Genomic DNA, 72,089 nt, shown 5'->3' with positions numbered 1-72,089 from the left:
GACGAAACTATGGCTGCAAAGCAGCTTTGATGTCCTTCTGAAACTAGGTCCTCATAAGATGTTGAACTTGAGTTTAGTCTTCTCTGCTTTTTACAATTGACTGACTCATTTTTATCCCTATCTTCTGAACCACTAGTGGTATCATCTTCCATATCTTCACAATTTTCAGCAAAATGCGGCGTCAAAAGATTATACAGACTGTTCTTATTCACTGATTTCCTACCCAACAAACTCTTCAGCTTCGCATCACAAAGTATCTTTCTCTTTTTCTCAGGGTGAAAAAGCTTGTTTTCTTTGCAGTACTGGATAATGATGGAGCAAATATCATGTTGGGATAATGCTTTGCTTGTGTCTCTACCAATATAGAGGAGAAATTCAGTAAGACCTCGGGAACTCCACCCAATAAACTCCTTTTTCTTATCCTTTGCCTTTTCTTTAATTGTTTTCAACTCCCTTACATGACTCTTCCGCTTTTTCCGAGGCTTACCTACTGGTTTGTCATTGAAACCATCATCATCAGAAACAACAAAGTTATCTTCAGATTCTTCAGAATCATCATGCCCTTCACCTATTTCACACGACTCGTCACATTTGTAGATTTTGCCACTCTTGAATAACTTATAGGCAGAATGTATTTGCTGAGAATTCCACCCTTCTTGTTCCTTGATAATCTTATAATAATCTGAAAATAAGAATTCATACGTATCTTGGTCTTTAAAGTCTATCTTTTCCTGTAGATCAAAACCAGAAAGGCACAATCAGATATAAAAGATAATAGAACTTTCATAGTAAAGCATTGCAGTTCCAGTGACACACACACACACACACAGAGACAAAACTAAAACCTCAATAGGAAATAAATTAATGTAAATTATAGTTGTGTGAGGTGCTAATCTGAAACATGGCTGAGGCTGGAATTTAAATCAGTAACATGAAGCGGCCATCCTTCATACTTCAGAGTCAGGTTGGCATTCAACAATGAATATTCTACTGTCAGTATTATGATAACTTGGTAACAGACAATTGGGTGATTCAGTTTTGAAAAAAGCCAGCTTTCATATTTTGAACCTCACAACTCACATCGAAAATATGAATGTAGAATATTTATTCCTTCTTACCAAGGCAGAACAATCCTTCTTTTTTTCTATATCCAATTTTATCTATTAGCTTAAAAGGTTCACCTCATTAATTTTCCAACTGTGCATAAATGGAAAACAATTAGCAATTTCTCTTTTCCATCTAAAATTCCTAAGGCTCAGGATTTCAATTGAGTAGTCTCTTACATATAAAAAATGATGAAAACAATCTTACCCCATCAGAATCAACATCAGCATTTTCCTCTACAAGTCGTGCAAGTCTCAGGCAGAGGCTACAAAATCCTTTATTCCGTTTGAAAACTGAAAACCCAGCATCACAGAAGCAACGCCCACAGACGGCATTTGGACAGCAAAAGCACTGAAACTTTGGGGCTTTATGGCAAAGGAAGCAATTATGCCAACCTGAAGTTTTACAAGCAACAGATAATTATTTTGCGAAGCACTTAAGAAGGAGGGAAAAAATTGTGAAAACCTTTTGGAATTATTTGTTACAAGTGAACATACAAAGAGACCAACCCAAAAAAAAAAAAAACACGCCACCCACAATACTTTAAATTTTCCACAAGGCTGCCAAGTGCTAAGGTGAAACTTGTTTGTGGAATTTTATCACATGGACAAGAAAATAAAAAGATATGGTAAATCCTGGTCTCTTGCTGTTGAGGACATACAGGTGATATTCAAAACAAGCTATTGCGGAAAGTAAAAAGTGCTTGGGAGTTAAGGTGGGTGTATCCACTGTACATAACAGGTGAATTACAACTGCGGAACATCAAAACGAATATGTACTGCACTGGAAAGGAAAACAAAAAGAAACAAAAACAATAGCAGATAAAATGTTTTACAATAATAGTTGAGAGACACAGATGCAGCTTACTACAGCGCGAATAACTTGAAGAGGAATCATCCTTTCCAACACACTCAGCGTGGTATGCTTTAAGGCAGTCCCTGAAAGCAACATGAGTAACTTTTATCAGAAAGAAAGGCTCATCCATGACCTTGGTGTGGTTGCCCTTCGTCAAATCATATCCATATCCACCAAGAATGTAACATGTGCCATTGTTTGATAACTGAGCCTAAGTACCACGTTTCATCCCTTAATCCATTTAAGAACAAAATTGACCATTGCTAAAGCTGGTGCGTCTTTTTCAATGAAAATGACGATTTGCAAAGAAATAACGAGGGTTGTTTGCATACAAAGAATATATAGTCAAGGTTCTGCGCTTACTTGTATTCACACAAGATTAATAGTCCTCCATCCTTACAAATAAAGCACCAATCCTCAGCAACCTCTTCCTTATTTAGTTTCTTCTTCCTCCCCATAACTTAAAACCGTTAGCAAAAAAATAGGCTCCACTGTTAAAGTGAACACAACTCTCCGTTGACTGCAAGAAGTCTTCAATAAGAGCCCAGGGAGAACACAAAATCAGAGATAATATTGAAAAGCTCAGAAAAACAAATATTGGTGATCGAAAGAATGCATTGCACTAAACATTATAAATGACACTTTTCCCAAAAACATAAACTTTTTAAAATGCCCACAGTAGGATCATTGAACAGGAGCACCTCAACTAACTCATCATCCTACCAGGTTCAGTTTTGGCACAGAAACAAGCAGGTAAGGGTAGCTAGCTTAGCGGCGCCACGGCTGCTTCACCGGTGAACCGGTGACTAGTGGCTTACCAGGCAGGGCGACTCCAGCAGTGTCCTATTAGGAGACCGAAAGAAACAACTCATTGCAAATGGGATCATCAAGAGATACGGACTTTCTCTTCAAAGGGGGAAAAAAGAAGTCACAGAGAGAGAGAGAGAGGACTTACATTCTCCAACGAGGACCTTGTTCCAGAAAGTTTTGATATTTGAAGAAACTCACTGTTTCTCTGGCAATGACATTGAGGGATTGATCAAAATCACGAGTTGAAACAGCGCAGATGATCAGAAAACGCCCTTCTTCCGCTCACGCGAAACGAAGGAGTAGTGGCGTTGTTGGCGTGGCAATGGAGAGCCAGAAAAGCTTCAGCGGTGTTCCCGACTCCCGAGGCAGACGTCTGGTGTTGGCGATGGACTCTCCGAATGAGAAAAGTTTCTCACGTTGAGAGAGTGGAGACCCCACACAAAATGTGAGACACAAAAATTCGAAACGGTATCTAGTGATGAGATTAGCAATTTTAAATTTGCTTATGATCATGCATTTAGAAACACTAATGATATTTGTTCGGCCAAAAAAAAAATACTAATGATATTTGCGTTTAATTGATTTCTCCAATATAATAACACAATATAAGAACGAGATAACGCTAATTCTATGATTTTCTTTAAACCACCTTTTAACCCTTGAATATAAGGAGTGTTTGATAACTTAAAATAATACATTTAAAACGCACTTTTCTGTAAAACGAGGTAAACTCCTTCACATATTACTTTATATAGCATAAAAGTATTTTTAAAATTATAGTTTGGTTTCATCCAAACCATAGTATAATATAGGAATTATTAATTATTAGTCGACAAAATGAGTAATGGAACCCTTACTCAATGTGGCCTAATGAGTAATGAACAGTTTTTTAAATATAAAAATTCAAAAGTTATGTACTTTTGTTTTAAAATAAAATACTTTAACATCCCTAGTGTTTCCCCCCCCCCAAACACACCTGTATCCTAAGTTAGATTTTTGAAGACATAATAACAGGCTTAGATTAATCTGAATCAAGGCAATACATGAACTATTAAGATTGGTGTCCTTAGCCCCTAAGATACTGCATTTCCTTACCTCAAACTTAAAACCCATGTTTAAAATAAAATAATCTCAGCTAACTAATCTAATTATTAGGGTTCCCTTACGTTATTTTTTGTTGCAGAAATTAGGCATCCAAGACATCATGCTTAAGGAAACAGCTGCACTTTGTTGGTAGGAAAGAGAAAGTTAAGTCATTAGTATTTTAATTAAACGAACTTTCTCTACTTTTTGTTAAAACTATATGCCCGAATCTAAATTGTTGACTTTTTGAGAATATTCTAAGAACATTTAAATAAATTTGACTTACTAATGTACACTTCATTATTATATCAAATTCCTAATTCCTAATTCTGGCTAAAATTATTCTGAAAAATTTAAGAGTTTTTTCCTAAATTTTCCTTTGCAAATAATTATTATTTTTGAACTTTTTATCATATTGAGACCAAAGTTCAAGTAATTTAGTTAATATAGATATAAAAAACTTGATTTAAAATTTGATTAATTATGTTTATAAATATACACTTGAGTAAATGTGTTTATAAATGTATGTAGAAAAAATGTGTCTAAAAATTTTAAACTGCAAATTTAAATGATTTATGTAATCTCTAAAACTTATATTATTTATGCTGTATGATAAAAAAAATATGAATTTAAAATATATTTTCTATCTAATTAAAAGAAACCTACAGAAATAAACTTCAATAAATGTGATGAAAAATTAAAATTAATTAATATGCTCAAAATTAAGAAATTGTATAATATATTAGAAAGTCTAGAAATATATGCATTAGAATTAGGTTTGATAGTTTCATAAAAAAAAAAGAAAAGAATTAGGGTTGATAGAAAATGATTATCAATTGTATAAGAAATATTTTAATTTTAAGAAAGAGTGCGAGATGCGTATATACTTTTAAAATAGAGAGATTTTTGTAAATTAGGTAAAACAAAATGATAGTTAATGTATTTTACTTTTTTTAATTTAAATAATAAAGTACTATCTTCGATCCTAATTATAAAAACTAGTTAACTAATTTGAGGATATTAAGGAAAGAAGGTAAGTTAATTATTTATAATAAATATGTGTTGTCTTCCCTAAAATATCTTTACTAATCAACTAGATTGGCTAGAACTACCATTGTTAGAAGGACTAATTTGGAAAAAAATACATAAATACAAGAGACAAAGTGGATTGGGGTCTTATATTTAGGATCAAAATAAAATTCAAACAAAGTCTTATATTAAAAACAGAAGATAGTAATTCTAATCAATTTTAAAAATATTTTTGAAGAGTTAGTTCCCAGAATCTTTCAAGATTCAAGGGATTCAGAACATAGATCTAGATAGTGTGAAATTGTAGCTAAATATTAATACTCTTTTAGTCCTTAATATAAGATCTAATTAAAAAGTTGATATTGATCCTTTATATAAGGCCTATTTCACATGTTTATTAAATTTTTTTAAATTAACACTAATGATATCTTTCCAACAATAATTAAATAGGAGAGGAAGATCCTTTGAAGATGGCAGGAAATTGAGAAAATTAAATCCTTTATTTGGTTATTCTCAGATGGCAGAGCTCAGGTGGAGCTTGTTAATTATTTGGTTATTCTCAAGGGGAAGATTCGCTGCACAATTGTTTGGAAATTGTTAATTATTTGAATGAAATGGATCGTTGGAAGTTTGTGGTCTCCCCATAATGTTGGCACAAGGGGATTCAATGCACTAGTCAGGAGATTATTTGAATGCAATTGATTGTTGGAAGTCTGTGATCTCACAAGAATGTTGGCTTAATAACTTCCTTTCCCTCCAAGAAATGAAAGGGGTTAAATGGAACATTAAACATGAAGCCGAACCAAAAAAAAAAATCTTGTTATATTCTCGATGCATACCTCTATTAGGAAGTTTTGGTGTCTTGATGTAACAAGTTCTTTGAGACAGAAGAATCAATAGATTGATTAAATACTCAATTTAGCTTATTCAAGCCTGTTCAGATCATGACTTGTTGAGAAGATATGATTTGTACGAGTTCACTGAAATTCTCAGGATAGTTGCGCTTGCGGTTCTATGAGGTTTTGCCGAGGTTGAAGTGGATGGATTGGCGCTAGACGATGGAAGAAGTAGCTATTAAGTGCCTGTTTGGCAGAGCTTATTTTGGGCAATAAGCAGCTTATTTTGAGGAAAAGCTCGATTGAAAAATTTCATCCTGTTTGGCACAGCTTGTAAGGCATCGAGCTTGAGGGTTAAAGCTATGGAAACGTACGATTGAAAATAAGCTCAGGAAGGGAGCTTATTTGAAGAAGCTTATACACCGTTATTCTCTTTTTATTTTTCTCTCTGATAACCAAAAAATATCTCTGATGCTAAGACCCTAAGATGTCGTCAGAAATCTTCATTGTGCCACCATTGGAAATCTGAGGATGAGAATCTTGATTTTGTTGATGATACTCCCAAAGACAGCGATGAGAGCAAGAATCACAACACTCCATTTGCAAAAGTTGTTGACTATAGAAACGGATTGAACCCCTGCAAGAGATGGAGAAGCAATCTGAAAATCGTTGATTCTGCGAATTACAAGAACTCCCAAAGCAATCGTTGATTGGAGTCTTCTTCGTACTCAGATGAACTTCCATGGTTACTTCGGACGCAAAAGAAAATTAGAGAGAGAAGAGAGGGGAACTGGAACCGAAGCAGGAGGATATGATCGAACAAAATTTTTTTTTTTATGTTTTATTTTAGTTTTGGATTTTCTTATGTTTGTTATGATTACAATAATTTTTTATAATTTTTTAAATGTTTTAAAATTTAATTTACTTATTAAATTTCACTTCTTCATATTAAATTAATTTAAATTCATTATATTATCTTAATTTATTTTTATCATATATTGGTTATATTTAAAATATTTTTTATGATTTCTCTGAAATTTCAAAATTTAATTCACTCATTAAATTTCACTTCTTTATATTAAATTAATTTAAATTTATTGTATTATGTAAAATTATTTTCTTAATAATATTTCATTATTGATCAAAACTCATATCCATTTTGATAATTTTACAAACAAACTTACTTTTACTCGATTATAATCCAAACAACCTTTTACCAATCTCACTTTTACAAACTAATTTTTTTAAATTTCAATCCAAACACAATTCAACTTATCTAATTTAGTTTTTATCCAACTTCACTTCTCCATAAGCTACTTTTTTAATAAGCTATTTTTTTAATCGCTGATCCAAACGGATCCTTAGTCGTTTTATAACCAAACTCACTTTTACTCAACTATAATCCAAACACCTTTTCACCAATCTCACTTCTGCAAATTAGCTTTTCTGAACTCCAATCCAAACACAATTTAGCTTATCCAATTTAGCTTTTACCAACTTCACTTCTCCATAAGCTACTTTTCCTATAAGCTGCTTTTCCAATCGCTCATCCAAACGGACCCTAAAGCGCCACTCGTGATGGTCATCAAAACTGATGGATATGCAGTCATATTTGCAAACTTGCAACATTTCCTCCATCCATTGCAAAGCTTATAAAAATCGTCTTTAATGTATGACCTAATTTTTAAGTTAATTTTGATCTTAAATATAAAATCTATTTCTTATATTTATTAATTTTTTCTAAATTACCCCTTTAGATACTCTATCAACTATAATCAAGTAAGTGAGAGAGGGAGAATATTAAGAAAGATAATTATGGTATTTTAGAAAAAACATGTCATATTTCTTATAATTAACTAACTTACCTAACTTTTTTAATCTGATCAAATTAGTTAAATAGGTCTTATATTAAGGGTCAGAAGAGCATTTTGAACTATATAAAAGCTACTATTTTCGCTCTTTAACATAAGAGCTGGTAAACTATTTTGAAAAAAAAATAAATATAAAAAATAAAGCGACTTAAAATCTTGTATATAAAACCAAATTGAATGTCACATCAATTTTTATATTAAAGATTGAAAGTAGTATCAGACAATTAACTTGAGGGTGTTGCACCCTTGACCTTTTAAAGATTGTATATGAAGCTAGAGCATTAGCTGATAAAGATTGGCAGTTCATGTGCTGGAAGAGGATTCTCTAACTAACCAATTAGCTAAATTGTCTCATGGATGAATGGGAAATTTTGTACTTTTGGGTCAATCTCCCTCTCGCTAACTTGAGAGGCCGAAAAGTCGATAAAAGAGATTGAGGTTAGGGCTGTTAATGTTGTTGGCCTCACTTTGATTCAATGGATTTCAATGTCTACTAGGAAAAAAAAAAACAATATGCCCAAAGCTCTTTCAAGTTTGAACTGCTTTTTTTTTTTTTTTAACATACATTCCACATGCTCAATGTTTAGCATAGCTTTAAAAATCATTTATAATCATATTTTATTTAAGTTAAGACAAAATTTCTCTTACATATTTATCTCTTATTCTGTAAATTACGACTGAAATGTTACTTATAAACTGTTTTATACAGTTTTAATGAAAATTAGACTAGTATAGCCTAATTCTAATTTTGGAGAAGCCAAAAAATAATTTTTAATGATTATGTTCTGCTCATAAATGATGGAGTGTAAAGCACACACTACTCAGGGGTTGGCTTATTATTATTCCTTTTCTTTCCCAAAATTTATTACTTCTTCTTACTTATAGTATATTTTAGTCATAATTATAAAATCTGAATCCATTCTGTTTCTTAAATTTATAAAAAAAAATTTAAATTATTCCAACTGGTTGCAGTTATTAAGAAGCTTTCCATCAAGCCTAAGTTCTAAGTATTTGCCTTTAAGAAAATCAATGCCCATATTTTATAAATAATTAGTTTAATTATTTTTTAATTATCATAAATAGCTCTTATAATTGTGAATCAAAGAAATATAATTGAATAAATCAATAGAATGAAATGCCATATTCAGTATTCACCCAGACAGGAAGGAGTCAAAGATCATCCAGCTAAAGTTCGGCTTTAATTTAGGTATAGGAGCCGAGAAAAATTAATCTTTTTTTTTTTGCCAAAAAAAAATTACTCTAAAGTAACATGAATACGCAAAATAAAAAAATATTTATACTAAATTTTAACGTTGTTTTAAATGATTGAATATAGGGATGAAAATTTTTTAAAAAAAAAGGAAGCTTTATCCTCAAAACAATTGTTTAGCTCTACTCAAATTAATCAAATTTTATATTTTACTTATGAAAATTGAAAAAATTAATCAAAAATTAACTCAAATTATACCGACACTTTATAACTTAATACTCCTCTGGTCTTTAATATAGGACCCAATTGTTGAGTTAGTTTTGATCCTAAATATAAGACCCATTTTTCATATTTATCAATTTTTTCTAAATTACTCCTATAAATATTCTCTCAATTATAATTAAGTAGAAGAGGAAAAGAGGTATTAAGAAAGTAATCATGGTATTTTAAAAAAAACATGTCACATTTCTTATAATTAACTAATTTACTTAACTTCTCTAATATAATCAAATTAGTTAAATGGGTTTTATATTAAAAATCAGAGGAGTATAAAAATAAATTCTTATTACGGGGATTTGTACCTCAAATAAGTAACACAAGGCCTCTCCTAACACTTTGTGTGTGTGTGTGTGTGTGGGGAGCCGTAAATTTTAAGCCATACATAATGTGCGTGTGCGATGCCCACCGCCATTCATAATATAAGAGGGACGTGAGTTACGGAAAAAATATATATATAAATTTCAGAAAAAAAATTAAAATTAACGACTTTTAATATAAAAAAACGTTTACCGTATTTTTTTTGGATCAATAATGTTGTAGTTAATGCTCGTACATCATTTTCTCCAATATCAAATACCGATAAAGACGAATCTTTTATCACTTCTTTGCCCGCGAGGAATATTTAAACGAAATAAAATAAAAGATGAAGAAAGAAGAAAACATCGAATCATCGATCTTATCCCATATCCATCGCGCTGAAAAGCTTTCCTTATAAACCATCCGTGTCCTGCAAATCCTCAAACGCACATTTATCTATCTGTCTATTCCATTGAAAGCTCTGCTTCATAACACAGAAAAGGCCCAGACCATTCGGTTATCCTTTTTGTGTGATAAGTTCAAAGCAAAACAATGGGAATCCTTCAGACTATATATATACACACACAAAGACACTGAATCAAACCATAGAAATCCATAAAGGGTATTCGAAGAAGAACTCAGAAATGGGGCTGCTGAAGAATAGCATGGTGGAAGCTCATAGAAAAGGACCAGTTCATGATGATGATGATGATGATCTTGTTCATTCTTTCTCTTCTTCATCTTCATCTTCTGGGATTTCAAGTGGGTCATCAATGGAGTCCGCCGATTCCCTGGAAGAAGAAACATCCAGTAAGTTCCTTCCCTCGTCATCAAATCATCTGGTGGTAGCACATGACTCCCTCAGCGACATGTCCTCTCTGTTCCAGCAACTTCCCATTAAGTAAGCGAGCTTGATTCTGGGTTCTTATTCTCTATACTCGTAAATTCTCAGTATTGAGTTTCTGGGTTTGTGATTTGGGTTATAAAGATTGTAGCTTTCTGTTGCAGGATGGGGCTGTCAAGGCATTACCAGGGGAAGTCGCGTTCATTCACTTCATTGGCGAGTGTGAGGGGGTTGGAGGATCTGGGGAAGGAAGAAAATGCAGAGAAGAATAAGAAGAAGAAGAAGAAGTGTTGCAGAAGAAGCTATGGAGAAGGAGGATTGTGGAGAACCAATGCATTATCAAGACATATTGGTAAGAGGGAATGGAGCAGTTCAACAAGTAGGCCTCCAATTCCTCCTCCTCCTAGATCTACCAATACACCCATCATTTCTAATCAAACTCCTTTGTTTGCTTGAATCACTGTTCTTTTAAGGCAGCTTCGAATTTTCTTGCTTGGATTTTGCAGAGAAAATTTATGTCATTATCGGATTTCAAAACCTCCATTTCTTAATTAGAAAAATTAGGACTGGGTTTCTCTCTTCTACTTGGATGGTGTATCTTGAGCAGCAATTAGCGGCTGAAATTTGTGTATATATATGTAAGCATCTTATGTTTCGTATCCATTACTGCTGGATAGAATCTGAGCGTTATCTTGGACATGCAAATTTTTCTTTTCTTTTTTTAATTAAAAAGACAGATGCTGACAAATTACAAGCAAGATCCGATTCACATGAGGCTTTCAGTTTCATATTACGAGGCTATAAAAGTCATTTGGGAGCATGCAAATTTTCTAGCATCATCATCCGTTGTCATTTAAGGAATTTGTTTTACCAGAATATTACTCTTGCGGTAAATGTAAAAATCAGTTAGTTAATTTATATGAATTAAAAAATGAATTAAGTGAATTATTTATTAAAAAAATTTCTGAATTCCTTATAATACCTCTCATCCATTTATATTGCAATATTATCAATATATGTCATAAAAGATTATTCTCAAACTGGTTAACTAAAACAGAATTAATTGGTTCAAAACCTAAGTGGTAGAAATACCGAGAATTAAATCCAACAGAGAAAGCTAGTCGTTCACAAAATAATGAATTAAGATTTGAATTTTTATTAAGATAAGTGTCAATATTTAATGTCTAACAGTATCCTGAATAGAGTTATTGAGAGACTAGGAGTTTTATTGACTCGTCTATATTCTCACTATTCCAATTAGGGGTTTTACAAATTTGTCTCTGGAAAAAAAGGTTTTTGACTCCTCAACAACTTTTTTTCCTAACACACTGTTCCATAGAAGCGTTCTCTCGAATGCAAGGCTTAATTATCGCCAACGCTTTCTAGCTTTGAAGGCAAAAACCTTTTATATGTTATTGATCCCCCCCCCCCGGGAGATTGGAGACTACCTTCAAAAAGAATACGTACCTTCAATCAATTTTATACTAGAAAGAACGTGAAAATTCGAAATATACAGAACACTGAAACAATTTTTTTTTTTGCCTCGCATATACTACCTCCTGTTTTTAATATAAGAACTAGTTAATTAATTTCAGTAAATTAAAAAAGCTAGTTAAATTAGTTATTTGTAATAAATAAGTGTTGTCTTTCCTAAAATATTCTTGCTAATTAAGTATTGACTAGAACTATCATTATTACAAGAACTATCTTAGAAAAAATAGGTAAATATGAGAGATAAAATTGATTGGGGTTTTATATTTAGGACAAAAAAAATCAAATGAGTTTTATATTAAATACCGGAGGTAATGCATTTTACAATTGGACAAAATCCTGATCATGGCACTGTCAATATGGGCACCGATCCTAATAAGAATTTGAACCTTAGTTCGCTATATCATAAGATGCTAGTCACTTCTACTAGACTCAACCTCTATTGGTAAAACATTGAAATAATAAATTTTTTTTGCTGGGCATAACTTTTTTCGAGATACTGTTAGATACTAAATATTAGCACTTCTCTTAATGAAGATTTGGACTTTGGTTTATCATATTATAAGAAATTAGCTCATTTCATTAGACTCAATGTCTGTTGCTAACGCTAAAACAATATAATGAACTATTACCTCTGGTCCTAATTGGAAGAGGTAGTTGACTAATTTAAGGAGATTAATGAAATAAGTTAAGTTAGTTATTTGTAATAAATAGATGTTGTCTTTTCTAAAATATCCTTATTAATCAAGTTTATTAGCTAGAACTACTATTATTAAAAGGACTATCTTAGAAAAGATGCACAAATATAGAAGACAAAATAGGTTAGGGTTTTATAATTAGAATCAAAATAAAAATTAAATAAGATCTTATATTAAGAGCTGGAAGTAGTAGTAGTTAACAAGCTAATCTATTGGGCTTTTTGGCCCGTCCTTGAAGGGTTGGGTTGTAGAAGTTCTTTTTTTTTTTTTTTTTTTCCGGTTTGCTACAAATAAGCTACTTGCCCTAGCTGTCATTGATTTGATCATATGATGGCTTAACTTATTCGCACAGGGTTGGCCCATATTTCCAATTCTTTGCGGTGATGTTGGAACTTCATGGTGGTGCAATATAATGAAGAGTCATAGCTTTTTGGAAGGGAAGATTAAAGTGGCTGACAAATTGCTGGTCAAAATAAAAGTGGCTGACAGATTGTCATGTTTGTGTATTAAGTTGCGGGGTGATTGGAAGCTTCTCGATCTCATGGACCATGGCCGGTGCGTCTTGGTGGGGTTTGCTGACAATAGTCAATCCAGTTGGTTTGTTACAAATATTAGAATTCATGAGTTATTGGCTTGTTATTTGATGCACTAGGTGACATAGAATAAAATAAAATATTAATGTAATAAAAAATTATGATTTTTTTGGTGAAAAATAATAATACTGATAACCTTCAAAATAAAATAGAAAACCAGCACTCTATTTGATTCATTTATAAGACAAAATCAAATAAATTGATTGAAACTCCCAAAGCTAGGGACCATTGTTGCTCTCTAACTTGTATGGCCTCATCTATTTTCCAAAGGGAAAAATAAAAAAATATTTGTTGAAATTTAAAATGATAAATAAGTGATTTTGAGAGATTTTGATTTATCACAACCATTACAAATGTAGTTACCATGACTTATTTGTTTTTTTAAAAAAATTCAATAAGTATTTTTATGTTATTTTCCTTTTCCACAAACTAAAGATTTTTTAAAAAAATATTGAAATTGTAAATAATAAATTTTTATTTGTTTTTAATTGCATCAAGAGAATTTGAAGATGATTTCCACCTCCACCTCCCCTTTATCATAATATCATCCATCCAAATGATGCTGCAACCGTGCATTTGATCGAAGAGTTTTTGAAAGACTTTAAAAAATTTTAATCAAAATTGATTACTATAAAAGTTCCTCTCAATGTAGTATAAGTTTCTTAAATTCATACAATTATATATTTCATTAAAAGATATTACAAAAAAATATGATTTAAATAATTAATATCAATATCAATAATCAATATATACAAAAATAATAATAAAAATCAAATTGTTTATATATTTTTTTCATAGTGCGAATAATATATAATTAATATAAAATATAACAAATTTAATAAACTATAATATTCATGATTTACAAATAATATTATTTCTTTTATAATTTTTTGTGTTAAGTACATGCATCTTTCTATTAGAATTAACCATTTTTGAGGTATTATCAGATACTAAATATAAATATTTTTTAATAAAAAATTAAATATTAGTTTATTATATTGTAACGGGCTAATTTCTTCGCTATATCTAACTTCTATATAGTTTTTTCTTATGCTAATGTAATGCAGCTGGGCCCCTTATTTGGTTGATAAAGAGGAATCATCAATGATGATGAGGGATCAATTTTGGGTGGCATGACTTCGCCCCAACCCAATTTTGACAGCAAACTCGCATCTGCCTTTCAAAGTCAAGCCACCAACAAACCCTTTTTTTCTTTTTTGGCTTTTTGAAAAAAAAACCCCCACAAGTAAACCAAAAAATTGGTCAAGCCAATAACCACTGCATGAAGTTATTCCTATTCCTAATGCTCTAACAACTTTGAAATCTTCCACATAAGTAAATGAAAATATTTTAATATCAACAACTTTAAAATCTACTAACAATAACAATAAATTCTTTTATACCCTTAAAAAATTCAAGTTATAAAATTCTTATAATAATAGTAAAGTTTTGTACTCCTCCAGTCCTAAATATAAGACTTTTAGTACAATTTATACTACAAAATGGGTCTTATATTTAGGACCAGAAGAGTATATTAGGAAAGAATAATCTATAGCTGATTTTTAATTAGGTCTCTATAGTTGTTTATTAGAATCTTATAGAGTCATTTAATTTTTAATCGAATTCTAATAATTTTAAGTAACCGATTAAAAAACTAAACACATGATTAAAAATCAAATGACACTACAGGATAAAAAATTATAAAAATCTAATTAAAAATTAGATAAAATTATAAAAACATAAAAAAAATACATGGAATGATAAAAATTACATAATACTATATCAACCTGCAGATTAATTTTGTTTTATAATCTCAATTCGTCTACCATTATATTCCATTTTAAGCCTTGAAAATAATTTGATTTTAATTACCTATTATTATATGCATATTTCACATCTGTGCATCTCTATCTTCATAGCGTGTGCGCGGGTGCGTGTATATATACACAGAGAGACCGTATACGCGCAAGCAGCAAGCAAACAGCCAAACACCGTCACCGTGAGAGAGAAGGTCTTTTGGCTGACTTTGGTTTCTTCGTTCGTTGTCTACATCTTCCATCACAAATTTACAACCTGTACAGACTTCCTCGCTATTTGTACAGGATTCATCATCTAGCCCAGTCCTCTTCTGGAATTTTCTCTTCTCTTTGTTGTTTGGCCTCTTCGTTTTCTTCTAATTCCTCCGATCCATCTGATTCCGTTCCATGGCGACGATCGGCCACAACAACATCAACGCCAAATTGGTGAGCGAGTTTTGTTTCGGTTCCTTTTTTCTCTATTTTTTTTGGTTGAATTCCTGCTTCGATGGGGATTTTTGGGTTATGATACTAAATTTGTGGAGTTGTCTAAAACCAGGTTCTCCTAGGGGACATGGGTGCCGGAAAATCTAGCATCGTTTTGCGTTTTGTCAAGGGTCAATTTCTTGAATTCCAGGTTACTTTACCTGCTTTTTGATTTATTAGCTAATTTGGTTACTGCTTGCATTTAACTTTGAAGGATTTCCTTGTTCGTTTGCTGAAAAATTTCCCAGGATTTGTCACACGACAGTTTCGTGAATTAGTTTACCACGGCGAAATATTGTCACATCTTGTACTTAGCTGATTTATGCCGGGTTGACCTAGAAAACATTTTGGAAAACTAGTTTTTCTAATTAGATTTACCGAATGGAATCAGGATTCTGCTAGTTTTTGAATGAAATGAATGTAAAAGCTATAATAGGCTCGATAATTGAAGTTTCAACTGGTTATAAAATTCACAACCTAGTTTGCCAGCTGCTTTCCTTTTGAAAGGGAAAGGAAGATAGTGAGCGTTGACTGGAGCGGTCCTGGTCCCTAAATTGATACTTTGCTACCGCAGTGAAATGGAAGGGGGCAGCGGGTGGGCAAATTTGTCTTCTCATTGGCGTAGTTTGCATATCACCAGTTTTGGCTTTTCCGGCTCAGGCCTTATATATTGTGCCAAAGCCTCATGCAAATTAAATCATACCTGAAGATTCTTTTGCTGAATGCATGTGATCTATTGCACTGACAGGAATCTACAATAGGAGCTGCATTTTTTTCACAAACGTTGGCAGTAAATGATGCAACCGTGAAATTTGAGATTTGGGATACTGCTGGACAGGAGAGGTACCATAGCTTGGCTCCCATGTACTATAGAGGTGCTGCTGCTGCTATCATCGTTTATGACATTACCAATGAAGTATGATATCTTTCCCTTTGGATGTTTAGTAATATGTATTGAAAGGGTAATATTGTTATTCATCGATTAATTGTCTTCTTGTATGTGCTTCAATGTTAAAATCCCTTTCTTGTTTGTATTATTTCATATTGGAAACTGTAAATGATGGGATAAGTGTAGGGATTTGAAAAGGTTGTTGCAGGTTAGTTGCACTGCTTAATAAGCAGTAAAGCCTTTTTTTTTTTTTTTTTTTTTTTAGTGTTGTGGATGATTGAGTACCTCAATTTTTCCTTTACTTCTATTCTTGTATCCATGAGATGAATTTTTGGAATGAACTTGAATTCTGTCTCCAATCATTTACCTTGTGTTTTTGTCTTTTGAGTCTTGAAGAATGCCACCTTCACGGCAAAGTTGCTAAATTGTGCAATGCATGCCTGGGACATACTATGACCTATATACTTAATCTAAGAATGAAGAGTAGTAAACGTCAGACCCACTAATTGGTGAATATAGAAAGGTCGGAAAGCCCAATCCTTGAAGTAAGATTTGATGGACAAAGCTTTGCAGACAAAAATTAGCAAAGTATGTATTTGTAGATTTTGAATTTGTTAGATGGAACCTTGAATACCATTTTTTCTTTGCAAATTGTTGAAAACAAAGTGACATGAATCGATATGATATTTGCACAAAAGTTGAGGAGATTCAATCTGCTGGCAGGGCTATGCTTGTGTGCTTGGGTAGGTCCAAGACAGTGAATTTTGACATTTTTATGCTGTGTTTACTAAGGCTAGTTCTACCTCTCAATTGCAGGATTCATTTGCACGAGCTAAGAAGTGGGTCGTCGAACTTCAAAAGCAAGGTATTTGCTGATAGCCATTGAAGTTTCCTTTAGTTATGTGCGGGATATAATATAGTACCGTAATATTGAGTTGCTCCCCTCTCCTCCCATCCAACTTTTGAACCAAACAAGGGGCTCCTCTTCCCTCCCCTCCATTAGATGCCAACCAAACGTCCCCTCAAAAAATCCCCCAACCAAGCACTACTTTTGTCGCTTCATTTGAAAATAGAAGAGCATGTATGTCCATTTAAACAAATATCAGTAACCATTGGTTTTTACGCAAACATAAATCTTCCTCCAGAGGGAAAGCAGGGGATGCTTTTAGAGTTAGATAGCCAGATTCCCAAATCATGTACTTATTTTGGTGTTTTTTTACAGGGAATCCTAACATGGTTGTGGCACTTGCTGGTAACAAGGCTGACTTGGAAGATAAGAGGAAAGTGACGCCTGAAGTAAGTAGTATGAAATATTTTAATGTTCTTATTATGGCATGTAAACTATTAATAACTAAAATTCTTGAACTGACTTGCTAATTTCATTGCAACTTTGGTAAAGCAGTATTAGTTTAGATTTAAATTTGAAATATGGTTCTGATGACAAATAGGTATTTTGCATCATGTTGCTATAATTATTAATTTTTATGTTCTGTGCACCCGAGTATAACAATTGATGATATCACTTTGATCTTGTTTGCATTTGAGTTGTCGAATAATTAAATTTTGTGGTCTTCTTTTGGGCGAAGGCTGTTGACTGTTCTGAGCTACAAAGCATGGATGCTTGTATAGACACAAAACATGACACTCAAATGGATGCGGTGACATGACAAAATCTGATGTGTCTATACGTAACTTAAACTGTTGCGTTGCGTCTGATATGCGTGCTTGACTTGACATGTTTCAGATAGACATAACTCTTGATTTACAGTGTTGTGCTTCATTGGTTTTAAGCTTCTCTAGATGTCAGCTCTGAACGTCAACTAAGACCTCTACTTGAAGTATGAGGAACCATTTTCTGGGAATCTGGATTGTCTGTTGTGCTGTCCTTGACCATCCATAATTCTTTTTTTGGCCTTTTTATTTTAAATCTTGACCATCCTTTTTTTTTCCCCTTTTTATTTTGGAGAGAACATAAAATAAATTAGTGTATTCAAGTCATCGCTTGTCTTTCAACCAGTGGGTCATGTAGTCACGCTTCCTTCTCCTAGCTATCTCCAGATAGAAAAGTAACTAGTTTTCTGATTGAGGCAACTGTCTTTATATTACTTCATTTCTTTTTAACATAAGGGGAAAAAGGATCGTCAAAATTAAGTCAATCAAAAAATTGGAGGATCAGTATCCTACATGTTTGCATGCCACAACAGACAATCCTTGCTCATTTATTCGGTTAATTACAAATAAAACGACAATTCTGCTGACACCCAGCTTGTTGGAGTTATATTTGGTCTTACAATATGGTAGACAACGAGATAAACCCTAACCCTATTCTTGTAATCTGATTTTACTTTAATCAAACTTTTGGCAGTTTGAACTTTAAATTTAGTTTATTCGCTTGCAGATTCTGCTCAAGGATAATTTATAGTCTATAACTATTTAATTTTTCAAATTGGTTTCCTTGTGAGTAAAACTTGGCGAAGAATTTTGAATGACTTTTTATAATTAAAGGGATCCCTTTCCTGCATTTCAGCTCACTTTTTAGCTCCTCTGTAAGAAACTCCTTGGATGCCCCTTTTGCAAGTTTTGATGATCTGTTTGTCATTAAAAGTTTATACATTTTGAATCTTATTTGAACTTGTTGGGTCGCTGTGTCTAATTCGTAAATTTTTACGGTCGAAGGTGCTTTAATTTGGAATATTATGCGGTGCTCTGTGTAGTTTGTTCACCCATGATTGATAAATTGCTTTTTTTCTTTCTTTTGCCCAATGACAAATTGCTTGGGTTTTTTGTATAATATATTTTAAAAAGTTATATGCTAAATGTAATTTCTTGAAACTAGCGACTGCAACTTACAGGTGTTATTTCATTCACATTGCAGGAGGCACGAACATATGCTGAAGAAAATAATCTCTTTTTCATGGAAACATCTGCCAAAACTGCAACCAATGTAAACGACATGTTCTATGAAATAGGTGTGACTCATTTTCTATGTTGAATACTCTTTGGGCTGCTTGATGTGGATGATAAACTATCATATTTTAATCATTTTCTGGCCCTTTTTTCTCTGATTGAATTACTTTAGGATAATTGCAATGTAGACGGAACCTCAATTCGAAGAGGTGAAACTGTCTTTTAGAGACGCCTTTCATCTCCCGTACTTATCCTGCAGGACAAGATTTTTGCGATTATTTTTTCCTAGTGATTGGAATTTAAATTAACATTTTATGTTATTGGTTGTTGACTGGGAAGTAATTATCAGAACCTAAACACATCAGCTGAACATTTAGCTACGAATCTCGTGTCCATAGTTAAATGTCTTCTTTTAGGGTTCATCTTCTTAAACATGTGAATATTTCTGATGTGAAGTTGCTGATTGTGCACGACTGATCATCTTTGTTGCTTGACTTAAAATTTGGTTATGTAAACAGCAAAGAGATTACCGAGGGCTCAGCCTGCTCCTAACCCAGCTGGGATGGTTCTTGTGGACAGACCCGCAGAAGGATCCAGAACTGCTGCATCCTGTTGTTCATAAGCATTGCTGTTGTAATTCTTCTTCCTTTAACCTAGCATCATCTGTGTTTTCTCTTTCTATGGTTTGTCCTTTGCACTTCAGTGGCACACTGTTATTTGTAGCTCCAACATGTAGTATGGGCAAGTATATATCTACACACGCCTTGGAATGATTACTTTCAGTGGGTTGGTTTGATGAAGACATGGGGTGAAATGCATGAAATGAAACTCCAGCTTTCCGGCATAAAGATGTGTGAATAACTATTTTTTTTTAGTGGCTGCAAAATATTTTAATGACAAATTGATTGTTTTTAACCTTTAATCATATTATGCTTGACTGGTCATCTTTGATGATTCAATAATTTCTGTTGATTTTACGATTATACGAACCAAAACTGATTTTAGTTGGCCATAGAATTATTTTTAGCATTACATCGGTACGTTTTGAGAACTTTTGGAATGACTAGTGCTCCTTTATAACATTTAACTTGGGAGAATTTTTATGAAGTCCCAAGTAAGAGGCATAATTGGTCCTCATGACGACAGAGTAGTGTGTAATAACAAATTTCAAGATAGAAAATTACAGTTATTTGCTTGTCATTGGGTTTACTGATAGTTTTTTTTATCTTTGTAATCTCATTATAATTCTCCTTTTTATCTTCGCACAGGCATCTCCTCAAAAAAATATTGTTCTCTCCCAATTTTCCCCTTCTGCCAAGACACATGTAGCTCTGGAGCATAATAATTGGCGATAAAGCTTAGATGAATTCGGGCTTGTTTGGTTCCATTCCATCTAAGGAATGGAATAGAAAGGAATGAATAACGTTTACTGTGAATGTGTTAAGTATGTGTTCATGGATACGAAATCTAAGTGAATAAAAATAACCATGAAAAGTCCGAAATAGCCCTAAAAAAATTCCAAGACGCAAATGAAAAAAACATTACATGGATGTCAATCTGGCATGTAATAAGAGAATTTGTTGATGATAAATGTTCATGTTTTTTTGGTTAAACGTGACATTTGGAGACATGTCCGAGGCTGGGTATGGTGAAATGCCATTCCCAATTGAAGACTAAGCAAACGCAGATTAGTGGTAGAATCTTGATTGCCATTCTCAAGGGGTTTGCGGAATTGAGCCAATAAATGTAATTAGTTTTTATTGGATATGTGATCAATTTTCATTAAACTTATCTCAACAACCAACGAGTACCCTATATTTAATATAAAAATTCAAATAAATGTACTGTTCATAAATTATGAACAGTGTTATTTATTTTGTCGGGGGTCCTTGGATCCTTTTTAAGCACGAGTTTGTAAGTTTAAACTCTCTGTATAGAAGACATAATAGGTACATTAGTTATAACGAAAAAGAAAAAGAGAACAATATTGCTTGTTTTTTTAGAGATGTGCCTAAGCGTGCAAATGTCTTTTATATTTTAATAAAATGCTTTTCAGAAACAATTTTTCTGCCATCCCACAAAGATAAGCTAACCCATACTGAACAGAATAAAGAGAATGAATGGTGGCTTTGCCTGCCAATGCCACCAATCTTGTTATCGCCTCTGTAAACAGTTTGAGGAGCAACTTGATTATTATGTTATTTAAATATTTTTGAATGGTTCATATTGATGCTACATCATCAAAAGCTTCAAAAGACAGGCTTCCCATTTTCAATCATGCCCCATACAGATTCAATTAGACACCACAATATGCAGCTTTTAACAGCTTTTTTTGTTTTTGTTTTAATGATTTGATATTATCAGCCTTTTCTTATCTTTTCCTTTTTGGGAAAGTGAATCATAATCAAAACTGAAAATTTGTTTGAATGATTGACTTTAAATTTTTGTCCTGATATACGTGAGTGGCCAAAGGATAAAAATTTATAATAAATTAGTTATCCCCTCCCCGTAATTTCCTTCTTCAGAGATACCATTTTATTTGCAGGTCCAAGTTCAACCCCACAACTATCTTATCATGTTGCTGTTGCGGTTCTCAAGAAGGATGTGATATTTCCTCTGATTTTAATTGTCGGCAAAAATTGTCCAAATTTTCTGATTATAATTATAAGCAAAACTACACAATTTTAAGTGATTAATGGATATTTTTAATCATAGCCCTTTTTAAAATTAGGATAAGATAACATCTAGTACTCTCATGCATTCAACATCACAATCTTATGTATGACAGATCCAGCATGTTAATATTATTTTTCCAGTGTGTCTAGCAAGCTAGTCTTATTTATAGTGAATTTAACATTTTAAACTATAAATAGGATTATAGTGTTGAATATAACTAAATAATATGGAGAATACTAAATGCACCAGAAAAATAATATGAAAGTGCTGCATGTTACTTTCAGATGACCGTATGGTCAGCTCTTATCAAAGTTAATCAATTTTATATGTCCGGAAAGATATGATGATGAGCACTTAACCTTTATCAATGTTATTTGCTAAGTATTTTAGAGTTATAACAGGAAAATGGCAACAAATTAGAAGACATTACATCATTCGAAATTTAAAAAAATCCAATTAAAAAAATAAATAAAATAATACTCCTCTAATTCTATTTACATGGCAGGAAAAAAAGATATTTTCTGTCTTATTTATAAGGCATTAAGAAAACTTTTTTGTATGAATGTAAAATTTTATTCTTTATTTATTATATTGATTTTGTTTATATAAATTATAATATATATTAAATAGAAAAAAACCTGAAAAATTATTAAATTTTAAACGAGAGTTAATAATTTATCAACAGGACCGGACAAATATATAACAAAAAAAAGTTAGTAAATCAAACAATAGATTTGGCCAGAAACAACCAATTATGATATTCACTTTATTGATATGGAAAAATTTCAGAGGAAAAACAAAGAAATGATTGTCAGATCCTCTGAAATGATGTTTCAAAGTTGATGAAATCCCAAAATGATTGAAATAGTTCTCATCCCATCCATCACAAACACAGCTTAGCATTAAAATAGTTTTTTCACCAACCAGTCTCATATTGATGTTGATATGTTTGTATGCGTATATATACTTAAATTGCATGAAATAAAGGAAAAGAGATTTTTTTTCTTCTTCCTTTTGTTTCTAAGACTAAAGAAAACAAAAGCATGTGAAGACGAAGAAATTAAAAAGTCTGGATTCATATTAAGTTGGCGCAGTAGGCCCACTGGTTCTGTGGCAACTGTCTGGTAAGTAAGATGACCAAGAAGAATTCCTAATTTATTAATGAGAAAATTTCATTAAACCCTCACAGTATCCAATAGCTCTCATAAGATTTCAAAATTTCACTCTATGCTTTTGAACCAAAATGAAATTAAAATTTAAAGATAAAAAGACAATAACACCCCTACTTTTTTATTTTAAAAAAAGATTAATTGTTTATGAAGCTTCAGCATCGGCCACTTGAGCACCGGTGACTGGACATCTGACCTCCAGTAGCCAGTCATTGGAGATTTTTTTAAAAATAAGATGGCCAAGAGAGTTTAAACTCATGGCCTACTGGCACACCAAAATGTAATTACCAAGCCAACCTTACTTAAAAGGGAAAAAAATCCTTTAGTGACTGACCAGTGAAGGTTAAAGGTCCAACCACCAGCACTCCGATAGCCGACCCCAGAGCTTTGACAATAATTAATTGTTTTTTTAAAAAAGAGGGGTATTATTGTATTTTACCTTAAATTTTAATTTCATTTCAGTCCAAGGGGGTGGATTGAAATTTTGAAATCTTTTAGAGATTGACTAGTGTCAATTAGCTATTAGGGGTTTAATGAAATTCTCCTTTTATTTATTCATAAAGTTAGACAATGAATTATGAGGTGAGACTAGGAACCTATTGAGAAGTAAAACTTTGATTAAGTTTTTCTTTTTCTTTTTATAACCCTTTGGGCCAAGCGGTATCCAGTACTTTTTCTGAATCCTATTATCATGTATATGAACAACCGACTAATCCAAATCGAGTTTTGTGGAACCATTTTGGACAGCAAGCTCTCCCAACAAATTTTAATGCAGCTGCATGCTCGGGGTTCGAACACAAGACCCCTAATTGATTAAGCTAGACAAACCCCTTACCAGTTTAACCAAGTGCTTGTGGGTTTGGTTAAGTTTATTATTAATAATTTTGCCTTAGATAAATATGTAAAAATGATTTTGATAAGTTTAATTAATGATCCTGTTTTCATGAAACCAATTCAAAATGCTTTCCTAATTCCGTTGGCTGAAGGTCATAAGCAAAGCTACGATGAAATGGCTGCATTTTTCCATGTTTCCCATGATATCAAGGATACTGCTTCCGGTTCTGAATATAAGAATTCGTAGAAGTTTTTTCAATTCTACATGTAAGATTTTAATCTAATTTATTTTTAAAATTTTTTTTCTAAAACTATCCTCATTGATTGCTCATATGAAGGGAATTTTTCATTAGAAGATCAGAGGGTATCTATATTTTTTACAAATAACTGATTACTCAACTAATTTTTTTTTAATATCTACAAATTAAATTACTTATCTAGTTCTTATATTTTGTATCACAAGAAGTGCTACCCCTCATATGCTTAATATAAAAGTTATTTAACTAATTTAGATAGATTAAAAAAATTAGTTAATAATAAAAATTTAACTTGATCTCTTTAAAATATCATGTACTGTACATCATTAGATCATATGTCTACTTATAAATTAGATAAATTAATTTAAAAAAATGATAAATATACGTAGGACAAAGTCAAGGGAAAATCCCAACTGCTCCTATAGTAGGCGTTGAAGAAAATACTATTTAGGGCCTCTGTGCCTATCACAAAAAGTCGTGATCGAAAGACAGAAAGAAAAGAAAAGTAGGGTTGGGATGTCCTGGCCATAGCTCTTTGCCCCACTGAAATATCTTACGAGATGACCATTAATAGGCCATGAAAACACACAAATTAAACTAATGCGCCTTTGATAGGAATAAAGTGGTCATTAAATGCTGCTGGTTGGGAAAAAAAAAGAAGTGGTCATTAAATGCCATTTTTAACGACAATAGAATAGTATGGTTACGTTTTAGGTTCAAAATATTAAAAGAGACCAACAAAAGATAGGGCTCGGTGAAAGAACTGGAAAAAATATAATACTGATTTAATAAAACGATTTTCCATATTTCAATTTATTGTCTTGCCTCTTTTCTTCCTAATAATATATGTATATGTATAGAAGCGCATATTTTTTAGGGTATCAAAACTAATATTATTGAAAATTGATATCATCAATATGCATTTTGCATGTAAGATTAAGAGGATAAAAAGGATTTTTGTGTGAGGATTTTGCTCCCATGGGCAAAAATGCAATTTCATCTCCAGGTTTTTTTTGGGGTCTGAATCCCTGGTTAAGAATTTAAAATTGATTAGGAAAATGTGTACTGTATTTAAAATTTTAAAATATTGAAAGAGGCTAAATAAAAATTGACATTGGTCGAAAAAGGAAAAACTGATATAATAAAAGAACCTCCTCCCAATAAGAGATAAGTAAGAAATTCAAGGATTTTTTTTTGTGAAATGGCCAGTGATTTTTCTTTTTAAAGCAATCATATACATAATCATAGTATCCTGGAATTGAATGTTAAAACCTCCAAATACTTAATTAAGGTTAATATCCTTGTGATAATATTCTGAAAGAAATTAATTAAATATCGTCCATGATAAAAATTTCTAGGGAGTAACAGCCGGGGAGGAGGCACCACATAATCATATTTTTTTTGGCGAAACATACATATTTGATTGTCTGTATGCGTGTATTCTAAGGTTGATTAGTTTCGCAACATTCTTAACTCTACACAGAAGTAGACAATTTTCTTAAAAAAGGTTAAAATTCAAAAGCTTGCTATTGTTTTTATTGGTTATGATGAAACTCAAACCTTCAAGCTGGTAAAACGCCAATCTTCTGATCCTCTTCTTTTTTGCATCTCCTACCTCAGACTTTTGTTGTCTTGAATTACTGAAGTTGCACCAGCTTTCTCTGCATCCTTGAATCACACAAATGTTGTCCCTTATAAGAAAATTTTTTTTCTGTGATCTACTCAGTCGCTCTTATCTCAATGGTATCATGGAAAAGGATGTCAACATGTTGTTTCAATCTTTTTCTAGTTACTCTTTTTACAAAACTGATGTCCTATTAGTTTCTCATCCCTGACCTCTTCAATATCGAATTTAGTTGTATGACTCTTTTCATTTTATAAAATTGACCTTTTTGTCAAAAATAAATAATAAATATTGTGTAAAAAGGGGGAAGAAAATGCATGCAATTTCTTATAGAAATTAATATAATACTCTTCCAATCCTAAGTGTAGTAGTTAATAAGTAAGTTTGTTAAATGTAAGATTCTATTTCACTTTATTTTTTATATTTATTATTTGGGTTAAGGTTCAATTTTGTCCTCGAAGATTTTGGATCTTAATTCTCATTATTTTTTTAAAACCAATTTATCTAACTCATAAACTTATACATAATATAATTTTATACGAGAATCTTTTAAAAAAATTGGATCACATTTATTAAAATTAAATAATTTATTTAACTTTCTTAAATAATTTAAATTAGTCAAGTGAGTAGTTTTCACATTGTTAAAGCATAGAAGCATGCACACGTGTGTTTTGTTGAGTTCGCTAGCCGCCGTACATATATATTTTTTTCAGTTTTTAATATAAGAGCTAATATATGACTTTTAATTTGATCCTAACTATAAATCTTAGTTTATTCTGTTTTTCATATTTATCCAACTTTTTCAAAGTAATATTTTTAGTAATTGCATATTTTAAAGGTTTCATCAAATGATAATTCTAACTAATACATATAATTAGTAAGGGTATTTTAGGAAATACAACACATATTTATTACAAGTAAGTAACTTAACTAATTTTTTAATTTTTTAAATTTATTAATTAGGTCTTATATTAAAATAGTACATAATATGTCAAAGCAATTTATTTTATTTGGCCGGAAGGTCAAAGCAATCATTAACCATGAAACGAATGAGAGAACGAAGAAACGTGGAAGCCCACCATTGATGAAGATTTCACATGCCCAACAACCACCCCAATCTTGTCCTGTCTCCTTCAATTTTTTTTTTGGCTCAATGTTTGAGTCACCAAATTGGAATATTAACTATATACTCCTCAGTACTAATATAAATATATTTAACTAATTTGATTAGATTAAAAAAATTAGATAAATTACTTAATTATAAAAATATAACATATTTTTCCTAAAACACTATAATCATCTTTCTTAATATCTTCTCTTCATGTTCTACTTGATTATGGTTAAGGTAGTATCCGTAGAGATAATTTTAAAAAAATTGATAAATATGAGAAATATGTCTTATATTTAGGACCAAAATCAATTCAACAATTAGTCTTATATCAAGAACCAGAGGAGTATATTTTAAAGGTTAATATAGTTTTTTGTGCTTCAAATTTATTATTATTTTTGTCTTAATTTCTCAAATTTTAAATCATAGATTTTAGTACCTAAGTTTTTTTTATTTAGAATATCAGTCCTCATAATCCAATAAAAATCTGGACAATTTTGCTCCTTGAAAACCAAAACCTGTGATTTAAAATTTGAGAGACCAAAACCAAAATGAGGACAAACTTGAGGAACCAAATATTATATTAACCCTATTTTAAAATTACTCATTTAAATTAAAGATGATTAAACTTTGTTTTTTGTTTGCGTCTCAAAACAATAAATAGTTTTAAATATTCATAAATTTAGAAATTCATTTTAAGTAAAAACGACTCAACCATCTTTTCGGTTTCGTAGGGTAGCCGGGGATGCCTTATAATAATGATTAAAGTATTCAATTCCCCTATTTAAAATACGTAGGATGAGTCAACTTCTCATAGATGTGCATGCATATATACATAAGTGTGCATGTGTAAATTCCTTTGTAGATCATATCAAATGAATCTTGAAAAAAAAAAATCTCGAAAATTCTTTGATAAGGTTACATATTAGAGAGAATTACAATGAAATCGTAAGAAAAGAAAAAATTACAAAAAAAATTTAAGAAATTGTCATTTTTTACTTAAATTTGTTCTTACAGACTGTTTAGATTGTTATTGGGACATTTTATTAATTAATTTTTCAAGAGTTGATTGTAATTCTCTGTACATATTAGGAACGCAACGCAGGTAGAGATAGAATATAGAAGGTGGAGACTAAAAGTGGTACCTGCTTCGTGGAGAACGCCTTAAACATACAAGAATGTGAAACACACGCATGCTTGATGCTTCTCAGCTTTATTCCTCCAACTGTCAACTACCACTTCCTCCCTCCCCCCCCAACCCCCTGTGTTCATACTCACTTACCTTCTCTCTCCCCTCTCCTCCTCACCTTCAACTGTATTTATGTTTGGTCACAAAGAAAATAAAAGGATGAGGCCCAAAAAACAAAACGAGAAGAAAAATGTAAATAACAAAATAGGAAAGAAAATTATAAGTTTTCTTGACTCGATAGTGGTTTTTTCCTTTGGGGGAGGGGAGATAATTTGAGGTTAAAAAAAAAATAAAAGAGAGACTTGGACCCACGAATCTTCTATATAAACTTTCCTCTTTCGAAAAGCAAATATGCTAAGTTTTTTTTTTAAAAAAAACAACGCTGGTCAAATTTATATGATTGGGAAAAAAATATGTTTTTGACACATCTTCTAGGAAAAAAAAAAAGGGGCATGAGGCCCCGATATTTTCCATGTGAATATTGTTGTGGTTATTATTTTCTTTTAATTTCTTCTGGTTTTTATTTTCTATTCACCCTAAAATAAGAAGAAAAGCATTTCTCTCTATTTTTTTCCTTTCCTTCGCTTTCCCTTCTCAACCAAATGAATTATAAAACCAAATAATAGTAGTTATTACTTATCAATTTCTATAATAATTTATTTATAAATCTTATTTTTTATATAATACACCAGTATATTAAGGGTGGAAATAGGCCAAACCCTTATTAAAGACCAACAGCTAATTTACTTTGAGTCTAGTATAACATATTTAATGAATAGATTTAGGGGTTGTACTTATTTAGGCAAAAATGTTAGATATATTTTCATAAGGTTTAGCCTGCAAACCTCTATTCATGGCCTATTATTTTTTTAATTTGAATTATTATATATAATTTAATCTAATTTAATTTTATAAATTATCTATAAAATTAACTTACCCTTAACACCCAAATTTTACATCCATCATTCATGTACAAGCTCAGTTTTTTCATTCATCAGTCATCTCTCCCCCCCCCCTCCATTGCTTGTGATGACAATATTAATTCACTCCCTCTCCCTTGATTTTGGTGTCTGAAACACAATAATTGTTTTAAGTTTATTTTAATAACACCCAAATGAAATATTATAGTAATATCGGTAGGAGGACTTGTCATATTTTTACGAGAAAGCAAAAAAAGTAAAATCTAGTTTTACAGTTATGCTTGGTTAATTTAAAAATATATATCTCCTTGATTAAGGAGTGATTATTTTCCTTATTCTTGCTTGCTCAAACAAGTATTAGTACTAGGCTTTTAAATATATAGGTTTCAAGAATCACATAGGACCTTAGAAGTATATGTTTTAAAATATAACCTATTTAAAAGCCTACATTTTAATTAAGTCTTTGAAAGGCTTTATACTATGTCAAGCCTTTTGAATGTTCAAGTTTAAAACTAAAAAATCCTCTATACAGACTAAGGCTTAGGTTTAGGTTTTAAATCTAGTTTCAATCCCAAATTTATTTAATTAGTTAAAACCCAACGTACCTAACTTATTTCTACTCTCAATACGTTCCGCCAATTATGGATAATGCCGCATTTTTATTTTATGCATGAGAACTATATGAAAACACTTCCAAGTAAAAAAAAAAAAACACACTCATATTTAAGGTAAAATAATGAAAGTGTATTTTGAGTGTCTCGCTCTATTCATCGAATTGAATAAAATAATAAACATGCATCCCACACTCATTCATAAATAAATATGCATATCGAGCCATTATTAAAGTTATTCTTTTTAGAAAAAGAATATATTTACTTTTTAATCCCTTCCACATATAATTTTTCTTCTTTTTTTTTTCAGTAAAACGATCGATAAATGGTTTTTTGTTTTTTTTTAACATCGTGAATTATGCCGCTTACATTATCATCGTCACCACAACCACCACCGCCGTCCTAATCCTCTCACCACCATCATCGAAGATTCACTTTCATTTCCGCAGCATCTTCTCTGTCAATTAATATTGTCACGTGGACCCCACAACCCCACCTACGTGGCACCTTCCTTCTCCCCCTCCATTTCCTTCCCGGTTCTCAGTTCCCTCCGCTATAAATAACTCCCGCCACTTTCATCAACCATCTCCACACACAACAATCTCACTCTCTCTCCCCCCCCCCCCTCTAAGTTCTCTCTGATCGATCCGTCGCCGGCGGCCATGGACCAGCTTCCGAAACGCCAAGCAAACTTCACCCAACTCACTCCTCTCACTTTCTTGTCCAGAGCTGCTTCTTCTTACCCCAATCGCATCTCCATTGTCCATGAATCCACTTTCTTCACTTGGCCTCAAACCTACGATCGTTGTCGTCGTCTCGCTTCCTCTCTTCGGTCCCTCAACATATCCAAATACGATGTTGTAAGTACTACACAACATCATCAGACTTATCATCCTCGTCGTACAGTTTTGTAATACGATGTTTTTTTTTTTGGTGAAATATAATACGATGTTTGTTGACGATAATTAATTGGTTTCATGATTGTATGCGTTCAGGTTTCTGTGCTGGCACCTAACATTCCGGCCACGTACGAGATGCATTTTGCAGTTCCGATGGCCGGTGCTGTGCTCAACACCATTAACACTCGCCTCGACGCTAACAAATCGCCACCATTCTTCGTCACTCTGACGCCAAAGTCCTGTTCGTGGATTACGAATATGTGCCCAAGGCTCGTGATGCGCTTCGTTTGCTCATGAATGATCACCGGAATCAGTATTCGTCGCTTCCGTTCGTCGTTGTCATCGACGATATAAACTCCCCGACGGGGATCAGGCTGGGAGAATTGGAATATGAACAACTGGTTCGTCATGGTGATCCGAATTATGTTCCAGAGGAAATCCAAGACGAGTGGGATCCCATAGCTTTGAATTACACTTCAGGAACAACTTCGGCTCCCAAAGGAGTCGTTTACAGTCACAGAGGCGCTTATCTCAGTACTCTCAGTTTGATACTTGCTTGGGAAATGGGAAGCGAACCGGTTTACTTATGGACACTTCCCATGTTTCACTGCAACGGCTGGACTTTTACGTGGGGCGTGGCGGCGCGCGGCGGCACCAACGTCTGTCTCCGGAACATAACAGCTTCTGAAATCTACAGAAACATAGCCCAACACAATGTGACTCACATGTGTTGCGCTCCCATCGTGTTCAGCATCATGTTAGAGGGGAAGCCGACCGCTGCAATGAAGTCTCCGGTCAAGATATTTACCGGAGGAGCCCCGCCTCCGCCGGCGCTGCTCGAGCAGATTGAATCTCTCGGGTTTCATGTAACTCATGGGTACGGGCTGACGGAGGCGACGGGACCGGCATTGATATGCGAGTGGCAGAAGAATTGGAACCAGCTTGAGAAAAGGCAACAAGCAGGGCTGAAAGCTCGACAAGGAATCAGCATATTAACAATGGCAGACGTGGATGTGAAAGACTCGGGACGATGAAGAGTGTGCCTCGAGATGGGAAAGCCATGGGAGAGATTGTGCTAAGAGGAAGTGGAATAATGAAGGGCTATTACAGAGATCCTGAATCTTCCTCAAAAGCTTTCGAAAATGGCTGGTTCTGGACTGGTGATGTTGGAGTGATACACCCAGACGGGTACGTGGAGATCAAGGATAGGTCAAAGGACGTGATAATATCCGGCGGAGAAAACATAAGCAGCGTCGAGGTGGAGTCGGTGCTGTATACACATCCGGCGGTGGCGGAGGCGGCGGTGGTGGCAATGCCTCATCCACGGTGGGGGGAGAGTCCTTGTGCTTTTGTAGCCTTAAAGAAGAACCCAGAAGAAGTCGGTATTGTCGACGAAGGACAGATCGTAGCTTATTGCCGGAAGAAGTTGCCGTCTTTTATGGTTCCCAAGGCGGTGAAGTTCATGGAGGAGCTGCCCAAGACGTCGACGGGGAAGATTCAGAAGAATGAATTGAGAAACAAGGCCAAAGCATTCGTAGAGTCCGAGGTTAATAACAATCATGTTTCGCAGTCCAAGAATGATAATACTAAAAAGAAGAACAAGAACAGCAACTATGGAGTTAACCAGAATATTGATGCATATAATGTGCAGATTATGGCTCACTCTCGTCTTTGAAGTTTCAAGTCTTTCAATCGGAAAGTTTAAAGATAATTTGATGTTACACATTGTGAGAAAACGAGCTTTTCTAGATGCTTTAGAGTTTCAAGCTTTATGAGCCCCTGTACATGCCAAAGGCCGCCATATTCTGTTCTATTCGTATTTAAGGCTTGTAATCTAGCAAGTTAATAGGTGTTTATTTATTATATTAATGTTAATATATATTAATTAATTATTGTTGCCTTGAAAAAAGCGTCTTCGATCTTCTTCCGCGAAATAAATCGGCAATTGCACAAAATAGAAAGAGCTGAGCTTTATAGTTTGTGGGCCTCATTGATCAGAGAGCATCACAATGCCTTTGATTGGATGATTTGTATTGGAAATAAGAGTTGTTTTAGTTGATAAGGAGTCGATTCATAACTCATAAAGTCACATGTAAGTTCAAATTCTAGTACCAATATGAAAATCTGGTTGATGGACAATTTACAAGTACTTCTGAAAATATTCATTAAGTTTGGAGGCATATTTTAGTTGAACCCTCGAACCAATTCACTTAAACTTTCTTTCACCAAACAAAAAAGTTGTCTGATTCATATTGGTGACTGATTCGGTTCCTTTCATTTTCATTATTACTCTTTCATTATGAGTTTTCAATTCAAGTTTTGCTGGAAAGATTCTCTTACTGTTAATTTTGATACTCATATATCATTGTTCGAGCTATTGTTCATAGCTTCATCCCACTTTAGGTCAAAAAGAATAACTTCGTTCTTCTCTGATCCTATTTATAAAATAAAAAGAGAATGTTTTTATCCTATATTTATAAATTACATCATTAAATTTTTAATATAAATGTACTACTTTATTCTTCATTTGTTTTTGGATACATTATTACTATTTTCTTGAAAAGTGTATATACTCCTCTAATCCAATCGTATTGATAAGGCAGAGACAAAATTTTTGAGGAATATTTTGGCACACTAAGTAGGATAAATAGGAGTAGATTGTTATTTTCTTAGAAAGTGTGTATATTTGAAATACAAGTAAAGTTGACATATTGTTATAGTTAATTTAGTTTAAGATTTTTATTGGTTTGTGCAAAATGTACTGAAAATGCCCTCTAAATAAGATTAGAGGTAGGAGTAAAGTTAAAAATTTGTTAGATTTTGAGATAATGCTAATAAAAGTTTAAGATTTTTTTTTTAATTCTAGTGATAAGTCACTTTCAAAATGTTTTACTAAAATAAAAAAAATTATAAACCTAATAACTATGCTTTAAAATTTAACAATTTTCAATTTCACCTCATTTAATATACAACATATCTCATGAAAACAAAATCTATATAATAATAAATCAATTGTAAAACTGTATATTTAAATAAAACAATTTAATGATGTATCTTATATATAAAAAAATTCTCTCTTTATCTTATTATAAGTAAAAATTTCGATTAAGATAGAGGAGTATAATGTTTCAAGTGAAGCAAGGCAATTTCTCATTCCTAATACAAAAGTAAGGCAACTCTAGTTGGCAAAAAAAAAAAAGAGCAATTTTTTTTAACTAAAGCATAAGTATCTTCTTATTGGATATAATCCTATTCGAGATATTGTTGGGCATTAAATCTAAGTATTTCCCCTAGTAGGAATTCTAACCTTGGTTCGTCATGTTATGAGAGACTAGTCATTTTTATTAGACTCAACTCTATTGATAAGGAAGAGTAACTTTGAAACTTGAGTCGTGTGATGTGACATAACGAATCAAAATGGACCAGAAAGCTGTGTTTTTGTACCAGATATCTACTAGCCATAATGTACCATATCAATATGGCTGGGAGAACCCATGAGATTAGATTTAGCAAATCGGACCGGATCAACCGAGTCAACCAAAAAACCAGTGAATTGGTCTTTGGTCCGGCCTAGTTTAAGGAGAAAACCAGTCATCTATAGAACCGGTAATTAACCGATCAAGCCGGTATTAAACCAGGCAACTGCCCAGTTGGGGGGTTGACTGGTATAATTTTTTTTCCCCACCCACTGCCCAAAACGACGTCGTCCTTTATTAGGAAAAAAGAATTAGAACACATTACAAAAAAACATGCTTTTAGCGACGGAATTATCGATGGATTAGCAATGGGAACGAATTAGCAACGGAATTTGTTCCATCGCTAATTCCTTTTTCGCTAATTAGCAACGGATTACTGAAATTTTCTGTCGCTAACCCAATTTTTTAGAAAATAAAATAAAATGCCACGTGGCACCTCTACCAATTGCCACATCATCACTGGGGACCACCTTCACATGTCGCTACCATCTCACCTCTGCCTACCACGTGTGCTGCCACATCACATGTCACCTTTGCCTGCCACGTGTTGCCACCACATAATTCCTTCCTCAAAGTGACTTCTCCATGGCTCAAACCTAGGGCCTCCTTTGTGCTCACGTGCGGCTTTACTAGTTGAGCTGCAATAAAATTGTTGACTTATTATGTAAAATTAAATATGTATAATATTATTTTACACAAACAATTATATATGCATATATATTATTAAAAACTAAAAATATACTATATGATAATTTTAATCATAACTATTTTAATGAAAAAATAATTTTGAAATATTTGTTTTATAATGTTTTATTTATTTAAAAAATATTTTTAATATAATTTTAATTTCTAACAACACTAATTTTGAATTTATTTTCTTAAAATTCTTTGTATATACCATTTGTTTTTGTATTGAAGATCAAAATCAATCTATATCATTGGTATTAATTATATCGTGATTAAATTTTATTATTTAATGATTGAAATTCAAAATTCACTTCAATATTAATTTGCATTCATATAAATTCATTTTTTGGTTTTGAATTTCTATCATATGTTATATATTTCAATATATTTTACATATGATAAAATTATTTCTTTCTTATATCAGTTTGTACGTATAAGAAAGTTATTAATATTCTTATTATATTTTTTAGTTATTATTAATAATCAAGAGGAATTTATTTTAACAAAATATAAACAAGTTTTCTAAGAAATTGTCTTTTTATTTTCAGTATATACATAATGATAACATGAATGATGACGACATCTTTATTAACACCAACTCCACAAGTATATCAATTTATTTATAATTAAAAATATTTTAAAATCATTATATTTTTAATTGTTATTATATAATTTTTGTAAGATTATAATTTAAAATAACAAAATTTAAAATTAGTGACAGATTAGTAATGGAATTGCGACAGAATTAGTGACCGAAACTTTTGTGACAAACAATTTAGCGATGAAAATTTCAGACGGAAAAAATTCCGTTGCTAAATATTTACTAACGAATTTTTTGACGGATTAGCGACGAAATTTAGCGACAGACAGAAATTCTATCACTAATCCGTCAAAAAAATTAGCGACGGAATTTCCGTTGCAATTCCGTCAGAAATTAGTGACAGAATTTGTTTCCATCACAAATTCCGTTGGAAATTAGCAACGAATTTGTTGCCTCGCAAATTCTGTCACTAATCAGCTGTTTTTTTTTTGCAGTGACGTTGTCGTTCAAGTTGGACGTTACTCCCCCCATCCCTCCCTCCCTACCAGATTCCCATTCCCTTCTTTGTTCTAGTCAACCATTCTCCCTTCCCCAAATCCCTTGTAGTGTCGTTAAGTTGCCGTGGAGAGTCGAGATAGCAGCGCAATGGTCGACTAGTAGTGGAGACGGAGGCACGATGGTTGACTTGTCGTGCATTGTCAAGAATGGAGACAGAGGAGGCATGGTGGTTGCCTCTTCAAATCCCTAGCCGCTGCTTGCCTTGCCTAAAACTAAAGGGCCTCCTTCAATTCCTGGTTCAATCAATCACACTGGCTTTGGCGCATTGGGAAACATTCTCTCCCCTTTCAACTAGGTTGTGATTTGAGGAATAAATTTATAAATGTCTCTATTTTGATTTCTGCCTCTCTCCACTGGCTTAGAGGTTTGGGAAGTGAGGGGAGATGAAAATCTCTGGCTGAAGTTCAGCTGTTGAACACTCAAAGTCACTAGCTGAGAGTTTTGCCTTTCTGCTTTGCTTTATGCCTTTCATCGGATTTGGTTTTGCCTTTCGCCAGATTTGGTTTTTCCATTCTAGATAAAGATAAGCTGAAGCTCGAAGGATTTTTTTCTTTAAAACTAAAACAATGTTAGAAGTGTTAGAATGATGATTGATTGTTTTTTGCTTTCTCCACTGAAGCTCTACTGCTATTTAGCTAATAATTAGAAGTGTTAGAAATTAGAACGATGATTGATTGATTTTTGCTCTCTATTACTATTTAGCTAATAATTAGAAATGTTAGAAATTGGAGTGATGATTGATTGATTTCTAAGAATGGTACATCATCAAATTCTAGCATGTGTGATATCCAAATGCCTAGTGTGGATTATTTGAGTTTTTGTGCCCTAAACTAATTCCTAAAACTTGTGGTTCCACTATTTGTTTTTATCTAATATTTAGGATCATTTTGATTAATTTTTTATTTGTTATTTAGTAGTAGTGATGGATATTCCAAACAATCAAAATTCTAGAAATGATAATGTCACTCAATCTTCCACTCCCAATGCCGAAACTTCTACTCCTATACCCACTTCTTTGTTACGTGTCAAAACTGATCTTGTATGGGGACATGTTGCCTACAGAAAAGAGGAGACACAAACTTTATATGCATGCCTTTTTTGTGGTAATAATTATAGAGGAGGCGGGACAAATAAGATGAAGCAACATCTTGCTAGTGTCACTGGTCAATATCTTCATGTAAAAATATTTCACATAATGTACGTCATAGAATGATAGAGTCTTTGAAAGAATGTTCAAAGACAAAAGCTATTGAAAACATAGAAAAGGAATTTGAAGAAACCCATGTTGATGCTCCAATTATCATGAGTAGTGCAAAGGAGAGGTCTTGGGAGTATGGACAATAATTTGCTTCTAGGGCAGTTCCTGATTCCCAACTAGGCATTAAGAGTGCATTAGCAACTAAAGAAGAAAAACACAATGTGAAGATGTTGATTGTTGAATAGGCCATTGTCAACTGTATTCCATTCAAGGCATTTGATTGCCTTTTATTTCAAAAAGCTGTGGATGGTATTGCTTCAATTGGGTGTAGGTTTAAAGCTCCTAGTGCTTATGATTTCAAAACCCATTTATTGAGTGATTAGAGAAAAGAATGTCAATTACTCGATGATTGGCTGATAGATGGACTAATGTTAGACAACTGACTTTGATAAACTTCTTGATGTATTCTACACATGCTAGAGTGTTTGTGAAGTCTATTGATGTATCAGATTTAGTCAAAGATGCCAAAACTCTATTTACTCTATTCTGTGAAGTCATTAAGTGGATTGGTCCTAAGAACATTGTCTATGTAGTGACTGATAATGCAGTCAACAATGTAGCATGTAGCAGGCTGATTAAGAAAAAGTATAAAAATATTTATTGGTTTCCCTATACTGCTCATTGTTTGAATATTGTATTGAAAGACTTCTCCAGGATGCCTCATGTGTCAGATCTTGCATCAAAGGCATCGAAGATAACAATTTTTGCATACAATCATATGGTTTTCTTATCATGGCTAAGGAGAAGACCGAGTTAGAAAGAAATTGTGTGTCTTGATGCCACAAGATTTACTACTACATTTATTACATTACATAGCATATATATGCACAAAAATGACTTGCAAGCTCTAGTTGTAGATAAGCATTTTGTGGGTCACAAATTATCAAGGACTGAAGCAGAAAAAAATTTTAGTGCATTAATATTAGATAATCGGTTTGGAATGACTGTTATCAAGTTGTGAAGATTTTGTTGCCTCTCATAAAATTGTTGAGAATTGTGGACTCAAATAAGAAGCCTTCATTGCCTTATATTTATCAAGGCATGCGAAGGGCAAAAGTGGTGATTAAAGAGATGTTTAAGAAGAACACGGAGTTGTATAAGCCCTACACAAGCATCATTCAAGCTCGATGGGACAGGCATTTAAAGGCCAATCTTCATGCAACATCGTATTTGTTGAACCCTGTAATCACATATGATCCAGACTATCCTAGCAAATCAAAGTTAATGATGGCGTTGATTGATGTGGTGGAGTCTTACTCAGATAAAGATGTTGATGGCTTTTTGGTAATGAAACAAGTGACTACTTATTGTGAAGGCGAGGAATCTTTTAGTAGACCCTCATGTCAAAAAGCTGTACAAAAATTAGACCCTAGTGAGTGTTAATGCTTTATAATATTGTATACTAAATGTATGTTATTATGTAGATAAATGGTTGACATATTATGGTTGTTCAGTTCCAGAATTGCAGCATGTTGCAATGCATATTCTTAGTCAAACTGCTGCTTCTTCTGGTTGTGAGAGGAATTGAAGCCTGTTTGAAAGAATTTATACGAAAAGAAGAAACAGATTGGAACATAAGAGGTTGAATGATTTAGTTTTCACAAACTATAATCCGCAATTGAAGCATAGGTAATTTTGAAAATAATGAATACTTTTAGTCTTTTATTTTAATTGATTTATATTTAATTGAAGTTTTATTTGTCATTAAAGGAGTACATTGAAGAAGAAGAAAAGTTATGATACAATTGACTATGAAAACATTGATATGGTGAACTTTTGAGTGGCTGAAGAAGATCCCCCCTCCAAAGTTTGATGATAGAGATGTGGCTACACTTAAAAGTCCTTAACAACTCTTGAGAGGGATAACGAAAGTTTATATATACAACTAAGACTCTATTCTTAGATGCATATATAGTTATTTGCATAATCATTAATATTACTGATTGTCTTACATAGGTGATGAAGATATGGATATTACTAATCGTCTACCTTTGCACGATGATATTGTAACTCCTACTTTTCCTTGTCCAACTGTTGATATCTCAGTCCATGCTATTGCCAATGATCTTAATGATGATTTTGATTTTGCATAGTTATTTTATTAATGTTTGCTTGGTACAATGAAACATTTAAACTACTTTGGTAACGTCTTATCTTTTTTTGACTGATTATTATTTATGAATTTTGTTATATTTTAATATTATGAATCAAATTATATTATTTTAATATGGCCGATCTGACTTTCAGTCCGACCAGTGACTCTTAACCCACTGTCTTGACCAGTTTAGTCTTCGATCTGGTTTTTTTTTCCCTTGAGATTTAGTGCAAAGAACTAGTTTTTTTTTGTAATTTGTTAAATTAATATTCAAATCTCTATTAAAAAAATGTTTTTATTTAGTACCTGATAAAATTTTAAAGAAGGCGTCCAGCATAGAAACTAAAATGCCTACCAGTCAAGCAGATTCCATGAGTTGAAATTGGATTCATCATTTGCATGAGTTTCATGCATTTTGTATCAATCAGGTGAACCAAAAATTCATTGATGCTTGATTCAATCATGTGTGTGTGTGTGTATCCCTCCGCTATCGTCTTAGATATTTTTCAGAAGATTTTTTATTTCCCTTCTGTTTCATAGTTCTCATGGGCCTGTAGAATTTTATTTTCAATTTTTCTTTATCTTGTAGTATTAATTTCGTACTAGCCATGTGAACTGACGTTCAAAAGAACTAACTATATAGATCTGACGGTATTAATGCTTCTTCACATGTCGACGTTTCTTTAGTGGGGACCTCATATTGAAGTTTAATTTATTGCTATCTAACTCCTGTTGATTAATTGCTATCTGAGTCCTGTTGATTAATTGATTATATTTATCCAATTATGAATTCTCATGCAAGATATTTTTTAGAAGATACTTTTATTCCCCTCTCTTTCGTCCAATTCTGAAATTGGGTCTTAGGCAAGCCCAAAAAAAAAATCTGAAATTGGAGTATTCATGTGTGTGTGTGTGTGTAACACTAAACGTGATTCCTGTGCATCCACTTGATTATATGAAATCTGAATAAACCTTTTTGTTAATAAACCATACTTTTATGAATAATTGGGCTTCCCAGAAATTATGCTAATATTCTATTAAAACTAGGTAAAAATAATAATAATAAAAAAGATGGTAATAGAATGAAGAGAGTCGAAGTTACAAGTTGATTGTTTATAAATAACGTGACTTACATGATTTTTTTAAAATATGATATGAAATTGAAAGTGTTGTGAATATTAATCAATTAATGAAGATATTCATATATCACAATCTTTCCCATCATCTTTTTAATTATTATCCTTGTTGTGGCGCACGAAAGCTATGTAAAAGGGCAACATAACTTCAATACTCGAGTGTAGGCAAAATATTGCTTGATTTTACCTACTTCTCAGTTTTATTTTGTAACATCATTATTATCTTCTATTATTTTTGAATATATATTACTTAATTAATCATTTTTAAGAATAAAATTGTCCTGTTTTTTATGATCTAGTGGTATAAATATATTGGATAATTATAACTTTCGTAACTAAGAGTTGTTAGTAGTACAAGTCTTTGAAAGGCAATTGGGATTGTTTTGTTGATTACAACAAAGCCACGCTTGGATTTGTTGTAGAAAAAAGCCATTTGACTGACAATCTGAGCTTATATTACCTCTGATCCTAATTAGAAGACCTCATTTACAAATTACAAATGAAATCTTATATTAAGACGAGAGGTAGTAATTAAATTATAATTTTCCTACTAGCATTAGAAGTTGAAAAGTTTGTTTTTAAAAAAAATGTAACCTTTTTACATTGATTATAAAACCCATGTGAAAAGTCAATTACTTTTACATCTGCTTATCTATATCGGTTATAGAACAACTAGTGTTAAGAGGCTTTTTTAAATTATGTTGGGAAAAACCCTTTCTACATTATTAGTGTTTCTTGAACGAATCCAATATAATTTATCAGTATTTAATTTCCACAAGGTTTATTTTCCAGGAAAGTGTCATGTTGCCGCATGCAAATGCGAAATAAAGAAAATTCCTTTTGATTTCTTAATTAATTAGTTTCCACAACCATGTATATCCAATAATATTCTTGTTCATCATCCTCAGTTACTTTGAATCATGAGGAACTCAAAATAGTCTTTTGGCCAAGACTTGTTGAATATTTCTATTATCATCATCATTAATAGTTATTAATTAATACAAATAATTAGTGGCCGGCATAAACCCTGAGCACGTCTTTAGTTTCTCCATTTTTGTCCTGCTTTATGCAAACGTAGTGATTAGGGTTTTTCCTGGTTATTAAGCTTTGGGCAAGCAAAGAAGAGCAGGACTAGAATTATTATGGTCTCTTCGAACAGGAATTAAAGACGAAGACCAGAATTATATTGGACAAAATATATGGTATCTATATTGTAACAAAATTTTCCTAATTAAACTTGTAATCTCATACTGATAATTCTCCTTAAAGTCAGTTTATAATAAGATCTCCTCTAATTTTTTTATATCTGTGTAGATAATTCTTATTATGTCCTTAATGTAGTAACTAACTTGACAAATGATGTTTTTAGATGTTTTCTTGTTTTTTATTTTGTATTATATATTTTTTATTTTGAAAATTGGAAAAACCTTCTTTTCTTCTTACCTATCGCTGCGGAGATTTGCAAAACTGTGATTTTTTTTAATATTTTTGTTTCAAATGTGATTTTTTAAAATAATTATTGAAACATATTTTTACTTTTATATTTCCAAAATTTATTTTTAAAAATAATTTTATAAAATTATTCTGAGAATTAATAATCTCATAATTTTTTAGACCAGGCTGTATTACAATATAATTACTATTTTCAAGTTTTGCTGGAAAGATTCTTACTGTTAATCTTGATAATTTCTATTTTTTTTCGACATATTGTTCATAGCTTCATCCCACTTTAGGTCAAAAGGAAAAACTTCGTTCTCCTCTTGTACTATTCATGAAATAGAAAGAGAATACTTTTATCCTGTTTATAAATTATATCATTAAATTTTTAATATAAATGTACCAATTTATTCTTTACTTATTCTTGGGAAGATCATTACCATTTTCTTGAAAAGTGTATATGCTCCTCTGATCCCATCCTATTGATAAGGCAAAGAAAACATATCTTTTTAATCCTATTTTAGTCGTCACGTCATTAAATGTTTAGAATAAATGTAATATTTTTTTCTTGATTTATTATATAGTGTAGATTGTTATTTTCTTGGAAAGTGTGTATATCTGAAATACAAGTAAAGTTGAAATATTATTAGAGTTAATTTAGTTTAAGATTTTTATTGATTCACGCAGAATGTGCTGAAAATACCCTCTAAATAAAATCAGAGGTAAAAGCAAAGTTAGAAAATTGTTAGATTTTGAGATAATATTGATAAAAGTTTAAGATTTTTCTTAATTCTAGTAACAAATCACTTTCAACATATTTCACTAAAATTAAAAAAAATTATAAAGCCTATTAATTATACTTTAAAATTCAACAATTTTCAACTTCATTTCATTTAATATATAACATGTCTTATAAAAATAAAATCTACGTAATAATAAACGAATGGTAAAACTATATATTTAAACATATCTTTTAAAAAATGATAAAATCTATGTAAGAGGGCAACATAACTTCAATACTTGAGTTGATTTTACCTGCTTTTCAGTTTTATTTTGCAACATCATTATTATCTATATATTATTTTTCAATTTATATTACTTAATTAATCATTTTTAACAATAAAATTGTTCTGCTTTTTATGATCTAGTGTGCATAAATATATTGGATAATTATAATTTTCGTAACTAAAAGTTGTTAGTAGTACAAGTCTTTGAAAGGCAATTGAGATTGTTTTTGTTGATTTTGTTGATCACAATAAACCCACGCTTGGATTTGTCGTAGAAAAAAGCCAGTTGCCTAACAATCTTAGCTTACATTACTTTCGATCCTAATTATAAAATCTTATTTGTAGACTATAAATAAGGTCTTATAATTAGGATTAGAGATAGTAATTAAAATTATAATTTTCCTACTAGCATCAGAAGTAGAAAAGTTTGTTTTTTAGAAAAATCTCACCCTTTTACATTGATTATAAAACCCATATGAAAAGTCAATCACTTTTTACATCTGCTTCATCTCCATCGGTCATAGAACCACTAGTGTTAACAGGCTTTTTTAAAGTACGTTGGGAAAAAAACCCTTTCTACATTATTAGTGTTTCTTGAACGAATCCAATATAATTAATCAGTATTTAATTTCCACAAGGTTTTTTCCCAGGAAAGTGTCATGATGCTGCATGCAAATGCGAAATAAGGAAAATTCCTTTTGATTTCTTAATTAATTAGTTTCCACAACCATGTATATCCAATAATATTCTTGTTCATCATCCTCAGTTACTTTGAATTATGACGAACTCAAAATATTCTTTTGGCCAAGTCTTGTTGAATATTTTTCTATCATCATCATCATTAATAGCTATTAATTAATACAAATAATTAGTGGCCGGCATAAACCCTGAGCACATCTTTAGTTTCTCCATTTTTGTCCTGCTTTATGCAAACATAGTTGTTAAGGGTTTTTCCTGGTTATTAAGCTTTGGGCAAGCAAAGAAGAACAGAGGAATGGAATTATTATGGGTGTGGAAATTAAAGACAAAGAACAGAATTATATTGTACAAAATATATGGTATCTACATTGTACAAAATTTTCCTAATTAAACTTTTGACCTCATGTTGATAATTCTCCTTAAAGTCAGTTTATAATAAGATCTCCTCTAATTTTTCACATTTGCGTGGATAATTCTTATTATGTTGTTAATGTAGTAACTAACTTGACAAATGATATTCTTAGATGTTTTCTTATTTTTGATTTTGTATTATATATTTTTTATTTTGAAAAATTAGAAAAACCTTCTTTTCTTCTTATCTATAGCTCGCTGCGTATTGCCGCCAGCGGACTTGCAAGATGTGATTTTTTTAAAAATATTTTTTTTGTTTCAAATGTGACTTTTTAAAATAATTATCAAAACATATTTTTGTTTTTATATTTCCAAAATTTATTTTAGAAAATTATTCTGAGAACAAATAATCTCATAATTTTTTTCCCCTAAATCACGACATGGGTTGCTGCTAAAGAGGCATGAGAAGGTCAAATCAAACACGATAACAATTGGCATTTGCGTCTTCCTTTGTTTCTTTCTATAAGAAAAAGAAAAATGTGGATGTGATTGGAGAAGGGATGACAAGTGTGGAAAATAAGATGGTAGACATTTATGTACAACGTTGTGTTCCTTTCTCTTTCCTCATAATAAAACAAAACAGAGTTTGGTAATCCACATAATGCTAACATCTCAACATGTGTATTGTACAATTCAAAATCCATTCATTCATGTTCATGACATCTACCAAATCAAATTACCAATTGCTTCAGCAGCCTGGTAAATCCATTGAATGAAACTTAACCCAAAAAAAAAAAAGTGCTAATGGTCTTGTAACTTACTTAGCAATATAAAATTGAGCTGAGAGTATGATTAATTAAAGGTTGAGCTGTTGAAGTGATTGTAATTTATCAGTAATTTATTTTAATATTTTCCATTACTATCATTAATAAGTAATAGTAATACTAAGTTTGTTTTTACTACCACTACTATTAAGCTAAAGTACACATTTGGTCATTTAATTTTATATAAGATTTTAGTTTGGTCCATTGACTTTAAAAAGTATATTTTTAATTCTTTAACTCTAAAATTGCTAGTATTAAATATTGATTTTTTGCAGCAGTTAGGTTATTTTAAAAATTAAACTTAATATGTTAGAATATGATTTTTAATTTATAAACATTCAAATTTTAATATCATATTTTTTGTTAACTGAGGACTAAAAATATGTTTTTTTTAAATTTAAGAGACCAAACCAAAATTATGTATCAATTTTAAAAAACTAAAAATAATAATAATAGTAATTATTATTATTATTATATTAATTTGGGCTTCAATACATGCTCTTGTTTGGTGAGTTTCACCAATATATATGAAGTTGTAGGCTAGAACCTGGATGGGCTGGCCCAGACAGGAACTTTCAGTGGCGAGAGCTGTTGTTCGAATAAAAGGCTGGGCCTACTTTCCCAATTCGAACATAGGCCCAAAATGGCCCATGAAGCCCAAATTAATGGAAAATTAATTCGAACATGGGCCTAGTTTTGCAGCTTGTGCGGCCAACTCCTTCCGTAACTCGTGAGTGCGCCATCAACGTTGTGGAGTCCGTATTAGAAGAGATATTCATATTTAATGTCTGATAATATTTTAAATAAGATTATCTCTAATTAAAAAATATATGTGCTTTCAAAAAAAAATCTTGTAAGCGTCGCAACCATTAGAGAAGTTGGTCCAATGAGGTCAATTAATATTAAGATTGTGAAAACGAATTTTTCCATATCACATTACGACAAAAAAATCCCATGAACAGTCAATTTTGTAATATTGTAATATAATTTTTTTGACCAGGCTGTATTATCATATAATTACTATTTTCACAAAAAAAAATTATGCAGAATGGTTTAATAAAACAGTATTCAAAACTTTCCTGTATTTTTTTAAAACTTTGTGCAGATGAGTTCTTTTATTATTATTCTTTGATATTATTATTCTATATTTTATTTGTAATACAATGAGATTTGTTAAGAGAAAATCCTAATTAAATCCATTTGAAACAACAAAATCCTAATTTAAGTCTATACTTTTAACAAATTCTTAATTAGGCCAAGAGGCCTAATTAGAGATTTCTAAATGTTGTTAAAAGACCAAAATGCCATTCATTATTAAAAAGCCTAATTTTAGTTTTAATTCTTTTAACTGAATTTAACTAACATGTTTTTTCTTTAAACATTATTATATGAAAATTTGGCAAAAAAACATTATCATATAAAAAACAAAACAAAAAAAGAAAAATCACGATTATGGCCAATAAAAAATAATTGAAAAGTCAAGATAAAAAAAACATAATTTCTAGATATTCATAGAATTACAAAAATATGGGAACTAATAAAAATTTTACGATTTCAAATATCAAAGATTAATAGGATCAAAGATCTTTTTTTTGTGCAAGAAAAAATCAAATCAAAGATTCACAGAATTCTTAAATATCTATCAAAATTAATTTTACTATTTCACAGGTTACATTGAGACTCATCAATTCATCTTCAATTTTTCGGTCCCTAAGATTTATTCAATATCAAATTTTTATTATATAAAAAATAACTAAAAGGCTATAAATTTTAGAGTTGACATAACGTTCACAACAACGAAACACAACTTTGACATAAAATCTAAAAAAGACCACATCCTCATTAGTCATCATGTGCATCAATAATCACATTACATATGCCCCCAAAAAAATTAGCTATTTGCTAGACCAATTTCAACAAGGATTTGGATTCTTGCAAGTCTTTTTTGTATGACCAGCTTGATGGCATCTTGAACAGTGGTATGTTTTTGTGTTTTGGAATTGTGATTCGTGCCTCGTAGTTCTTGGTCTTCCAGGAAGTCGACTAGTCTGAGGTGGTTGGAGGAAAATTTGTCCCATTATATTTTCCATCCTTAAGTTATTTGGGTTTGGCATATCAATGGTTATAACAGGTATCATGCTCCTTTTATAAATCTTCTCTTGTGTTGTAATCTTGTAGCAGTCTTCAATATAATCATACACATTACCATGTACGAGTTTGATGGCTGTACAAGCGTGTGGACATGGAATTCCAGACATTTGCCATGCTGCACAACTGCATTGATGTGCACGAAGATCAACCTGTAAGTCTCCAAAATATGTATGAACACAAATCATGTCTCCATAATGTTCAGCTAACATTTGTTCAGCTCTAGCCACATGATCTCTCACTTTTGATTCTATGTTTGGACCAACAATAGTTTTCCACTTCCTCATTGCCATACTTGATGCATACATTTTCTTTGCTACCTTTTCTCGATGCTCATGGATCAATTGAGCAACATTATGCCTCCTCTCTTTCACCATCCATGCATTGAACGACTCAGCAAGATTTGTTGTTATATTGTCCCATCGTCTAAATGGAAACTTGCTTAAAGCCCACCTATCAACATCCCCATGATTCTCAAGCCACTGAAATAATTGTGAAGAGAAACTTCTCATATTTTCCATAGCATCATTGAACTCACTTTCAAGCCTTGCATATGCAATGTCATCAAGCAATTTTAGCGTATCATCCTTGCTCTGGGCACTTGTCCTTTTCTTACCTCTATTTAATTTCATCAATTCTGCACTAAAGTTTTCCTTCACGTGTCGATAGCAAAATGCATGACGCTCACCACCAAATATTTCCCGTACAGCTCTTATTATAGCATTGTGACGGTCTGAAACAATTGTCAATTCAACTAATCCTATTATCTTTTTAATCATAACCAAAAACCATATCCAGTCCTCATATGTCTCTCCTTTTACAATACCAATTGCAAATGGCAACAATTCATTATCTGCATCATATGCGGAGGCTGATAGCAAGGTGCCCTTATACGGGCCACTTAAATGAGTTCCATCTATATATAGTATATGTCTTGCCCCAATCATGAATCTTTCTACACAACCATATGCTATGAAGACACGCTCAAAAATGTTATTATGAGAAGCTACCCATTCAGCCACAGTTTTTGGATCAGTATCCTTTAACCGTTGACATATCCATGGTATAAGCATATAAGACTGCTCTGGTCTACCCTGAATCTCCTCAAGTGCTTTTTCCTTAGCAGCATATGCTTGTTTATATGTGAGATTCACACCATAGTCTCTTTGTAATGTCTTCTTAATTTCGTTTGGACCCTTGTCTATGTGAGACCTTACCTCCTCAATTATAATAGATGACGTTAGACTAGCTCTTCGAGCATGTATCACTTGAAGGTTGTCTTGAGCATGATGAACGTGTTCATCTTGAAATTGTGTCACACGTAGGAAAGGAGTTTGCTTCCCTATCGCATTTGTTGTTATCTTCCAAGGACACCCTTCAATTTTACATTTCACAGACATCCTATCCTTGCTATTCTTCAAAAAATTGTATTGAAACTTGTGAGCAATACTATACTTGTAGAGTGCCTCTCTAAAAGCATCAGCATTTGCAAATGTTTGCAATACTCCTGACAACAATTTTTTCCATTTCAATGAGTTCAATTCAGGCATGGGTGTGGGTGCACTTTGTACTCTATAAGGTAGGCTACTATGTCCTCCAAGTGCTTCATTTGTTAGAGGGCTTTGTTCTGAGCCTCCTAGCAATTCCTCTATGCTGCATAACTCAATCACAACTTTTGTTACTAACAATAACACTATAATGAATGCCAAATTTTTTATTAAAAAAAATAATTACAACAACAACAAAGTCACTTACACTTGTTGCTCATCAAATGTTTCCTGTACATTGTCATTTTCTTTGCATGCTATATACACATGCCCACTTCTCTCATTATGTTGAAATAGGTTTGCAAGTTCCGCATCATCAATAAGATCTATTAGGGTCTTCTCATCAAAAGTCACAGTGTATTTCATCTCGACATTATTACCATCAATGCCAATCCATGATGTTATCATTATTCTCATTTCTTCAAGTGTCATCCCCTCTCTTATGGTTTTTAATCTTACTCTCCCTCCATTATATTGAATTTGACCTTCAACATTCTTCACAAATTGCCCATCTACATGAAAAAAACAAAATAGTTCTTTTGCAAATGTTGATTTGGAAGGAGATGTCATTTTTAATACCAACCTACAATGAATAAATTAATTTAATCAGTATTTTGATTGGATTTAATTGAAAATTTTTAAAAAAATAATATGATTAACACATGACTAAAAATGGTTGATAGGTTAACTAATAACTAATGGATAAAAAATATGAGTATTCGTGTGATTGTTCAACAACTTCCACATACAACATTTTATATTTTCGAATGTGAGAGTTTATCAAAAAGATATAAACTTAACATTGCTCAATGAATCTCTCATGAATCATGTAATCAACGCAAACATATTGATCATTTAATTAGGTTTGAAGTTGGTCGGGAAGAAAAGCTTCCATTAGGTTTGGAGATTCACAATGGTTAGCACAGATGCAGATGATCATATGTAATTATATATTATCTCAAGGATTATTATACTTTCAACTTTAAATCAAAACAATGGCACAAACTAAAACATGAATAAGATATTGGTTCATACCGTAGGAATGTTATTTCAAAGATGATTCTTCTTTTGCTTGCTGTGCCAGTTCTCCTTCCACTAGAAGTATCGCCAGCGAGCCTTCTCTTCTCAAGCAAAAAAAATGATGAATTTATCAATCGTTACGTGATTTGACAAAACATAAATTTAATATTGATAGATATGGAAGAATTCGATGAATCTTTAATTCATTATCATGTTTTTTTTTATCTTGATTTTTAATTTTTTTTATTAAAAAATTTCAATAAATCTACTAGAATAACTAAATTAAAATCAAGTAGATTTAATTGAAATTGAAGATGAATTGATGAGTCTCAATGTAATTTTTGAAATAGTAAAATTAATTTTAATAGATATTCAAGAATTCCGTGAATCTTTGATTTGATTTTTTTCTTACACCCAAAAAAAAAAAATCTTTCATCCTATCAATCTTTGATATTTAAAATCGTAAAATTTTTATTAGTTCCCATATTTTTATAATTCTATGGATATCTAGAAATTATGTTTTTTTTTATCTTGACTTTTCAATTATTTTTTATTGGTCATAATGTGATTTTTCTTTTTTTTTTTTTTTATATGATAATGTTTTTGGCCAAATTTTCATATGATAATGTTTAAATAAAAAAAACATGTTAGTTAAATTCAGTTAAAAGAGTTAAAACTAAAATTAGGCTTTTTAATTACAAAGGGCATTTTGGTCTTTTAGCAACATTTAGAAATCCCCAATAAGGCCTCTTGGCCTAATTAAGAATTTGTTAAAAGTGTAGGCTTAAATTAGGATTTTACTATTTCAAATGGATTTAATTAGAATTTTCCCATTTGTTAATCTAATTATTTATAATTTTAATTATTTATTGAAAGTAATTACTCTTTCGGTGCTTAATATAAGACCCAATTCTTAAGTTAGTTTTGATTCTAAATATAAGACCCATTTCTCATATTTATTAATTTTTTCTAAATTACTCCAGTGGATACTCTATCAACCATAATCAAATAGAAGAAGAAGAGAGGGTATTAAGAAAGATAATTATGATGTTTTAGGAAAAATGTGTTACATTTCTTATAATTAACTAACTTACATAACTTTCTTAATCCAATCAAATTAGTTAAATAGATCTTATATTAAGGATCAGAGGAATACTAAAGAAGTGATAAGGTTTTATAATTAATATAAACGAAAATTATATTTTTAGATATGTGCGGGTATGGGTGTGTTCCATATTTTTCGTAAAAATAAATGGGACCCGGGGTTTGCGTCGGATTGCTCATAAATTGACAGATTAGGAGAAAAATATGGTCCCAAAAATGAAAATTCCAAAAGCTGATGAAGTTGATGTTCCTATTTTGTCCCCGGGATAATGGGCCTGGATGCTCTCTGTCTTTAACTATCAATGCCAATCATATTGCTTGTAGCAGTTAGCCTGTTTTGCTTGGGTTATGCGGCATGGTTTGGAAGGAGAGAAATAGGGTGGTTTTTGAGTGAAAAACACCTGATCCCAGGCTGGTTATTGACACTGTAAATAGAGCTGCGGATGAGTATTGGAGAGCAAAGGGATGGGCAGTACAGATTGGGAGCAATGCTGAGAAGCCCGCTGATGCTAAAGTACTATTTGGTACGAAGAAAATGAGAAGGGTAGGAAGAAATTTTTTTTAATGAGTTCTATTTAAAAAATTAGAAAGGTGGGTTTTTAAAATTTTCATGAGGAGAAGAAGTAATATAAAAGAGTAATAAAAATTAATTAAAAACTTTTAACCCCACCTTTTTTATTTTTTAATCGAGCTTATTAAAATTTTTTCTCGCCTCTCCTCTTTTTTATTTTCTCCCGTACCAAACAGATCCTAAAAAAAGGAGCTATCCAGACCGTGGTAAGTTAAAAATGCATTATTTTGTTTTAAAAACAAAGAAAAATAAATGGGACTGAACAGATATATTTTTTCCCAAATTCATGACTGGGTGAGTAATAACTATCAAACATGACTTGAATAATATAATAACAAATAACAACTGACTAGCCAATAATAATACTCCTCCGGTCCTTAATATAGAACCTAATTGTTGAGTTGGTTTTGATTTTAAATATAAGACACATATCTCATATTTATCAATTTTCTCTAAATTACCCCTATGGATACTCTCTCAATCATAATCAAGTAGAAGAGGGAGAGAGGATTAAGAAAGATGATTATGATGTTTTAGGAAAAATGTGTTACCTTTTTTATAATTAACTAACTTACCTAACTTTGTTAATATAATCAAATTAGCTAAATAAGTCTTATATTAAGGACCAGAAGAGTACTATTTAAGTTAATGACCATTGTTTTCACAAGACACCCATTTGTTCAATGGCAAGTTTAATCATGAATTACTAGAACGGCACAGCCAATAACAACAATTAATTAGCAAATGATATGGAGTTTGAGTGATCCAGGTCGCCAGAGCATCGGTCGTCGCCGACGGCAACCACTTGTGACCAACAAATTGGGGGGGGGGATTTTTTTTTTATGAGGGAAAAAATGTCTATTTACCAAATTTTGAAATTCAAATGAGTGCAGGGGCATTTAATTGGTTTTTCTCCTTTTTCATAGATTCATATTTAGCTTTATAATAACGATCAACGATTTTTTCTTCAATAAATTCCTTAATATAATTAACTGAAATTTATCAGAGAAATAGTTCACTAATTTTCAAGTATTTAAACAAATTGATATGAATCAATATTTTTCTTTCCCTCTATTAATATTCCGTAAGTTAGGCTATTTTTTTACTGTACTTTTTTTTTTCCTTCTCTCCAACTCCGTGCCATGATCACACCATATTATCATTCACATTTTTTATTTTTCCAATTAAATTAGTTTTATTAAAATATATCTTTTTTTCACGTGAACCTTTTTGTTTTCTTTTTAACCAGCACACGTGGCCTATTTTTCGACCTTTCAAGTGCGACAGGATCACATCTGCATATTCAAAACTCCCAACGTCCCAGCCAGGTACAGTACCACTTACCGTACTGTTACCCTGTCTTCCAATTCTTAATTTATCGTCAGTTAACTGCTTTTTCTGATAAAATAATTTATTTTCTTAAGAATCAGCATTTAATTTTGTAACCCATGGTCAAAAAAGCATATAATTTTGTAACATTTCGGTAAAAACATTTTGAAAAATTAACGTGTGAGTGTTAAATGATGATGCTACAAATTATTGTCATTACTATCATTGTTATTTTAGTTTGTTTCCACTAAAACTGAAGCCTCTTTTTTTAAAAGCAATTTTTTGAAAGTATATATTTTTTTACTTAAGTTTTAATTTTTTATTATAGCAATTTTTATTAAATTCTTTAATTTTACTCTATTGGCTTCATTAGACTTTGTAACTTTATTTTGTTAGTACTGTTAGCTTTTGTGCATGAGCTAACGATGCTAATAGAACCAAGTTAAAGATGCGGTTAAGCAAAAAGATCGCGTACCAAATTAAAAATTTAAGAAAAATACAGGTACCTTCAAAATAATTTTTTTATTTATTTTTCAAGTTATACATATTGATTTGATTCTACGTATTAAACTTTCTATATGGTATTAACTCTATAAAAATATAAATGGAAAAAATTCAAATTCCTTGTTATTTAATATTTAGCACATGCTCTGCCAATTAGAAGTAGTGAGACTTTTGGTGAGATAAGTTCACAACTACTTTTATATTTGGGTAAAAAAGCACCCAGCACTCGAGTCTTTCTTCTTTTTTTTTCAGGAGCACCCACCATCCCAAATTTTTTTTTGTTTAATTTTAGGGAAAATCCCAGAAAAAGCCTTTGGAATATACCAAATCCCAGATTGGGTCTTTAAATTTTGAAAATGACAGAATGGGTCATTGACCCAATCTGTCATTTGTGAAATTCAGGCGAATAGACATTTTTGTCCCTGAGCAAAAGTGAGTAGTTATTCTCTAAACAAATCTAGGTAACGCTTATATTGTTCTAGTGATTACAAGATTCGTTGTAGTTAATAATAAGGTACCTGACAATAATAAGATACCTGACTATGAAAAAATGAGTAGTTATTTCCTACACAAATCTAGGTAATGCTTACATTGTTCTAGTGATTACAGAATTAGTTGTAGTTAATAACAAGACACCTGACTATGAAAAAGTGAGTAGTTATTCGCTACATGAATATAGGTAACACCTAAACTCTTATAATGATTCCTTGAATCATTGTAGTGAATGAATAAATGAGGACAAAATTGTCAATTCGCCTGAATTTCACAAATGACAGATTGGGTCAATGACCCATTCTGTCATTTTCGAAATTTAAGGATCCAATCTGGCATTTCTCATATTCCAAGGACCTTTTTTGGGATTTTCCCTTAATTTTACCCACCATCTATTTTTGTTAGTGCAATTTAACCCAATTCCAACGGACCTTCTAACGTCTGTTAGGAATTTTTTTTATAAGTCCACATTACCACGGCTAAGAGGATTAAAATTGACAGATAATACAAAGAAGGGAAAAAAACAAACCAAGCTCGTGTGCCTACTCTGCAAGCACCGGAACCCTACATGTTTGTGCGATTGGGAACACTAGCATCTGATAAAGGAGAAAGCAACAAATTTGTGCAAGGAAAGTTGTCTTGATTTGGAAAGTTAACAACCTTACTTTGAAATTTTACTTTTGTTTTCCTTCATACTTCGTATCTTTTGTTTTAGAGAAGCAATTTGACTTTGTAAGTATTGGAACCCTAAACGAATTACAAATTCCAGCAGCGAAGGTCGTGAGGAAGACGGTGAATAAAAAATCTCCATTGCACGGAGTTGCTGTGAAAGTAAAAAATTCTAATCTACACTGTTTGTTACTTCTTTTTTTTCGGTGCAGCAGATGACCAATTTTTCACCTTTAGTGAGAATGGAGAAGAACGTGAGTAGAAAGAGTCACTAATAAAGATTGTGAAGATGAGGTGGGAGAGTCAAGAAGTGAGGAATTTGGAAGTGAGAAAATCGCATGTGAAGAGGAAGAGTCATAAGAACCAAAACATAAAATATCATGATTGTTCATATAAACTATTAAAAGTTAGGGAGATACCTGGAAAGTTTTATGTATTGTAGTAATCAATCCTCAAACAGCAGGAATTTTTCTGCATGTGAAAATTTGTGGTGATCTCTCATTATTGGTTGAAAACAGAGAAGCCAGGCACGTCACGCCTTTAATGAAGATAATAACTCCTAACCTTCTTGTTTACTTTTTGGAGGGCATTGAAAGGAAATAGCTTTCATGATGATCAGGTTCCTCTATATTTATATACAGTGGAAGAGATAATAATAACAATTTTTTACAAAGAAGTATTTTCACATTAAAGCTTTTAAGTTCTATTAGAATTTATTACTTCTGATCCTTAATATAAGATCTTGTTTGATTTTTATTTTGATCCTAGTTATAAAACTCCAATCCACTTTATCTATTATATTTATAAATTTTTTTTCTAAGACAATTCTTCTAATAATGGTAGTTCTAGGCAATAAACTTGATTAGCAAAGGATATTTTAAGAAAGACAACATCTATTTATTACAAATAACTAACTTAACTTATTTTCTTAATCTCTTTAAATTAATTAACTAGCTCTTATAATTAGGATCGGAGGTAGTATAATAAATTCAAAATCTATGATGAAAAGTGTCAAGAAAAATAAAACAACAATAAAAATACTTTGAATTCAAGAGAAATCATAATGTCTGTGTATTTTATGACTTGTTGTGAAGGATACTATATTCATGTTGATGATTTTATCATTTAATATTTTGCACGGAAATATCTTTTATTCGATGCCATTACATATAAATTTTCTTACAAGATTACTTCTGATTTTTTTTAAAGAAAAACATTTTCTTTTCAAAATACATTTTTTGTACTTTTTGGGCTGGTATAATTATTTTTATATGATATGTATTTTGAAAATAATCATGAGTCATTTTTACTCTTATACGGTTATACCCAAACAAAATTATATTTATCTAAAGATCACTTGTTTTAAAAAAAAAATTATAATACATCAACATTCTCACATTATTGTATATAATTACATGCATGTATGTTGCAAAACAAGTAGTCATATTATTTATAACTTATAAATAATAGATCATTGTATAGATTTTTTATTAATATATTATAATTAATATATTAATAAAACAACTTGCTTAGATTTTTTATTGTATAGATTTTTTATTATAATTAATAAAACAACTTGCTAAATATTTTACTACATAATTATTTACCAAACAAAGTGCAAAAATAAAAAAGCTTCAAGCGGGTCCATTATATATATAACAAAAAATAATACTACATATTATAATGTATGTAACAAAAATAATATATTGTCATTAATTTTAACAGTAATTTTAATAATAGAGTAGTTAATAACCAAAACATAAAATATCATGATTGTTCATATAAACTATTAAAAGTTAGGGAGATACCTGGAAAGTTTTATGTATTGTAGTAATCAATCCTCAAACAGCAGGAATTTTTCTGCATGTGAAAATTTGTGGTGATCTCTCATTATTGGTTGAAAACAGAGAAGCCAGGCACGTCACGCCTTTAATGAAGATAATAACTCCTAACCTTCTTGTTTACTTTTTGGAGGGCATTGAAAGGAAATAGCTTTCATGATGATCAGGTTCCTCTATATTTATATACAGTGGAAGAGATAATAATAACAATTTTTTACAAAGAAGTATTTTCACATTAAAGCTTTTAAGTTCTATTAGAATTTATTACTTCTGATCCTTAATATAAGATCTTGTTTGATTTTTATTTTGATCCTAGTTATAAAACTCCAATCCACTTTATCTATTATATTTATAAATTTTTTTTCTAAGACAATTCTTCTAATAATGGTAGTTCTAGGCAATAAACTTGATTAGCAAAGGATATTTTAAGAAAGACAACATCTATTTATTACAAATAACTAACTTAACTTATTTTCTTAATCTCTTTAAATTAATTAACTAGCTCTTATAATTAGGATCGGAGGTAGTATAATAAATTCAAAATCTATGATGAAAAGTGTCAAGAAAAATAAAACAACAATAAAAATACTTTGAATTCAAGAGAAATCATAATGTCTGTGTATTTTATGACTCGTTGTGAAGGATACTATATTCATGTTGATGATTTTATCATTTAATATTTTGCACGGAAATATCTTTTATTTGATGTCATTACATATAAATTTTCTTACAAGATTACTTCTGATTTTTGTTAAAGAAAAACATTTTCTTTTCAAAATACATTTTTTGTACTTTTTGGGCTGGTATAATTATTTTTATATGATATGTATTTTGAAAATAATCATGAGTCATTTTTACTCTTATACGGTTATAACCAAACAAAATTATATTTATCTAAAGATCACTTGTTTTTTAAAAAAAAAAATTATAATACATCAACATTCTCACATTATTGTACATAATTACATGCATGTATGTTGCAAAACAAGTAGTCATATTATTTATAACTTATAAATAATAGATCATTGTATAGATTTTTTATTAATATATTGAATCCTAAAATAAAAGTTTGATCAAAATTAATTAATAAAACAACTTGCTAAATATTATCCTACATAATTATTTACCAAACAAAGTGCAAAAATAAAAATGCTTCAAGCGGGTCCATTATATATGTAACAAAAATAATATATTGTCATTTATTTTTATCATAAAATGCTTAGTCAAAAGCATAAGATTGGTGGGTGTCAACTACTGGCAGGACCTAACAAAATGGAGAAAGGAATGGAGAGTAACACGACCGCACACTTTCCCGCCTTTTTATTTCTCCCCAAATTTAGCCTTCATTTTCAAATAACAAATAAAATGCTTTGCAAAAGTTGAAAACTTGGTAGAAAATTAAACAAATCAATACTGGGAATTTTTTTTTCTTTTCTAATTTTCAGTTTTTTTTCGGATTTTACATTCATGTCCGTTCTTGATGGGCCAAGCTACTTTAATTAGAATGTCCACCTAATTAAAATATATAAATTAAATTAAGATTTAATATAATTTAGAGGGAATAAAGAAATATTTCTTGAAATATGCTAAGGAAAAGTTTCTTAAAACATAGGAAATTACACCTTTTTAATATACGACGTGCTTCTCTTAATTATTCCACTGACTCCCCTTGTTTTCTCCCCTCTCTTCTTATCTATTTTCCCGACACCCTCTTAATGAATTTTTTTAATTAAAAAATACACATTATATGTTGTCGTTTTTTTTTTTGGTGAAAAATATGCTGTCTTATTTTTCACACGACTGGAATAGTTCCTCTATAGGTCGAAAGAAATTTAGAAAACCAGCCGTATTGCTTATAGCTAATTAATGAATTAAAGGAGCTTGTTTCAGGATTTACATATATATAAATAAAACACAGAAAATAATTAAATTATGATTAGTGAAAGTGACTTCATTATTTTTTAAGATTATGAGTATATATTAATAATTTTAGGTTATAAGTAGAATTAAATCTATAATTTTCTCTTTATAAATACTCGCCAGCCAAGCAGGGCTTTTGGCAATTTGCATGCAAGTTGGTAGGTAGTTGGGAGCAATCAAAACTTAGGGTTCCATACATCTCACCCCGTGACAACCCCCACAACCCCCACTTCTCTTGTTTGTCAATTTGCTAATTTTACTATTAGTTTTATTGTAAATAGTGTACATGACAATATCAATTTATAAATAGAATAACCAAATCTAAATCTGTGGAATAAAGTTGTGAAAATTGTTTTGACTTAAATGAGTTGAGATTACGAGTGAGATTGAGTTGGGTTACAAGAAAGCATTGATATAAAGATGTTATTTAAATACTACCTCTAGTACTTAATACAAAAGCTAATTTGATATTCAATTTGATTCTAAATATAATACTCCAATTTACTTTGTTCCTTATATTTATCTATTTTTTCCTAAAATAATCTTTGTGGTCGTTGCACACGTTAATACACATGATTAACAAAGATATTTTAAGGAAAACAACACATATTTATCATAAATAACTAGCTTAATTAAACTTATTAATCTACTCAAATTAGTTAATTAGAATTTTATATTAAGAACTGGGGGTAACAAAATTTTGGGGGGTGAGGGCTGCCCATGTTTCTGGGGCTAAAAATTAATTAAAAAAATGGAAATAACAAACAAAGGGGTGAAAAAGAGTAAAATGTGTGTGTGTGTGTGTGTGTGTGTGTGTGTGTGTGTGAAGCTTTCAAAGAAAATCTAGACCCTGTGACGTGAGTCGGAATGCTGCTGCCTAGCTAGCTTAGCCAAGTGTTTTGGCTATAAATTGGTGAGTTTGGGAGGGGGCAAAATCACGAGCGTTGAGCTTGGCGTACGTGTTTAGCCAGTTAGGGGGAGAAATAGAAAAGAGAAAGAGAGAAAATGGTGGTGAAGGTTTATGGAGCAGCAAAGGCAGCTTGCCCTCAAAGAGTCTTGGCTTGTCTCATAGAGAAGGGCGTCCACTTCGAGCTCATCCATGTTGATCTTGATCACGGAGAACACAAGTCTCCGGACTTTCTTCACCGCCAGGTTCCCACTTCTCTTCTGAAAACTTACACATGTTTTCTTGTAGTCTAATGAACGAACTCATACATATGTATATACTACCCCCGATATAAGATCTTATTTATAGGCTATAAATGATACTTTATAATTAGGACCTGAGGTAGTATGTGTCTTTTCTTATGGAGTTAATAAGATTTTGTGGCTGTACGTGTTGCAGCCCTTTGGACAAGTGCCGGTGGTGGAAGATGGCGATTTCAAGCTCTATGGTGAGCAACCATTATATATCTCTTTTGCATATTGTTTCATGTTTCGTATTTGTCCTTTTATTACTATTACTTAATTAACTATATGTTGCAAACTATTTTATTCAATAACGTCTGTGAATAATATAGTTTTCTTACTACCATTACATTATTCAAGAATTAACTAACTAAACTAACATTTTTTTAGTTTGCTATGGCGAGCAACCATTGTATTTCTTTTGCATGATGTTTCATGTTTCATATTGGTCCTTGTGTTGCTGTATACTACCTCCGTCCGTAATATAAGACATTATTTAATTTTTATTTTGATCATAAATATAAGACTTTAATGTATTTTGTTTTTCGTATTTATACATTTTTTTTCTAAGGTAATCCTTCTACTAATAGTAGTTTTAGCTAATATATTTGATTAGCAGGGATATTTTAAGAAAGATAACACCTATTTATTACAAATAACTAACCTAACTTATTTTCTTAATCTATTCAAATTAATCAACTATCTCTTATATTTAGGATAAGAGGTAGTATTAACTACATGTCTACATGTTGGCCTCTCACAAGAGAGCAAATTATTTTATTCAATAATGTCTGTGAATAATATAGTTTGCTTACTATTATATTATTCAAGAATTGACTAAACTAAACTAACATTTTTATTAATTTTAGTTGACACATTAGTGGCATGGGCTCTTGTCTGTTTTAAGAGATAATAGTTACGAGTTCAATTTTTAATTTTTTAGATTAAACAAATCAAGTCAAAAGAGATTAATTATGAAAGAGATACTATCGGCAAAGAATCTCTTGGGTCACAAAAAGGGGGGGACAACGAAAGTCCTTATCTGAAATGCCCACAAGTAAATATAATATATAATATCTCAATGTACTGTTACTAAAATTTATCACTTTTAAAGAGGATTTTCATTAATAAGAGTATTTTTTTTGGTGAACAGAGTAATTTTAATGTAAATGGTTAAATGAGTATTTTAGGCAAACTAACACATTTTTTTTTACAAATAACTAACTTAACTTATTTTTTAATATATGTGAATTAGTCATATATCTCTTACATTTAGAGTTAGATAGAGTAATTAAGAAACCAGCTTTCATAAACTATGTTATACATTTTTCTATGATGTATAGATTAATGCTAGTTTAATTTTCAAGGATTACTTCTAAACCTAATTAACATTGTACGAAGCAAGTAGAGTAAAAAGGAATGGGAAAAAAAGAAGAAGACAAACAACTCAATGTTATGAATAGAAAATATCTTCTAGACATGTGAACGAAATAAACAATAAAACTAGTAATTATATTAAGCAATTGTATTGGTAACTAGAATATGCTAAAAACTGTAAATTTCTATCTGCACAAAATTCGTATCTGACTTTTCCCTCCGTCTTAAAACGGTTATATGCTGTTGTATGCTTTACTCATGAATAGAACGTTTACCAAATTTCTTTAGTACTATACTTACCTTTTTTGTTTTGCTTATTCTTCAGTATTTGCATGTGACTTGTGTTTTGGGACGTACCTTCATTGTCCTTATTAATTCCAAGGAAAAAAAACATATCCTTTTATGGTAAAAATATAAATATTTGTCGTTAGTGGAATTACCATTATGAATTGTAACAAGGTGCTTAAATATCCCTAAAATATTTATGAATGAGCAACTAGCACCTGAAATTTTTTTTTTTACTCTTATATGGCTGGAAAGTTTATTTTCATAGTAAAAATACTCTTATCATTATTCACTGTTAAGTTTGACCAATAAATTATACAATTTAACTGATATCTTTAGCGGTCAAATTTAACGGTAGATAATGGTTCAAGAAGATATGTTACGAAATAAAACTTTCGAGGTATATAGCCAAAAAAAAACTTCCAGATACCAGATGCTTCTTTGTAGATGCTTTTAGGGTATTTAAATATCTTATCCTTGTGAATTTGCTTTCTGACAAGAAACTGTTTCCATATACTTATTCAAGTCTCACCTTCATCAAATTTAATCAAGTCTACTATACATAATAGTGTATTTATATCTATTATTTAAGAGGAAATAACAGAAGAAATACATGTTGAATTTCAAAATGATAAATAGGTGAGTTTGATTATATTTTGACCTGCAAAAATCATTACAAAAATAGTCAAAACCGTTACAAGAATAGTCATGAGCTATTTATCTTTTTAAAATTTAAGGCTTTTTTTTTTTGTCATTTTTCTATTTTCTAACCATCTTTTGATTTATCTCACAGTTGAAGATGTCATGACTGATAAATGAGAATTTACATGTTAAAAATATTTTTAACTTTTTTCCTTCTCTTTTTGGGAGTTTAAACCATAATTACTAGTGACAAATAGATGAGTTACGTGCAGTGATGAGGACCGCCAAAAATAGAACTTTATGTCGGAATATATATTTTCTTTCCTTATTGTGGCCTGATATGTCGACATCTTTTTAATTTACTTTGTTTTCTTTCCTGAGGTATATGTCTCCGACCAAATCCCATATATGTCGTACTGTGTCCTTAGCCATGGAAAATTCCATGAGGCTGAGATCTCAAACAAGAAAAATGATTACTAACAGCTGAAATTTATTTAAAATTTGTCATTATAAGATACTCAATTGTTATGGGTTTTTTTGTGTGTGAATATATTCATTCTTTGAGACCTTATTACAATTCTGCCAAATTTCATTGGTGTGACTGTGTGAAGTGTATTTATATATTTTCTGTTGAAATGGAATTTAAAAAAAACAAAGAAAGGAAAGAGAAGACGCAATGAATAAATATTCATACTGCTTGGCATCATACCACTTCTTGAGGGTGTTTAGATGAATGAAAAATATTTTTTCGTAAATCGAGACAAATTTATTTATATATTTATTTTATATGCTGTAAAAATATTTTTAAAACCATAATTTTATTTTTATCCAAACACCTCCTTCATACACTGTAAAAGTACTTTTAAAATTATTATTTTGTTTACATCCAAAAACACCCCTTGGTCTTACACGGAGACAAGATCCATTCAAGTCTCTGAATATAGAGCTGAGACGATTCTAGAGCAATCAATATCTCTCTGACGTCGTTTTGAATGTTGCTTGTGCGTGCAGAATCGAGGGCAATCATCAGGTACTACGCAGCCAAGTACGGCGACCGTGGTCCCAACCTGCTAGGGCAAAGCTTGGAGGAGAGAGCCATGGTGGACCAGTGGCTTGAAGTGGAAGCTCACAACTTCAACGACCTGTGCTTCAACCTGGTTCTGCAACTAGTGATCCTGCCCAGAATGGGTCAGCCCGGAGACTTGGCCTTGGCTCACAGCTGCGAGCAGAAGCTGGAGAAGGTGATGGACGTGTACGAGAAGCGGCTGGGCGAGAGCGCCTACCTCGCCGGCGACACCTTCACGCTCGCCGATCTCAGCCACCTTCCGGGCATAAGGTATCTGATAGAGGAGGCCAAGATGGGCCATTTGATCAGAGAGAGGAAGAACGTGAATGCGTGGTGGGATCGTATTTCTGGCCGACCTGCCTGGAAGAAGCTCATGGATTTGGTTCGTTGATTCATGTATCCGCAGGCACATCGACATGATTGTGTCTCTATTGTGTGTGTCTGTGTCTGTGTGTCTCTATTGTGTGTACAACAGTGCAGGTTTATAGATGAGTTGGATAGAGAGAAAATGAGAGTATTTGGATGACAAAAAAGGTAATTAAAGAGGAACTTTTATAATTAATACAAAAATATATATAATTATTTTTCACATCTTCAAAGTGTGGCTTATGAAAAAGACCAGGCCGGACGTATTCAAAAAATTGTAACGAACTTGAAACATGGAGCGCGTGGGCTCGCGATACATTATAGCATTGTGCTTTTGGGCTCATATCATCAGATGTTTTCAGTTGTTATTTATTCAAAGAAGCTTTTGTTGGCCCTGGGAACATAAGAAGACCCAAATAAAAGTTTTCGTAACCTTTTTGTTCCCCAGCCAGCTTTCGTCTGCTCAAATTTAAATAAGATAGATATTATTAAGAGAAATGTAATCATTTTATTCCTGTAATTTTGCATCAATTATAATTCCTAAACGTTAATTTGCTATAACTCAATTTTCATAGTTTTTGTTGGCAAAAAAGAAAATCTCAGTTTTTATTTGGTTGGAACTCAATTTTTCAACTTTAGCTCAGTACGATTTTGGGTGGCCGGTCTTAGTACAATTTAGTACCTATAATTTAATCATATAAAATATTAGTTTCTAAGCTTAAAAAAAACCTTTACCCCTCATAATTTTGTAGGGAAAATTAATTTGCATGTCTCTATAATTTCATCTGATTATTTATATAGTCTTTGTCGTTTCTTTGTTTTATTAATTTTTAACAAAGTATAGTTTCATTTGATTTTTAATAACGTGCCGAGAGTCTTGTTTTTTTAAATTTTTCTTAAATGGACTAATAAATTTTAAGAACAAAACCTATATATCCAATTCACTAGGTCCAGTCCTCCCAATTTTCCAATAAGCATGCATGAACCACCTGGATTCATGAACACCTCGCCTCTTCACGCCCTCCGTTGATATCACCATAGCCAAGATAAAACTACTGTCACATTAATTTGCTCACGGTATTTTTTTTAAGTACGTCTAGCACCTTAATATATTTTTGATACACCTAACACTTAAAAGGTAATTTTTTTTTAAGTGTATTAAATACCCTAAAATATTTTTTTTTGGGAACCAAGACAAAAAAAAATTATTTCAAGTTTTGGATACACTACAAGATACTTTAAGATACTAGATGCATTTAAAAGGATACTTTGAAATACTGAATGCACGGTAAGATCCAACCACTATGAACCATCCTATTTACCTCCAATGAAGCCAAAAGGGCGAGAAAGGCCATAGAAAAACCTTACAAACTACTATTATTAGCTACAAAATGAGGATAATGAATTACAAGCTGTTGATACAATATCATATACAGATTATGCATCTTTTTTCCCCTGCAGATTCTATTCTCAGTCCAGTTTTGTACAGAACTGTGTGAAAGAGTAGGACCTCTATGTCTTTCTTGAAGGAGACAACTTTCTTGAAGAAGGAGGCATCATAGATCTCGCATAGGCAATGGGAAGAAAAAGTAATTTCTTGGCCTTGCTTACATATGCTCTCTTTGAGAAATTGTCATAATCATTAGCTTCAATCTCGTCTAATATCTGGCGATACAACAACAAGGACGCCCATACCTGCAACACCCCAGTAATACTCATTTTGCGTTCACAACTTGAAATGCTAATCAAGGTAATATAACCAACATCCTCATTCATATCCACCAAATAAGCATTTTGAGTTGAACACATTCTAAAGCTAAATAAATGTAACAGCGAATGTTAACTGTGTATGGATTCAGCACATTGAGATGGCTAGATGCAAATGTAAAGTTAGTGAATCGGATCCAATACCATCATGCGCACGTGTGGAGTGCAGGAGGTACAAAAGTTTGTGATTGTGAACCTACCCTAAAAACTAGCTGTTGAGGTGAGAGAATCAACATACTTAAATACCTAAGCATTCTATACTACTCAATGTAGGGCTTGATAACACATACCGGCAAGTCTTAATCAGACTGTGAATTTGGTGAGCCTACTAGATCATGTTTAAAAGGTATTGAGACTCTTTCATTAGAACCAACTCTTATTGGTAAATTTGAACACCCTTTCTACTAAATTTTAGTTTTGACGTGTTCCTTGTGTCTATTTATGATTCAGTTTCTGTAATATTGAAATTTGCCTGTGTTACGGGGGGCTAGAGGTTGTTGACACGGCCCCACACATGTCAAGGGGAAAACCTAACAAAACTACTAACAGCCAACAAGCTCTTAAGAGGAAAAGTGAAGGCTTGAAAAGTTGTTCAACCCCACTGAATTGAACTATACATATGACAAGTCATGGTTGGGATAATGACAAATCTGAAAAAAATTAAGTTAACCAAAATTGCCACACTCATTGATTTGTATATTGACACAAAAATACAGGTAAGGAAAGCTACTTGCACCACTTAAAAAGTGGCTTTATCTGAATTTAGGTCAGGCTAGATGAGAACTTCTGGTTGCGTAAAAGAACTTTTTACAAGCACAGCCAATAACTTTACTTGATACTGACAATAAAGTTTCGCCTATATCTTACATTACAATTAAAAATAAACAGAAAAGACAGTCGGTCAACGCTGAACAATGATTGACCCAACACAGCCAATGTGCACATGCTGGCATTTTGTCCTTATAACAAACAAGTCAAATATCTTATTCTTTCTTTCTTTTTCATTTTTTGAGGTAAATTATATTTTTGTGCTCGTCACAATCAAGGCACAGATATGAGATATTCCATAATGATAAAAGCTTTGGACGTCTTACCGGCCATCTGCTGGCTTCATTAAGCTCTGTGACTCCCTTCTCAGCCTCATCAAAAAACATCCTTGCCCTTTTAATTTGGCTCTTCATGAAGTTTCTCCATTTGTCAGTCACCTTCCCTGCAAATATGTCATCATCTGATAGCCCTGCCTGAGCCAACTCATCCTGCGGTAGATATACTCTCCCTCTCTTGGCACTGCCAAAGAACTTTTTTATGAGAAGGGGAAGACTAACAAGAAGCGCAGGAAATTCTAGAAAATTATTTTGGAAAAGCGAAGTATGATCTATTGAAGACATAGAACCCCAAATATCAGTCCCTTTTCTTCCCTTCATTTTTTCCCTATGTTTTCTCTTCTCTTACCAATCAGGCGAGGCATAAACAAGAATTAAAGAACCTCAACAAATCATACGGAACCTAATGGAAGTTTATGGAGCAAAGAACATATAAAATCTCACTTGTATAGTGACATATCACATAGAGAGTTTAGATCATTTGACAGAAACTAGGTGTCTTAAAACATAATTAGTTCACAAAACTTGCACGCTATATCAAAAAAGATTGCCTATTTACATCTTATTCTATTGCAAGAATTCACAACCTGTCTTGTAGGACTTGCTAAGGACATATGTAAATCATTATTATCTGGAATCATGTTTATCTATAATTATGTCACTTTGGCGCAGAGGCAATACCACAAAAGGTCTAATAGAACACTTTGTGGTCAAGAGAAAGATTTACACAACAATGCTTATACGAACTTATAAAAGAAATAAACATACAGACACTTTCAACTTACTCCTCTCCAACATCTCTGAGTATGTTAGTTAGCTGGTTTGCAATTCCTAGGGCCAAGGCAGCATTATATACACTCTCTGTTGTAGCTTGTGACTCTGGTGAATTCCCATGACTGGAACACTCATTAAACCAACTGTCCCGGCAACATAATAACAGTAAAGATAAAGTTCATCGAAATTTTTGTATCTGGACTTCCTAAGGTCCATTCTCATTCCTTCGATCATATCTTTAAACGGCTGCATAAACAAGAACAAAAGATATTGAGATATGGATTCTCTCATAAATTTTTTGGCAAATTGAATTTGCTCACATTAAAAGTGCACAAAATGGGACCTAAATTTTGATAATCATGAATTGAACTTAAGATTCGAATAGGTCAGTTTTTTCAGGGTAATAGAAGTGTGGAATTTCATGGCAGCCAGGAAAATTAAAAGGAAATGTAATGTGTTACTGATTGCAGATTTGCCTTCTGCAAACCACAGTAACATGTAAATCCAAGCAATGTCAGAGAAATCTATTGAAGATACTGATGATTTTCTTCTATTTTAGAAATCTAAGATTGTTCAATGAAGAGAAATTTTTAATTGAAGAGAACAGTATCATACGATTGTCGTGTATGACAAGAAAGCCATTAAGATGATACAGTTAAAAGATCTTTATTTTAATCCTTGTTACGCTTAAATACAAAAAAGCAAGATGATAGACCTCATAAATATATAATTCCAACTAGGATCTCACTTAGTCTTCATCCAACTTCTGAAACTGATCCCTACCTGAATATCAACAGGAAATTTGGCAACTGTATCTGCTAGAGCAGCATCAAGCATATCAAATGGACGACCTTGGAAAAGATCATCCAACCTTGACTCCCACCTATCTAAAGCAGTTGGCGTTATATGTGAAGCATTAGGGCCATCAACAAGTTCATCTGTTCTCCTACACCACACTGTAAATACAAGGAACCACATAAGAGACCGCCAAGCTGATCATTTTTGATACAGGATAAGCCTTGTATGAGTAACTGACAAATAGGGCAAGATAAAGCAAAAAGCTCCTTCACTTATGAAGTAATGGCAACAAGCCTGACCACTTGATTAACTCACCCTTCCCACTTTAAAGGAAAATGGCAAAAATACATCGCTCTATTATGTTGAGGGATCAATTTTATTCATCATGTACAAAAAGCACATCCACTGTCATTCAGACAGAGAACTTTTAATAGCGAATATATATTGCTAATAAAGTTGAGAAAGATGCTTGATCCAAATATATTATATGGATTTCAGGACCAGTAAGGTCTCAATTCCTTGTCAAAATGAAATGGATTGAGAAGAATGAGAATAATTCAACTGTTGGTCAATATTACTCACCATATATAGCCCAAATAGCCCTTCGCCTTTCAGGGGTCATTAACTGAGTTCCTGGAAGGCCAAAACAACCAATTTCAATCGGATTCAAACCATGATCCAAACCCGAATTAAACTACAAGTAAAATTCCTCACTTGAAGGAAATAAGAGAAAGCTAACCCAAGTAAAACGTTTTGGCATATTCTGCACAAACTTCTCCACAACGATCATAAGCTTCGCTCAACAAACCCAAATTCCCCGGCAGAGGAATATCTGTTTCACATCAAGGTCCCCAACAGATCCTAGCTTCCTCTTAACCAGGGAAGCCTGCTTAAGCACCACCTCATAGACCTTCTGCTCTGATGAAACAGCCATTTCTCCCGCTGGGTTGCTAGCACGTTTGATAGCAAAGGTAAATTGCTAGCACTCTCTAGGCCAGTATGGCCAACGCATGAATACTTCAAATTTGTACTCAAAGAGCAAAGTCTCCGCCTCCTCTCCTATCCTTCTTTGCTCTGATCGAACTTGAACAACGCGGGATAAACTTGGAAGAATCAAACAGCTTCCCGTCTCGAAATGAATCAAGGAATCCAGAGCAATTGGAGACCTCTAAGCTAGGGGAGACAACCCATAGTGATGTCACAGGCATGACTGTACACTATATTATAGCTACCCGATCGATAAATAAAACTCTTCCTTCGTTACCCTCTACTTTTAAACGAGTGAACAGCCAATCAAAAGAAGCAACAAGCCGTATTCAATAGAAATCTTGGGAACTACTGTAACCGCAACTGAAAAAGATGCACCACGAATGCTTATCTGTAGTTGAACCAAAACCAGGATGAAAATTCAGTATAAAAAGAACTTCAGCTAGAATAAACAAGAACAACCATTCCATTAACTACAGCAACAACTCACATAATGGGATCCAAATCATGAAGAAATCGCAGTCATCAGTCAGAGCAAGAAAGGATAAAACAACTGCTTATCAGCATCATTATTTTATTTTTATTGTTACGGGTTTCTCGTGTTCATACTTCAGCACTAGAGCTGAATATTAAATTCAGAAGTTCGTTACACTCATCCAATGAAATCCAAAAAGCCACACGGAAATCCAACCACTCAGAAAAATATGAATTTCATGAGAAGAACGGGAAAAAAAAATGCACACCTGTTGGGTATTGCGCTTCTTAGAACCACTCACAGGAGCTTTCCATTAATTAAACAAAACTAAGTAGGGAGACATCAACATCATGGAGAGCAAACTAACAACGGCCACTAAGCATTCTAGGCTTCACAATCTGACCCACCAAATACTCTCCACTCTTGCCAAAACCTTCTTCCCCCCCCCCCAAAAAACCATTTTAGTGTTCCTTTCTTTTCTTGCTCCCCTTTTCTTCTTGTTCTTCTTCCTCCTCCTTTTTTCCCCCCTCTTATTTTCTATATTGAAAATGAAAATGTCCCTTTTCTGTCCCGAACTGTCTGTAATATTCTCTTTGTACTGTGGTGTCTTTTCTCTCCACTTCCTCTTTCCTGTGGGATTTGAGGCCTTCGTCTTCCCTCAGTCGTCTGGTTCTGGGTTTTACACGCCTATTAGAAGGCTAGCTAGAGTTTGGAGCTAGTGCGTGTACCATGACCCTCCACGTCCCTGCCTTAGCCCCGACCCGACCCGCGTATTGTGAATGGATCGGTTAGCTTGAGCATGGAGCTCGACCCGAATCATTCTAAGGAATTTGAATATCTGTCGTTTTTCTTGCTATTTTTTCTTAAACAAATTGCCACGAGGATATTAATGGGCAAGTCAAATAATATATTTTTTGGGTAAACGAGAACAGTAATAATTTAGCAGCATATAAGGAAACGTGATAAATAATCTCCATAAATCAATTAGAAGCCGATTTGTGCAAATAATAGCAAAAAAGATCCATTCTTTTAATGAATTACTTTCATTTAAAACATTTTTAAAAATAGGTTAAAGTATACTTTTAGTCTTTTAACTTTACACAAATTTTATTATGGTCCTTTAACTTTAAAAGTAAACTTTTAGTCTTCTTAATCCTAAAACTGTTAACAAAAAATGATGATATTAAACTCTTGATAAAACATTATTAAATGCTGACATATTACGTTTAATATTCAAAACAACTATTGTTATAAAAAAATTATTATTTAAGACTAATAATTTTAGAACTAAAAGACTAAAAGTATACTTTTAAAAATTAGGGGATCAAAATGAAATCCTGTGTGAAGCTAAAAGACTAAAAATATACTTTAACTTTAAAAATAACTCAATGCATGCGTTAAAAAACATAACATTTATAACAATTTTGAAAATTTATGCACTATATTATTCTAAAATTTTCTTTATGGGCGGATGGTTTTGGAAAATAGTTTCCGGTTGAGGACGCACGATAATCTTTTTCATTTATAATAGAAAGGATTGAAGTTTAAATTTTTTTTTTAAAAAGAAAATTAGATCAAGTTGCTTAGTTGCGTACGTTGATCTTACTCCGACACGAGAAAACAAATCGACCCGATCCGAAATTGGCGGCAGGTTGTAAGAAAAGGGAAATCCAACAAGGACAACCACGTGGCGAATCATCCAATCAACGAAAGATAACGTTATCAAAAAACCTCAATCCCCAAAAGAGAAGAAAAAGAGCAAGCGGAGAAAGTAACTTTAATTTAAGCCGGTTCGTGGGTCCAGACACGTGGCACGCCATGTGTGGTCCATCAAGGTGATACTCCGATGCTCATGGGCCGCCGATTGGGCTGGTCGTGGGACCCACCGGAGAAATGCTGGGGGGTTGGGGGCAGAGCGAAATGCAGGAACAGAGGATTTTGGCTGTGGTGGGCGGTGGGTCCCCACGGACCCTTTGTCGGTTTGTATGGTAACCGGCAAGTGCGAAATGACCCACACGTTCCTCTTCGCCGGTTAGTTGGGCCGGATAACTTGCCACGTAGCCATGTGCACTTTGTGTGGACCTGGTTCCGTGAGATTATTTATTTATTTAATTTACTTCCTCCTATCTTTAATATAAGATTTATTTTATAATATATTTTATATTATAAAATAAATCTTACATTTAAGATCGAAGGAGTATCATATTTCATTTAAATACTATGGTTAGAGGCAAATTACACTTTTAGAATTTGTTTTCCATCAGGATCAAATTCGTCTAGAATTAGGCTGTTTAATCCGAACTTTTGATTAATAATATCAAAATATCATTAACTTTGTATAAAATCTAATAATAATACAAATATTTGGAGGTTGGCCACGAGAAAATGAGAAAAATATTTGTAATAGTTATTTATATTCTCCCCCATTTTTTTACGTTGGCCAAAAATTATTTTTTTACTAAGTAACCCTACTCAGCACCTTTTTTTTTTTAATTTTAATGAATGAATAAAAGTCGTTACTTCGTTAAAGAATTAAGTGGAGAACCATCAAAAAATATATATCATAAATTTTTATTTTTTTGATTTTTAATTGCAAATAAACACCCAGGCTTCTTCTTCTTTTTTTTAAGTCCATGTGAATTAGGTAAAAAGTTCACGTATTTAAGATAAAAGGAAGTATTTGGCAAGATTTAAGGAACGCAGTTATTTAGTTAGTGGTATTAAATTTGTGACCCATTTAATTAGGACTGGTTTGGAAATAACAAAAAAAAAAAAATATACTTTTCCAAATTTGCCTCTCATTTATAGCTAAAAGGGCTTTCATGCATTTAAAAATACTTATTGCTGAGAGTTTTGAGATTAAGAAAGTGTATGTAACATGAAATAAATTTTTCTTCCATCTTAAAAGGATTAAGGCCCAATTTTGCCTTAAAAGTTTTATTGTAAAAACTGCGAGTACCCAAAAAATTTTTGCAGCTTCAATGTCATCTCCAAAGTGTAAAAGCAAGAGTTGGTACCGATTAAGTGAGGTTTCGAGTTCGAGTGTCAGCATATGCAAAAATTTCTATTGGGAGACTCACCTACCATAGCTAGGTGAACGACGTGGGTCGAATCCAGATGTAATAGGAGTAAAGTTTCGGTAAATTGGGTGGACAAAAAAAAAAAAGAAGTAAAAGTAATGGCACCCCCCATACTAAAAATAGCCAATGAATGTTTGTTTTGTCGAATCTCATGCCGTGTATGGTTTTACATGGGCATGACTATGCTTTTTTTCCCCCTATTATTTTCACCCTAAAATTTTTCATAAAAAGAAGAATATTGCCGTGAAAGTATTGAAAAAAGGAGTAATGTGCCCAAATTGAAATAGCGAAATGAAAAAAGAACCCCCAAAAAAAAAACATGAACATGAAAAAGGCGCAGAGTAAAAGTACAGAGTGGAGATCATCAATGCCTCATCCTGCCCTTAATATTGCCTAATCCCTTTTCCTCTCAGCATGACTACAGATAAGATGAATTTGTCAATGTCAACATAAATCTCTAACTCTACACAAAACAAGTTTGAAATTATAAATTTTTACATAAGAAATTTCAACAAAATGTATTGTTATTTATAAATCTAGTATTGTCAACACCTGTTAAAGTGTGTTGTTACCCACCTAATTTAATACTTCTCCGGTCTTTA

At 32.1% G+C, this 72,089-nt stretch overlaps 6 protein-coding genes and 1 pseudogene across 7 annotated transcripts in view; 4 read left to right on the top strand and 3 right to left on the bottom strand.

Annotated features, from left to right (window-relative positions):
- Positions 1 to 2,767, bottom strand: part of LOC114755891 (uncharacterized protein At5g08430-like) — a 7,532-nt gene extending 4,765 nt beyond the window's left edge. Inside the window, exons 1-5 of the mRNA XM_028944791.1 lie at positions 2,683 to 2,767; positions 2,323 to 2,490; positions 1,972 to 2,042; positions 1,312 to 1,499; positions 1 to 731 (exon numbers count right to left, since the gene is read on the bottom strand). The exon at positions 1 to 731 is cut by the window's left edge and continues 158 nt beyond it. Of these exons, the coding sequence (XP_028800624.1) occupies positions 1 to 731; positions 1,312 to 1,499; positions 1,972 to 2,042; positions 2,323 to 2,417 (1,085 nt within the window). The 5' untranslated portion in view covers positions 2,418 to 2,490; positions 2,683 to 2,767. The remainder of the gene's footprint in view (positions 732 to 1,311; positions 1,500 to 1,971; positions 2,043 to 2,322; positions 2,491 to 2,682) is intronic.
- A 7,081-nt stretch (positions 2,768 to 9,848) lies between these two features.
- Positions 9,849 to 10,881, top strand: LOC114755889 (uncharacterized). Its single transcript, XM_028944787.1, has 2 exons — positions 9,849 to 10,275; positions 10,383 to 10,881. The coding sequence occupies exons 1-2, from the start codon at positions 10,019 to 10,021 to the stop codon at positions 10,672 to 10,674; spliced, it is 549 nt and encodes a 182-aa protein (XP_028800620.1). The 5' UTR covers positions 9,849 to 10,018; the 3' UTR covers positions 10,675 to 10,881.
- A 4,085-nt stretch (positions 10,882 to 14,966) lies between these two features.
- Positions 14,967 to 20,594, top strand: LOC114755893 (ras-related protein RHN1). 2 transcript variants are annotated; one of them, XM_028944793.1, is made up of 8 exons: positions 14,967 to 15,243; positions 15,356 to 15,433; positions 16,031 to 16,198; positions 16,988 to 17,036; positions 17,394 to 17,467; positions 19,047 to 19,140; positions 19,597 to 19,711; positions 20,347 to 20,594. In XM_028944793.1, exons 1-7 carry the CDS (start codon positions 15,205 to 15,207, stop codon positions 19,698 to 19,700), a joined length of 606 nt encoding a protein of 201 aa, XP_028800626.1. In that variant the 5' UTR covers positions 14,967 to 15,204; the 3' UTR covers positions 19,701 to 19,711; positions 20,347 to 20,594. The 2 variants fall into 2 exon arrangements, with proteins under 2 accessions (XP_028800626.1, XP_028800625.1); XM_028944792.1 differs by lacking the exon at positions 20,347 to 20,594 and having other exon boundaries at positions 19,597 to 19,926.
- A 9,479-nt stretch (positions 20,595 to 30,073) lies between these two features.
- LOC114755895 (butyrate--CoA ligase AAE11, peroxisomal-like) lies at positions 30,074 to 32,234 on the top strand. The gene is given in 4 exon segments (XM_028944794.1): positions 30,074 to 30,326; positions 30,462 to 30,561; positions 30,564 to 31,388; positions 31,391 to 32,234. Coding segments are annotated over 4 exon segments (1,773 nt in total). The 5' UTR covers positions 30,074 to 30,128; the 3' UTR covers positions 32,041 to 32,234.
- A 14,113-nt stretch (positions 32,235 to 46,347) lies between these two features.
- On the bottom strand, positions 46,348 to 48,537 carry LOC114755885 (uncharacterized). Its single transcript, XM_028944780.1, has 2 exons — positions 48,338 to 48,537; positions 46,348 to 48,235 (listed from the first exon to the last, which is right to left on the bottom strand). Exons 1-2 carry the CDS (start codon positions 48,535 to 48,537, stop codon positions 46,348 to 46,350), a joined length of 2,088 nt encoding a protein of 695 aa, XP_028800613.1.
- A 10,019-nt stretch (positions 48,538 to 58,556) lies between these two features.
- LOC114755899 (glutathione S-transferase F11-like) lies at positions 58,557 to 62,603 on the top strand. Its single transcript, XM_028944796.1, has 3 exons — positions 58,557 to 58,731; positions 58,925 to 58,973; positions 62,083 to 62,603. Exons 1-3 carry the CDS (start codon positions 58,585 to 58,587, stop codon positions 62,526 to 62,528), a joined length of 642 nt encoding a protein of 213 aa, XP_028800629.1. The 5' UTR covers positions 58,557 to 58,584; the 3' UTR covers positions 62,529 to 62,603.
- Positions 62,604 to 63,852: 1,249 nt separating this feature from the next.
- Positions 63,853 to 68,866, bottom strand: LOC114755894 (phytoene synthase 2, chloroplastic-like; annotated as a pseudogene).
- Positions 68,867 to 72,089: the final 3,223 nt, after the last annotated feature.

This window comes from Neltuma alba, unplaced genomic scaffold, assembly GCF_004799145.2.
Source record: "Neltuma alba isolate B1F8T4 unplaced genomic scaffold, ASM479914v2 tig00010346_pilon, whole genome shotgun sequence".
NCBI lineage: Eukaryota > Viridiplantae > Streptophyta > Magnoliopsida > Fabales > Fabaceae > Neltuma > Neltuma alba.
This window is presented reverse-complemented; position numbering and strand designations above follow the sequence as displayed.

What these genes read in the sequence shown, in the direction of transcription:
- LOC114755885 (XM_028944780.1), bottom strand. Translation starts at nt 48,537, where the DNA reads ATGATAACATCATGGATTGGCATTGATGGTAATAATGTCGAGATGAAA. An exon ending in ACATTTGATGAGCAACAAGT is followed by an intron (nt 48,236 to 48,337) that starts GTAAGTGACTTT and finishes TGAGTTATGCAG; the next exon opens with CATAGAGGAATTGCTAGGAG.
- LOC114755889 (XM_028944787.1), top strand. Translation starts at nt 10,019, where the DNA reads ATGGGGCTGCTGAAGAATAGCATGGTGGAAGCTCATAGAAAAGGACCA. An exon ending in TTCCAGCAACTTCCCATTAA is followed by an intron (nt 10,276 to 10,382) that starts GTAAGCGAGCTT and finishes TTTCTGTTGCAG; the next exon opens with GATGGGGCTGTCAAGGCATT.
- LOC114755899 (XM_028944796.1), top strand. Translation starts at nt 58,585, where the DNA reads ATGGTGGTGAAGGTTTATGGAGCAGCAAAGGCAGCTTGCCCTCAAAGA. An exon ending in CGGACTTTCTTCACCGCCAG is followed by an intron (nt 58,732 to 58,924) that starts GTTCCCACTTCT and finishes TACGTGTTGCAG; the next exon opens with CCCTTTGGACAAGTGCCGGT. An exon ending in TGGCGATTTCAAGCTCTATG is followed by an intron (nt 58,974 to 62,082) that starts GTGAGCAACCAT and finishes TTGTGCGTGCAG; the next exon opens with AATCGAGGGCAATCATCAGG.
- LOC114755893 (XM_028944793.1), top strand. Translation starts at nt 15,205, where the DNA reads ATGGCGACGATCGGCCACAACAACATCAACGCCAAATTG. An exon ending in GTCAATTTCTTGAATTCCAG is followed by an intron (nt 15,434 to 16,030) that starts GTTACTTTACCT and finishes TTGCACTGACAG; the next exon opens with GAATCTACAATAGGAGCTGC. An exon ending in CGACATGTTCTATGAAATAG is followed by an intron (nt 19,141 to 19,596) that starts GTGTGACTCATT and finishes TTATGTAAACAG; the next exon opens with CAAAGAGATTACCGAGGGCT.